Genomic DNA, 72089 nt, shown 5'->3' on the forward strand with positions numbered 1-72089 from the left:
AAATTTGAAGCTTTGTTTTGTCCCCATTGACTACACTGAGGAATCTAAAAATGGTTATAACTTTTCCCCCCTTTCAAGATAAATGGATAGAATTTGTAGGCAAATCCCTTCAGAGTGGATTACGCCCTCCAAATTTCAGGCAGGTACATTCAGGATCATTCCTTCAGAAATCTTTTAATGTTTATTTTAAAAGAAAGAATGTCTCACTTTTAATTTTCTGCCAGAATTTGATGCCAGTCACATGCCCTTCAAAGGGAATGAAGCCTGTCAAATTTCATAAGATAGGTGCAGTAGTTCTCCCTCAAGGGCAACCTTATGGAAAACAGAAATCACATTCAGACCTCTAAATGTCTTGGGGAAATCAATTTGAAAACTGGATATGAGGGAGTTACCCTTGGGTAAGAAATCTGCCCATGTTCAGACAAGTAATTCTCGTGGCTATCAGGAGCTAGGTGGTTTTACCTTCATTTTTTTTATTAAAAAAAATGGGAAAGTCCTTTTCTGTTGCTGTTGTCACCGAACCCTAACTTCCTGGAAGCAGATTTCATGAAGAAAAGAGAGAGAGCGCTATGTTCTTTAATTGTTCATTAGGGAAAATAAAATTGGGAAAGAAGTTGGCTCTCCCCAAAGTCTAATCCTGCCACTTATCCCCTGCTCTCAGAGCCAAATCTTGGAGAAGAATGAGTACCAAAGTAAATAGCAACACTGCTTACTTTCATTTCAATATCTCTTCTCCAAATAACTGTGACTGGGGTGCACTGGGAAAATAAATCACTCTGATTAAAAATTAGACGTGTCAGATGATCCCTCAATTCTCCACCTCCTCCCCTCTTGAGCATTTTCCTGGACAGCTTGATTTTGTTTTTCAGGAAAAGTGTACCCCTACTACACAGATCAAGATTACTATTTCCATAACAAAGATGCAATTCTGGGCTGCATCAATAGGAGTATAGCATCTAGATCAAGGGAAGTAATAGTACCACTGTATTCTGCTCTGGTCAGATCTCACCTGGAGTACTGTGTCCAGTTCTGGGCACCACAGTTCAAGAAGGATACTGACAAGCTGGAACGTGTCCAGAGGAAGGCAACCAAAATGGTCAAAGGCCTGGAAACGATGCCTTATGAGGAACAGCTTGGGGAGCTGGGTATGTTTAGCCTGGAGAAGAGAAGGTTAAGGGGTGATATGATAGCCATGTTCAAATATATAAAAGGATGTCATATAGAGGAGGGAGAAAGGTTGTTTTCTGCTGCTCCAGAGAAGCGGACACGGAGCAATGGATTCAAACTACAAGAAAGAAGATTCCACCTAAACATTAGGAAGAACTTCCTGACAGTAAGAGTAAGAGCTGTTCGACAGTGGAATTTGATGCCAAGAAGTGTGGTAGAGTCTCCTTCTTTGGAGGTCTTTAAGCAGAGGATTGACAGCCATATGTCAAGAATGCTTTGATGGTGTTTCCTGCTTGGCAGGGGGTTGGACTGGATGGCCCTTGTGGTCTCTTCCAACTTCTATGATTCTATGACACAACAGTGTGATGTAGTACAAGGTTTTGGTCACAAGGTGGAGGTACACATTCACATAAATGGTTCTGAACTCAAAATCTTTACAAGATCTCAGGCTGTAACTGTCCAAACAAGTGACCAGATTTAGTATCACAATTAGGTTGGCTTGCACAAATATTTCAATTGGCATTTCCTTTTCAGGCAATTAATTATTGTTTAAATGATTTGGACTGGTAGCAGGGGAGGGGAATCACCATTAAATCTTGGGAATAGTTTATAATACTCTGTCCTATAATGTACAATTGCTGGGAAAGCACATGTACAAAACTAGGTTTGAAAGCTGGAAATATTTGGGCTTTGCAAGTTATTCTAACAACTGGTCAAATATATTTTATTGTCTTTTTGTTTGCTAATGTTCTTTACTGACATTTGCAATTTGATTTTCAGTATCAGGGAGGCTTTCTTGAAATTGTTAAATCCAGTACTTTTTTTGTGAATCTTTGTACTGTTGTCCATTTGCCGTATTTATTTTTCCTGATTTGAACTATAAAACTGTGATTTTTTTTTAAGTCAAAAGAAAAGTACCACAAAACATTTTTAAAGAAAAAAAGCACTGGTTAAATCGCATCTGGATTTGTTTTATAAAATTTCAAGGGTGCTTGGAAATAAAAGCAAGTGTTGAACTATCAGTTTTGATCAAAAAAGATAATCTACTTCACATGTATATAAATATTTCTTTAAATGAGATATGTTTTTGAAAGTATTTATTTTCTGCCATATTCAAAAAATTTCTTTATTTCAGACAAAGTGCCTGGCACTTTCCACGATTCATCCCACTTGAAAACCTCTTAAATAATTAAAGGTAAAGGGACCCCTGACCATTAGGTCCAGTTGTGACCGACTCTGGGGTTGCGGCACTCATCTCACATTTTTGGCCAAGGGAGCCGGCGTACAGCTTCCAGGTCATGTGGCCAGCATGACAAAGCCGCTTCTGGCGAACCAGAGCAGCACACGGAAACGCTGTTTACCTTCCTGCTGGAGCAGTCCCTATTTATCTACTTGCCCTTTGACGTGCTTTCGAACTGCTGGGTTGGCAGGAGCTGGGTCCGAGCAATGGAAGCTCACCCCGTCGCGGGGATTCAAACTGCAAACCTTCTGATTGGCAAGCCCTAGGCTCTGTGGTTTAGAGAGAAAACTGCTTCAGATATTGGCTAAGCAGTTATGTCACTGTTTGGCTGTTCTGTTACCCCAACCAACTTTTCCCCATTGTCCTCAAATGCATCCTTCTATACACTTTTTCTACACTCCCATCTGCCCACAAACCCTGACCTCTTTAAGCACCGGTACTAAGATCACATTTGGAATTGATGAACAACTGTGAATGATTCTTTTCTTCCTTAGTATATAGTTAAAGGTAAAGGGGCCCCTGACCAACAGGTCCAGTCGTGTCCGACTCTGGGGTTGCGGCGCTCATCTCACTCTATAGGCCGAGGGAGCCGGCGTTTGTCCGCAGACAGCTTCCGGGTCATGTGGCCAGCATGACAAAGCTGCTTCTGGCGAACCAGAGCAACACACGGAAACGCCGTTTTCCTTCCCACCGGAGCGGTCCCTATTTATCTACTTGCACTTTGATGTGCTTTCGAACTGCTAGGTGGGCAGGAGCTGGGACCGAGCAACAGGAGCTCACCCTGTTGCAGGGATTCGAACTGCCGACCTTCTGATCAGCAAGCCCTAGACTCTGTGGTTTAACCCACAGCGCCACCTGGGTCCCTTAGTATATAGTTAACTGTCAACAAATGAGCAAATGCAGTTGGCTTCACTAGTTTCCTCTCACGCTGACATTTTGAGAAAATTATATTTCATATTAAAAGGTTATATATTCCTGTGCTGTTCTCTTGGCTAAAGATGATATTGGGGATGTAATATTTAAAATTAAACATTGGTTAATGCATAACTGCTATTTTAATAAGAAAGAAAGTCAAATATTTAATTTTGATTTCTATGTTTAAGTTGGGAATGGAGTCTTGAACAGATCTATAAAAATGGCAGAGGATGAGTAGTAGAGTTCTGAGGATGGCTGAATGAACTGGGCCACATTGGACAACTCTTTATTGGAAACAATGAGAAGTAGAAAACCAACACAAGGAGTGGGAGCTAACTAGCCTCTATTTTTTTTTAAGCATGCAAGAGCATTCAAAACTGTTCCACCTGCCTGTAAAGCAGGCTTATGAGTTTCTTTTGCTTTGTATACTTGTGGATTTATGGCTTCCAGCAAAAATAGAAACCATTCTGAGCAGCAAAGATATTGCTTGTTTAAACTCATTATTTGCATTTGGTGTCCTTTCATCCCACCTGTCTTCAAAAGAGCACCTTGCATATGGTTCCCAGATGGCTTCCTATCCAGGCAGACCCTGTAACCTTTACTGCAAAACAAGTGCATATGCTTTCCGACAATTATTTAATAATCCTGTTGCTACCCCATCTCCTCTAGCTGTGCAAGGAAGGAAAACGTAATGCCGGTGGTTAGCAGATTGGTCAAAAAATGAAAGCATGCCCTCTCTCACACACCTCCTCTCATGTTTCATAGCTTAGCTTGTTGTACTCCAAATTAGCCTTCAAAGAATGGAAGAGGAGGAACTTTGATGAGTAGACATTTCATCCAAGGGTTGTTCTAATTCATCTTAGTTTTAGCTGTGCACTTTTGGAAGCATAGCTGTCCCATATTGGACTTTGTGTGATTCATAGTATCACACACAGTACAGTATATTTTTGGGAACAGCCATAGTTCACCGCTTAAAGAACACCCAAGGTCCACCTCTAGAGAGGCATCCTATCTGAAACTCTGGAAAACTGCTGCCAATCACTAGATGGACCAATGATCAGACGTGGTATTATTATTATATTTATTTATATCCCACATTTTCTTTATGGAATCATGAAGCTGAGGCTCCAATACTTTGGCCACCTCATGAGAAGAGAAGACTCGCTGGAAAAGACCCTGATGTTGGGAAAGATTGAGGGCACTAGGAGAAGGGGACAACAGAGGACGAGATGGTTGGACAGTGTTCTCAAAGCTACGAACATGAGTCTGACCAAACTGCGGGAGGCAGTGGAAGACTGGAGTGTCTGGCGTGCTATGGTCCATGGGGTCACGAAGAGTCGGACACGACTGAAGAAGAAGAAGAAGAAGAAGAAGAAGAAGAAGAAGAAGAAGAAGAAGAAGAAGAAGAAGAACAACAACAACAACAACAACAACAACAACAACAACAACAACAACAACATATCCCACATTTTCACTCACAACAGCTCACACAAATTGAAGCAACACAGATAAAATTCAAAAACTAGGAACATATGAAATATAATCATGAAAAGTGTTTTAACATCTATATAACAGTTCCTGAAGGCCTGTTCCCAGCAAGTGTGCCTGTGAGGGTGGTGGGACTGAGAGAAGGGCCCTCCTCAAAAATCTCTGAGCGCAGGTAGGTTTGTATGGGAGAATATGGTCTCCCAGATAGACTGGGCCTAAGCTACAGAAGGCTTTATGGATCATAACCAGCACTTTGAAGTGTACTCCATATAAGGAAAATTCATTTCGCTCACTAACATCCTATGACCTTTTAAGTGTGTTTATTGGAGAGGGTAGGGAGGGAGCAAGATGATTATTGGTTTGGTTTGTTCTTGTTTTTATTATGCATTTTATATTTTATCTTGTATTTTTATGCTGTGAACTGCACTGAGATCTACGGATGAAACATGGTATACAATTTTTGTTGTTGTCGTCATTGCTGCTGCTGTTATGTACAGCACCATGTTTATAAAGGCTGCCATATCTGAACTTCGTTTTTCAAAGTCACAGGCTTTAAAGGGATGTGTGATTTATTCTTGACACATCTTTTATCCAAGAGTAAAAGCTCTTGAGATTGCTTTTACCTCAGAAACAAAAACACATGTGACCACTTTGTTTTCCTTCTGTGAAGTAATTAAAGTGGCAGAAATAAAATATTTGAAAAGTAGCAAGTGGTGTTTTGCTCCACAAAGAAAGCTGATAGATCTTACTAGTCTCTTTTTGCATCTGATAGTCATTTCATTGTGAGCTTTGGGGACCCAAACAAAGATCAGGCAGGGGAAATGAACTCTGCTTAGGACACATATTTTGCTCTGCTGTCCTATCAGAAAACTAATTCCTGCTTTCACTGTTGTTAAGTTTCATTGCTCTTCAGACAGAAAGTTTAATTACTTCTAAACAAAGGGGGGAAGCACACTATCACAGCTGGATGTTCACAGTAAATGATGGAACCATTTCCAAATACTGAGAATTTTAATTAAATGTGTGTAAAATACTTCAAAGATTAGACAGGCTGTTTTTTTATTTAAAAAAAATGTCATGCCTTTTTATAAAGCATGGATCTTCAACCACTATTACATTTAAAACGTGCAGCTCTCCTGTGACAAATAATATGCACGGCACTAGGTGAGAAGTATTCGCTGGAAAGAAATTAAGCGAAATAGTAACTTAGTTGCTGCTGGCATCCGTCTGTCTCAGGAGACAATGGAAGAGGGCACCTTTGGGGGTGAAGTCAAACCACAACCACCATAAAACTACATATTTACAACAAATACCAATGCTTTAAACCAGGCATCCCCAAACTGCGGCCCTCCAGATGTTTTGGCCTACAACTCCCTTGATCCCTAGCTAACAGGACCAGTGGTGAGGGAAGATGGGAAATGTAGTCCAAAACATCTGGAGGGCTGAAGTTTGGGGATGTCTGCTTTAAACTAATCATCCATCAAAAATAGTACTTTATTCCTGTAATTCTAATCATGGTAGCACACATGCCTTAATGTACCATAGTTCCAGCATCTCTGTTTTCTTTTCTTTCTTTTCGCTTTTGTAATATAATTTTTATTAGTTTCTACTTTTACCCCCATACCCATTACAGATAGACCAATAAACCAATGAATTAATAAATATTAACAGAATCATCCAGTCATAATACATAATACATAATACATCCTTCATGGATGTAAGGGGGAGAGAGTACAGAGTACCTCCCCCTATCATCAAGAGTAGCTCCTCACAGAGTAGCGAAGGATACACAGACTCCGGGGAGGGAAGTCAGGACACGGAGAGAGAGTGCCCGGGCTCAGGCAGGATGAAAGAGCCCAGACTCCACAGACGGGAGGAGAGAGAAGGGGACAAGGGGGAGAGGGAAAACATGGAATGCAGACCCTTTCCTCCGGTTCCGGAATTACGAAGAAGACGTAGGGGAGGAGATTCAGTGTCCCGCGCCTTTTATGTTGGGGGCGTTCGTGCTGAGGGGCACTTCCGGATTCTGCATCGGAGTAAGGAGACATGTTTCTGCACCTGCTTCACTGTACATATCAGCACCAATAAACACGTTATGGAAACGTGACCTGAGGAGCGTCGTTACTCTAGAGTAGTCGCAAGAAACCCCTGACAATATCATTAACAATTACCGTTCTTTTCTTTACAGAAATGGAAACATTCTACTTGTCCACCCGCTGCATCTCTCCAAACTTTGTACTGACCTCCAAACCTCCTCAAGCATTCCACGGATATCACTGTTCTTCTTCTTTTTAATATTCGCCTTTTCTCTACCCATCCTTCATTTTTCTCATTACTTCCAATCTTATATTACAAAATAGCATTGTTATATACTCATAATTTCATAATTTCACCCACCATCTCTGTTTTCTGGCATTTGATTCATGTGCTGAGAAGAGAAAGGAGACTGTTTCTCTTACTGCAGGAATTCTGTGCAAAAAACAAACAAACACCAGTTGCATAATGCAGGTTGATGCCATATGTGTTTTTGCGAATCACCACAGTCCTTCTTTCAGTACAATCCTATGGATTTTAAAATCAGATGTGGACCTACTGAATTCAACAGAAATCAGGTGCATAGGATTTTATTTATTTTGTTACCAAAAGAAAAAAAATATCTAGATGGCTGTCCATCACAAATAGTTTCTAGCATGTTATGAAACGATATCATATCACATCAAACAATAATAAAATGCAGTTATTTAAACCAATCAGCAATAAAATACCAGGGCACAAAATTAAACTTTTGGCCTTAAACAGTCACAGCCCATCTCCTCCAAAGACCCAGTAGAACAGACAAGTTATAAACATGGGAGTGGAATCATTGCCATCAGGGGACACAGAATTATAGTCAGTGCACTACAGGTACAACAGAGAAAGCCCTGTCCCTCATTATCGCATCGTGAGCCATGCTCATTGGCAGGATAGCAAGGACACATGCACACACTTGGCCAACTGTGTGGTGTGGGTCACTTGTTAAATGAGGAAGTGTTGCAACAAATAATTAGGTGCCAAATTGCTTCCTAAGTCAGTACTAACATCGTAAATTGGCCCCAGTAGAATTTATATAGGCAGCCAGTGCAGATCCCACAGAATAGGTGTTGCATTGTTATATGCAGATGCACCCGTGAATACACTAGCAAATGCATTTTCAGCCAGTGGCAATCTCTTGACCTTCTTGGAGGAAAGCCCAGCATAGAGTGCATTACTATAGTCTAAATGTGAGCTTCCAAGAAAAAAGCACCACAGTGAAGGGAATAGCTGTAGTTGGGACAAGATCCATAGCTGATAATACGCACTGCTGGTCACCTGGGCCTCAAGTGTCAGCACTGAGCCAGGAATACCCCCACACTACAGACCTGCTCCTTTAGGGAGCAGGCGAGTCCATCAAGCACAGGCCACACACCCAATTCCTGAGCACAATAGAGAAGGCCAGGGATGCATCCTTGCAAGGTGGCCAAAGGTTCATTGCCTTTACTTCAAGCATTTTTTTAAGCCTCATGCTCACCCAAAGAGAGCTCTTTGCAGCCTCACAATGTTTCCTAAAATGATAATTTTAATTTAAGTGGGGGATAGGCTTTTGAAACTTTAGAAAAGCCCCATTGTGGTTGAGTGCACAGATTTTTTGTATTTTTTTAAAAAAGTTTGAAGAGCACTCAGCCATCTTGCACATTTCTTAAAGTTGAGCACAACACACAAACACACAGGATCCTCATGACAGCCTCATTTATACAACATTTCATGCATCTTTTCTTATGCTCAGACAGGCCATTGCTTCTTTCTAATATGTGCTGACATCAGGGCATGTTGTCCAGAAAGGTGGATAGGTTAAACCATGGCTTGTTTTTCATCTCCTGTCACGTGGATCCTGGACCAGAGGAGAGCTGGCTGGGCAATTCCTCCAGATGCGGAGTTACAAAGCAGCTCTTTTGAGCGGTCAAACAATGCTTCTAATGTTTGAGGGATGTTTTCTACAGTTCAGTTCTTCTGCGTAATTAAAATTGGTGTGCATTCATTGGCATTTCCTAGCAGGGTGACATATTAACACTGAAACATTGCTGAGTTAAATTAAACACAATGCATAGTGCTTTATGATATTTTAAGTGAATTGGTGGTATATAAATACTTCCACAAACAAACAAATTACTGTTAGCAATTTGGGGGGAGGGATGCATGAGAGAGTGACTTTCAGATGGAAATGTGGAAGACTCCTCTTGGGCACAGACCTTATTTGAGGGTCTGGGACCCTTTAATTAGCCAGCCACATTTCTTATCCTGTGTTCAGACACCTGTGGATAATGTGACTAATTTCTTATCTGTCCTATAGTCAGGGGCAGCTCTTGGCAGGGCTTCAGTGTCAGCCACCTGTTAGAGGAGCACTGCTATATAGTCATGTAGTCGCAGACAATGTTTATGTAAGATAGGAAAGGGGCTTGGGAACTCAACTCAATGTAGACCAAGACCATGAAGGATGCTACATACTGGTCATTAAATAAGTCCATCTCTTGCTGTTCTGAAAGAGTTCCACCAACTGAAGGGACCTAAGCTATCTAGCTTTTGCTTCCCTCTTCCATCCACCCCCCCCCCCGCCCCACCATCTTGCCTCAAATTAAATATGTTTGTCAAGGAACAGTACTGGTGTGCCCTTTGCTTTGCACCAATCCAAAAAGAACCTCTGCTCCCAGCAGAACACCCTCCAGTTTACATAAGAACATGAGGGGTCCCTGCTGGATCAGGCCAGTGGCCCATCTAGACCTGCGTCCTCTTCTCATCTTAACCAATGAGATGCCAGTGAGAAGCCTGAAAGCAGGACCTGAATACAACAGAAACTTCCCCTTCTGTTGTTTCTAGAGACTGGTATTCAGAACTATTTCTGCCTCTATCAGTGGAGTTAGAAGATAGTCATCAGGGACGGGTTAGTAGCCATGGATGTTCTTCATCCACTGTCATTGGCCAAGGCAATTTCCCTGCTGAAACCAGGCCTGAAAACAGATTGTAGTGGGTGCAGGTAATTAGAGGCAGTGCTACTGCCAGGTTATTTTGCACCCTAGGCAAGACTAACTACTGGCACACACACACACACACACACACACAAATGCTAACTTCAATTTTTTTAAAAAAATGTATTGTAGGGGAAAAATGAAAGGCAAAAAACTTGAAACTTCAAAAAAAATTGCAAGATTAAGTAATGCAACAATCTTTGATTGTCTTTCTCAAATAAAAAAAGAAAATGTTTTAGGACACAAATCATTTTGAATTGGGATGTAAAGAGTCTCTTAAAAGTTTCCATTTCAGGCACATCAATTTTGTTACCAATTCCTTTAGTAACATGTTTGGGCAAGTTCAATTGATATAGTTGCCAAGCAATTATATTCTGCAACATTGTTGAGCAGATAAGTCTATATAGTTGCCAAGCAATTATATTTTGCGACATTGTTGAGCTTATGTAAGTTTTTGTAGTTTGAGCTTTGAGAAATTGCATTCAGCACTTTCCACTGGCACTGAAAGTGTGGGAAGAATCGTTGGAGGAACAGATACATTAGACAAATTATCCAGGAGTTTTTGTTGTAGTGTGAAAAGAACACTTTGTGGCAACATGAACTTTGGAAGTCTTTGAGCTATAGCTATAAATTCACATAAATTCTTCAGTATCAATATCTTGCTTCCATTGTGCATCAATGATTTTTCCAAATTACTGCTGGCCTTAAGTACATCTTAAGGAAGTTTTTTTGTTGATACTGTATATATTATACAGGAAGCCAGATAGAGAATTATATTGTTGTAGCTGTTGGAATCTCTCTTCCACAGACTGTATGGGCATATCTAAGACAGCATAGTAGAAACCTGCTTTGAATTTCTTCTTTGGAGTTTGTGGTGCCTCTTCTAAGGTATCATATTTCAGTTTCTTGCTCCTTTTCTAACTTGTTCTGTCTCAACATTTGGTACAAGGATTTCTAGCTGCTTTGCAATCTCAGTAGCACCTATCAGAACTTGCTGGGAAAATTTTCATCACACTCGCAGACCACAAAGGTAACTATCGGTCATTTGCAGCTGGCTTGTAGCTGAATTTAAAACATCTTCCTAATTTTGTAGTAACTTGCTGTAAAATTGACTTCAAAATGGATGTCTTACCATGTAAGAAGGGATACCACAAACTCGAACTTACCGATTGCATCAGCAAGGGCCTTAACTTCAATTCAGGAACAAAATTTAAAAAAAATCCTTCCAGCAGCACCTTAAAGACCAACTAAGTTTTTTATTTTGGTATGAGCTTTCGTGTGCATGCACACTTCTTCAGATACACTGAAATAGAAGGCCCCAGACGCTTATATGTAGAGAAAGTGTGGGGAGGGGTATCACTCAGAAGGGTGGTGGAAATGGGTGATTGACTGACTTCAATTCAGGAAGTATTTCCAGATAAACCTTTTAGGTGTGTGTCATCAAAAATCTCATCAAAAATATTGGGGGGGGGGAGTAAGCCCCACCCTGCATAATCGATCACATTGACGCAGCACACGCACACCATTTGAATGGGAATGCCCATTAACGGGGGTGAGGCTCAAATATTTTATTCTGGGCGAGGGGGCCAAATGGACCTTGGCCCCTAGGACTTGGATTCTATGCCCAGTCCTGCTGCAACCCCACCCCCCACGGCTGTATGCCACAGACTCTTTCGCTTGCTGAAGCGTTGGGACAGAAAAGCTTCCACTGGTACATTTCTGCCGCACTCGGCGACTGAAGTTTTACCTGGAAGCATTTTTGAATTTGGCGCCAGAGGGTCCGTCGCTAAGGTGGTTGCTAAGGACGCCTTGGGTTCTCAGAAAGACGTCGCTACTTCCTCCTTCCTTCCTGCATTCAGGCCAGGCTGAAGAAGGCACTCCTTGCGAATCGCTCTGGTAAGGGCTGCTTTCTCCGGGTCCTCCCCTCGCTGAGCCTTTTTGCATAAGGAAGGGGAGCTCTCTGTTTCCCACCCAGAGAAGGCTGCTTGTTTCTCTCTGTGTGTTTTTCCCTCCTCCACCCGGTGAAAAGGGTGTTTGCTTTGTTTCACTCGGCCACTGATAAAGTCTTCCACCGGGAGCTTGGCTACTTCAGCGTTGTCTGCCTTCTGTGCGTTGCCTTGCATGTAAGTTTAGAGCTGCTGGCTTAGAAAAGCTTCCTTTGCGTTTAAGTTTGGAGCAGCAGGTTTGGAATGCTCTCTCTGTTTGTTTGGTTAGAGCCCACACACAGCTTATTTTTTGCTTTCTTTTAAGACTACAGCTGCCTATTTATTTTTAAAAAAATGTTCTCTCTGTGTGTTTTTTGCATTTACGTTTGGAGATGCTCGTTTATCTATTATTTATTTATTTATTTATGGCTCTGTTTTTCGTTCAACTTTAGCTCCCCCTTAACTTTTGGCCTCGTCCACTTGGCCCTCCGAGCGATGGTAATAATCTGGTGCTCTGGCAGAAAAGGTTACCCTGCCCTTGTTTTAGAACATCGGGTACTGGGGAGGGGGGGGTGCATTGAGCAAGTCCCAAAAGGAAAAGCGGGAACTTCACAGATCAGTCTGCACCTTCAAATGCAACTCATGATCAATAAAAGTTATTGCAAAAAATAACTTGTACATTTGGCAAAAATAAGTGTTTGCTTGCACAGTTGTAACAGATACTATCATGGGAAAGCACAATTACCACTATATATTGTGTGGAATGACCCTGCATGTCTGGGACTTGGGAGCTGTGTGTGTGAGAGAGAGATATTCTAAGGTTTGGTTGCCTTGTAATCCATATTTAATTTCCTAAATGAGAGGCGCTGCTGAGCAAGATTTTACTGAGAATCCTCACAATCTCAGGAGTGTAAGGATGGTCGTGGTAACTTGGTGATACAGCATGAAGCACTTTGCACATGCAGAAGCTGAGCAAGTTTTTAAAAGCATGTTTGGAATGGAAGAAAGTGTATTTATTTGTTCTAAGTGATAAAATGAGTCTTTGTATGATAGCAACGAAGAGGGGGAAATGAAAATTTCTGGTGACTGTGGGGTACTGTGACCACAAAGGTATGTTTTGGGCAGGAGCAGGTCAGATAAACCTTGTGGTCACAGACTTTTTAGAGGATTGCTGTTTGAACTGTTTGGTTTTGGATTGTTTTAGATCTGCTTGAAAACGATTTGGTAAGTATTAAAAAAGAATTGAGGGTTTTTATTTATTTTTAATGGGTGCCAGGATAGTGTTCAATAGGACTTCTTTCTGGAAACAGGTTGAGACTAGGAAAATCAAATGGCTGAAACAAAAATAGAAAGTATTTACATTGACTGCTTAAATAAAGGGCTGCTTTGGACTACTGAAACATTTGCAGTGCATGACAATTTGTTTACTATATGTCAAACTTTATTCATGACTTGGTGAAGGATTCTGGCAATCACTTTATGTTTTGATGCCCTCTCAATTAATATTATAGTGATCTTACATGTCACCTGCAGTGGTATGTAGTTTTGTATGACATTAGAGAATATTGTAAAGCGTTTCTTCCTAGAATGATTTTTTTTATTTAGAAAACCTTTCAAAGTAATGAGATTCCTAATTTAGTAATTAAAATCTGTCTTATTAGTATTTTCAAAAATCAGTATTAATGTAGGATAAGGTTCCTCGAGGTTTGCCATCACTGTAGCTTACTCTAGCCACTACCTCCAATATCTCTGCTTCTTTTAAAGTTATTGCTTTTGCATGCCACTGCTATACTGAACCTGTGTTTGTTGAAGGTGTGCTTAGTGGCCATAACGGCACTGACAGCATAAGTTAGCAGGAGTTCTAAAAGCAAACACACTGTTGTATAGGAAATTAGTTGTATGTTCTAGTTTTTTCTAAAAATGAAGATGTTATATTTCTAACAATTACTAGCAGTAAATTAATTTGGATTGGCAGGAAACAAGGACTGAGGTTCTGATTTGGATATCTTGAATAATATGATTTTAAGACTTTTAATTCCTAGGCTCATGAACAGATTTGTATGTATTTCCTTTTGACTATAATAATACAAATATGCTCCTGCAGATCTCTTTAACTGCCACCACCCAAAACTATTGCTATCATGCATTTTGTAAATTTGATAATTTGTTATCCTCACCGCTTTGGCTATTGTGCCTCTAATATTAAGCAGAAATGTTGCAGCAACTATAGTTTGTTCACGTGCAACACTACACACATGCCAGTGTGGAGGAAATGGATGTCCGTATGGCCATTCTACACATTTCAGGCAACAAACAGTGATCTGGATTATACTCAGAATTATAATTCTCAAGATCCCATAATGCATCAGACTATTCCAGGACCCACTAGTGACATAGCTTTAATGGCTTTAATGTTATCTTAGGACACCACTAGATAATCTTGTGTGTTTTTCACTTCCCCATGCCTTTTTCAGCTTTCATTGTTGCTGCTGTCTCCAGCTGGCTTACCTCAGGCAGACTAAAATGGGGATTTCCACACTGAACACCGTCTGCCTCTTTTGGAAACATGTTGTGTCAGACTGATTTTTTTTTTGTTACAGTCCTTCTGACTGAGAAATCCAAGATGTAAAGTAAGGGTGGAGGGAGGTGTGGAGGAAAGTGAGAATGAAACAATTGTTCATGTGCTTGGGAGGTAACTTTGCACAATTAATCAGAGTGCATGGCTGCCCCCTGAAGGATGGTGTATGTCTTCCTGCTCATGAAGTCCAAGTGGTCTGCCCTTGATTCAGTTCTGGGTTTCATGCCATGTCACGTAAAAGGTCCCCTTTTGTATTATTTTATTATAGATATAGAATGGTTGGGGAACACTGAGCAGTCCGTTTCCCACTCCTGGTAAAAGCTCTATTTGACTCATTTGCAAAAGTTGCATTTCACTCATTTGCTACTACTAAGAGTATGTACAAGGATGAATGCGGAAAGCCCTTGAAAGGCTAGCTTGTATCTCAGAGTAAATGTTTGGCAGTTCCTGGATTGGCCAGAATGATATCCAGTTAGAATCACCAGAATATGATATGACGTGAACTGGAAAAAAAGCTCTTTATTAGGAGGATGATTGTGAGAAATGAATTGAAGCTACTGTCTTCAATTTGGAGAACTGAAGAAGGTAAACCAGCAGTGACTTTGTATGCTACTGTAGGTTTTGTGCAGCTTTCTATAAAAATGGCTATCTCACTATATGGTCTATGAAACGAGGGTGCTGCCATTTATCTATAAAGTAGTACCTCGGGTTAAGAACTGTATTCATTCTGGAGGTCCGTTTTTAACCTGAAACTGTTCTTAACCTGAGGTACCACTTTAGCTAATGGGGCCTCCCGCTCAGGGCCAGCCCTACGGCAAGGCTGGGGGGTGCTGGGCGCCGGGCTGCCAGGGGGGCGCCGGGCTGTGCCCGCCAGACAGCCGCGCTGGGAAATGGGGCGGGGGGGGGGCGCCGGAGGGATCTTCGCACCATGGCGCCAGGGCACCAGATATGCTTAAGATGGTCCTGCTCCCGCTGCTTTGCTGTCATGTGATTTCTGTTCTCAACCTGAAGCAAAGTTATTAACCCGAGGTACTATTTCTGGGTTAGTGGAGTCTGTAACCTAAAGTGTCTGTAACCTGAGGTACCACTGTACTTTACTCAGGGTTTGTGCCTCTGATAATTTCAAGATGGCAAAAAACTTTTAAATCCTTGCTTCTGCCCATCACTTCATGCTGGATGAAGGCAAACAAGTTGAAACCTCTTCCAGTAAGACATAAGCTGTACTCAAACATTTTATCTGGAAGGTGCGTTGGAGCTCTGACCCAACCAAATGGGCTTCTCTTTGTAGAATCATAGAATTGTAGAGTTGGAAGGGACCCTGAGGATCATCTAGTCCACCCCCATGCAATGCAGGAATAGGCAGTTTTCTCATACGGGGATCGAACCTGCAATCAGCACCATGCTCTATCTATCTAGCCAACTGAGCTGTCCAAGCATTTCATTTCTGATTTAACAGGTCTTCCAGTCACAGGGAGTTTTCTAAACTTGTTCAGCTGAATGCACTTAGAAATCCTCTTAGTATGTTTGCACTAAATGCACAAATGTCTGCAGAGGAGCCCCCACACCCAAAGATGTTGGTCTTGTTTCATTCTTATGTTTGGGTGAATGTATTACCATGGCTGAAGGAGCTATGGTTTAGGGAGCAAGCTGATTTTGATAGAGGTTTTCAACCAGTTTTAGATGGGTTGCCCTCCCGTTGAAAGACCTCATTCATAGCATGTTCATTGGTGGCAAGGAGTAACTTTAATCAATTTAAGGTGTTATTAACTATTATTCCTATCATTGCTGCCCATGGGCCAAACTGTTTAGAGCTGATGGGAGTTTTCCCAAAACTTTTGAAGGGCACCATGTTGGCTACCCCTCTTCTATAAGTAAAAAAAACCCCAAACATTCACAGGGTAGTTCTGATCATATCTGTTCTGCTTCCATTGCTGAATGTGAACAGCTACATGCCAGCTGATGCTGTGAACCAGATTTGGCTTGACAAATCCAAGCAATCATTCTTTACAGCACCAGTTAGCTATTTCTGCTCTCTTTTTAGGTGCTTCCAAGTCACACAGCCTGGCCTGTGTGAGTGATATTCATGAACAGCATTTCTTTGAGAACAGCCTCCAATTCACAGGCCCCATAGATGTGACTGTTGCAACCTCTGCCTTTAATGGACAAAGTGCTGGCTTAGATCTATCACTTGGCATCATTGCTAGCTGATTCTCAGAACAGTGCTGGAAATTCACAGTACAGCAAAGAGGGAAGTGCAAGAGAACTGGGGACAGAATAAATAAAAGAACAGGCATATATTTCTGATGATGGAAAGAATGTGTATCAAGTACCTTTCGTAGCGTTGGAGTTCCGCTTCTCAATAAAAGTTCTGAAAATGCCTCTCAAAAGACAGTGGAGATTATTGTTCCATTTTAAACCTAAGCAAAGCAGTAGCGGCACTATCCAGAGTTCTGTAGAAAAAAATTAGAAATACAAAAAACTGCATCCTCACAGACATCCTATAAATGTAGAGGAACCTGTGATTTTACCATATTAGTACTTAGAAAGTACTGAATGCCTTTGCAATCACTGAGAAGTTATTTAATTGGATTTCTTGTATACCTGCAGGATGAAGCAAAAAATATCAGATTTGCACAAACAGATATTTATTTGGCTGTTGCTGAATGAATCCCTCTTCTTCTTTTTAAAAAGGGAGACCTTTATTTTAAGTAGCTATCAGTCAGCATAGAAAAATAATTATTATTTTTGTTTGGCACAAGGATACATACTTGGCTATTAGAGTTTTCCAGGTTCATTTTTCTTCATATCTTTAGTACGAGACAGAGATAAGGGGCTAGTGATTGTGGGAAAGTGATGGTTTTCCCCCTCAAATGAAGAAAATTGGATCTCTAAGATTTTACATGCAAAGTTCTGAGTTGTGAAACTTTATAGTAAGCAATTGGACCCAGCTGAAGTGTGACTTGAGATGGACAGTACATGATGTCATTGAGTGTTACTTCTAGGTAAGTGGGCATAGGATTGCTGCCTAAATAACATTTTTGGAGTCCCATTGTATACTTGGCATTCTATACCATGTAGAGTGTAAATACTTTGTGCCATAAAGCCTTTGATGTGCCACAAGGCTTTACTGATTTTTTTTCCTTATTACTAGACATGCATTGAACTGTGCTTTTAAGCTGCTGCCCTATATATTTATTTATTAACATCAATTGAATTTTCTTTTGAGGCTACTGACATCTGGGTAAACACAATCCGAGTTGTGGTTTTTAGGCTGCATTCACAGTCTACTTAAAACTTACTCAGCTTAAGGATGCTGCAACTGCAACTGCCCTAGAGTAAGTGGGTTGTGGATACTTTTTAGCAATAGGAAAAAGGAATAACTTTTTAATCTCAAAAGTATATAGATAAACTGAATTAGCGCTACACATGTAAACTTCTGTAGAGGTTGCTGTTCTTGCATATATACCACAAGGAAGTACAGTAATACATTCCACGTTACGTGAAAATGACAGCATATTCTCAGCTAGCACCTTGGGGAGTTTTTGAAGTGCTTAAAATTCCAGGGTTACTTGGATACAATGAATTTAAATGAGGTTCGTGCACAGAGGAGCCTTGTTTCAGTAACAGGTATGCGCTGTCAAAGAGTTTAAGAAGGACAGGAAATATCTTCAATAATTGCAGGGAAATGCTGGCCTCTGTTTATTGTGGTTTATGCCAAGGAAATAGCACCAGGCATCTGAGGCAAAACCTTCAAACACAGATCTTTAAAAAAGAAAAACTGCTGATACATACTGCTGTATTGAGCTGGCCTTTCAGAAACGCTGCAATCAGTGTTTATTCTGATTGGTGTATTCACAAAATAATTGTGTGCTGCTTCACTCTGGCTAGAACGTGTGCATTTCGTGGTGACATTTTAAAAATTCGAGGGTAGCACAGAACTTACTAGCAGCAGGGTGGAAGAAGAAAGTATACTACAAAAATTATGTGGTCTATGTTTCTGCAACGGATAGTGTATAGATTATAGTGTGATGTAGAAAAACTCATGAGTTCAAGAAGCAGCTTCAGTTGATGTCAGTCCTTCCCAACATGAAAATATCTGTCAGATTTTGGTTTTTTTATATTACAATCAGTGGAATATATGGTCATCTGTTTACTGCTGTTAAGTAAAACATTTCTGAACGTCAGTTACCAACCATTTGCTGCTACTTCTATCTCACAGCTTTTCTGTAGAGAAGTGCTATTTCCTGTCAAGGTTCTGAAAACTTTATGCAACTCATCAAACTCTAGATGTAAAAACCCAAGACAAAGGTGTACTACTGTTTGGAATGGTTTATTTTTAAGTATGGTAAATTGTGGTCCATCGTATTTTGCTTTATGTAGCAGTGCCTTCCTGAAGGGCCTGTTGGAGTTGCCAGGAAGTTATAGCAACAGGGCAAATGTGTGCCTGAGGGAAGGATTTCACAAAGTGATGGAAATGTGGCTGTTAACTTCAAGAACAACATATCACCTTCTCTGTTGTGTCGGTACCAATTTAGGTCTGTCTGGTCTTGTTGGAAATTATGAAAGCAGGCGTTTGTGAGTTTTCCAAAGTGTTTAAACTTCCCCTAGACAGTCAACTTGTTTATCTGCAATACTGAATGTACATGGTATGATGACTGTTGTAATGAGCATTTATGCTGGGATCAAACAGCCACAATACCACAAAGAGCCACAGTTGTGCTTTCATTTGGAGAAGAATCTCTAATGAGATCAGCAGTGTCTTTTCTCTCCCTGCCCTGCCTTTGACATCTTTAGTGTTCTGCTGAAGAACCTAAAACGGTATTTCATCTTGAGCTCCAGTATGGGACTGGTCCAATGAATGCAGTGAGAATTCAGCAGATGGCCTGGTTTCTTGCGACATATTCAGTACATTCATACATCTCTGAGCAGCTGGATCACTACTATGCCTTAAACAAATCTAAATGTGTCTTTGTTTAGATCAACATATTATAATACAAATCACTTGCAAAGTGGTAATGGATGTAGAACATTTTGCATCCAATAGTCTCTTAAGCATACAGAAACTTTGAGATAGCTGTATCATAATTTCAAGATGCTAGCTTGCTGTAATTTATTTTTTTGACTATTTGATGGAATAAAGTGAGTAGTTGGACTCAAAATGTGTAAGGAAACTGACTTTGGGTAATATGCTTTCAAGTGATTGCCATCGTTGTTGTTGTTGTTGTTGTTTAGTCGTGTCTGACTCTTCGTGACCCCATGGACCAGAGCACACCAGGCTATGCCAGCATGCCTGCCAAGAAAACTCCATGGGATTGGTATCGTAGTGACTTCTAATAGATGGGGCTTCAAATTTATTAGGTAGGATGACTCCTAGTGATTCCAGCATGAGTGAACACCTTGAAACTTTGTCAGAGAATGTCTGTATAAAGTAGGTAAGATGTGGTTTTGCCACACTCTATGTAGTATTTCAAACATTAATTTTTAAGTCTAAAATTGTAGGGCTTTAGAATGATTCTCAATGGGATATTTAGCTATATAGTCTAAATGCCGAGTATGGTTAATGAGCCCTCTCATTATCCTAGTTAAATGGGTTGTTACTTGGTTGCTAGTGCTGCTGTATTAAAAGTTGTGTTGTTCCCAGGCCATCTGGGTGTGCATATGCTTGTGAGCCCAGGGGAAACAGTGAAGGATTGCTGATTTGCAAAGTAATTTTGCTGGCCGTAAAAAAGGAGAAGTGTTGGGTGGGTGTGTTTGGTAAAGGAGCTTCCAGACTGAAACCTTGGAAACTTCAAACTTGCATGTCATAAGTTCTTTATGGCATTATAAAAGTATGCTTGCTGGTTGTTCAAAAACAGCATCTAGCTTTATGCTCTCTCTCTCTCTCTCCAGGTGTTCAAGATGAATCTGGACAAACTCAGCAAACCTGAACTATTGACACTATTTAGCATTCTTGAAGGGGAACTAGAAGCCCAAGATGTTGTCATAGAAGCCTTGAAGGTAAGCTATAAATTACTGGAAGAGCTGCTATGCAAGAGTGCTGCTGCAGGTGCTGTCCTCATTTTCCACCCATAGATAAATTGTTTGCTAGCAATGGTTTATATACTGTTCAACAGTTCAGGCTTTATTAGCAGCCTTGGACCTCAAGTGCTACGTAGCCGCGTATACATTGGCATTTCATGTCCAAATTGATGAAAGGTACAGAAAGTGCCATGGTTAAACACCTTGATTACTACAAATTCAAACACATCATTTCAAAATCAGAATTGTTCTGATTTCATCACAGAAGTATAGTGCAACTTGAAGATCTTGTTCTAACTGTCATGTTTCAGCATGTTCTTCTAAAGAAATGGCCTGGTGAACAGCAGTTGTAGGAGTCTCAACAGGCAGGAGCAGCAATACAGATATTTCCTCTGAATACCTAACTATCCCTGTTGGTTTCTATCAGTCCTCTTCTGAGGCCTCCTCTGCAGTACAATACTTGTACAGGGTTAAAGTCTGTTGCTAGGAGACATATTGGCATGATTTGGTTCTCAATAGACCTTATCCGCCTAGTATTTTAAAGTGTTTTCATTGTGTTTAATTTATGCTTACCCCTTTTTTGCATTTTTGGTTGGCAGCGATGAAAACAAGGCTTGCTTGGTAAATGTATGTATTTGCTTAACTACTTAAAGAATAAACAAGAAGAATGAACCATCACAATTTCCATTGGTGTTTTCTGCAAGGGTAAATAACAAAGCACAATTCAAAGTGTTGGTGCTGACCTTTAAAGCCCTAAACGGCCTCGGTCCAGTATACCTGAAGGAGTGTCTCCACCTCCATTGTTCAGCCTGACACTGAAGTCCAGCGTTGAGGGCCTTCTGGTGGTTCCCTCACTGAGAGAAGCGAAGTTACAGAGAACCAGGCAGATGGCCTTCTCAGTAGTTACCGAAAGTTCATAACCTGAGGTGTTCGTAAACCGAGGTACCACTGTATCTTGCACATTAGGCTGTATGAATTGAGCTGTGTGCCAGATGGAGTCACCCAGGCAAGGGCAAAATCTGTAATGAATGTTTTAGTGCTGCCTGAAAGCTAAAAGAGAGCTACTGCTACTGCTGTAAGACTGTTCCACCTCAATATCTTCTAGGGCAGGGGGTAAAAACATGTGATTGTTTAAAGGAATTTAAAGACCCAAATTTTATTGGGTGTTAATTAACACCCAATAAAAGCAACCAACTGTGCTTTTTCAGGGATCGAGTTTGCAGGAACATTTGTTGCAGCATCCGCTGCTGCTATGCTGTTAGATCCTGGGTTCTTCTGGGGCTTAGCAGCTGGAACTTTCTGCCTGCCAGCCTCATGGAATCTGTAAGCAAACAAACCCACTCGGGGAATCAAGTTGTTGAGCAAAAATAATCTCCCTTCCACTGCCTTTACGTCTCCACCTGCTGTGAATTGTTGCAGGTCCCCACATGTCTGTATCAAAATTAATTAGAAGGCATTTGAATGAGTAGTCTGGGCACTTGCTGTTGCCACAGCAAGTAGCATGATGGATCAAATCAAAACACAGATCAGCAAAACAAATATCAGTTTTGCTCAAAAGTCCCACAAATGTGGAAAGAAAGAAAACAAGATGCCATTGTTGAAAACCTGCCTAGTCGCTTTGAAACCTGTAAGTGCTCTGGCTTCTCTTAACCCACCCTGTACCCCCACTGCACACCGACCCACTGCTGTCACTGCCAGAGGTACAGGAATGTCATAGAATTAGCATAAATATTGGAAGTACTTGGCAGTTTAAACTCTCAGCCTATAACGCCTAGAAAAAGAAGGGGATTCATGCTTTTGGTGGGAAGGGATGTAAAGACATATGGAGGCAATGCCAATGCAGAAGGAAGAGGGGATGCTCTGGTTAATAATAATAATAATAATATATAATAATAATAATAATAATAATAATAATAATAATAATAATAATAATAATATATTTATACCCTGCCCATCTGCCTGGGTTTCCCCAGCCACTCTGAGCGGCTTCCAAAGGAATATTAAAAACATAATAAAACGTCAAACATTAAAAACTTCCCTAAACAGGGCTGCATTCAGATTTCTTCTAAAAGTCAGATAGTTGTTTATTTCCTTTGACATCTGATGGGAGGTCATTCCACAGGGTGGGTGCCACTACCGAGAAGGCCCTCTGCTTGTTTCCCTGTAATCTCACTTCTTCCAGTGAGGGAACAGCTCTAAGGCCCTCGGAGCCGGACCTCAGTGTCAGGGCTAAATGATGCGGATGGAAACGCTCCTTCAGGTGCATCTTCTCTTTGAGCTCCCTTTCTGCCTTTCCATTTTTTAACATAGGTAATTGATGCACATATGGCAACTGTAGTCTATAGACTACATACTTGGCTGTCTGAGTTGCACCTGAGTTGACTCTGCATCTTGTTCCAAACAGAACAAGGAAGGGAGATAAGTAATTCTCCTTTCCTGTTCCACATATTAGGAAGAGGAAAATCAGGTGCTTCCTGCTTATCCTGCTCTGGATACTGAGGGATAAAAGCTGAATGTATGCACAAACATTTTATTTTTAAAGCAAACCTGTTTGAATAAAACCATTTAATAAAGCTGTCTTCTCTCTTTTCTCTTGGGGGAGATTCAGATATGAATTCCAGTTCCAGGTTTTTCATGTAGTATAAACTGATTTCATTTCTGCAAAATATGTGCAATACTTCCTCAGCAGACAATGATTTCTGGTTCTGTCTGAGCTGGCTGTCTTTAAAATAAAAAAGGACCCTTTATCCTTCTTTCACTTGGCTTCTTCCTCTTTTTTATTCTTCCTCTTTATTATTAATTTAGAAAACATCTGAAGGCAGCCCTGTTTAGGGAAGTTTTTAATGTGTGACATTTTAATGTATATTTAATCTTTGTTAGAAGCCACCCAGAGTGGCTAGGGAAACCCTATTATTATTATTATTATTATTATTATTATTATTATTATTATTTTGTTTCCTCATGCTTTTTATTTACCACTTTCTTACTACTGATTCTGAGGAATGAATCCAGTATTTTAGTGACTTTATTAAAGCTTTATCTAGTATATGCAAGCAAAACCAATGTGTCTTCCCATTTGGTAATTTTGGGAAAGGAAGGAAATGGGCCTCTTTCTGCAGCCAACTATGGGGAAGTCCATGTGCTCATCGTTTTCAAAATCTGTGCGAAGATACTACTTCTAATCGCAAATGACACTGGCTTTTATCCAACAGAAGCCTGTGAAATGACTTCTGAGGAAGGGGAATTTCCTGCCCCCATTGCTGCAGCCCTCAGAATCCCCTGATAAGTGTCTCCTGAGGGTGTTGTTCTTTTAGGTGAATTGCTGATCCATCTTTACAGACTAAATAAGAACTCCCATTCTAACACTTTAGGATAAGATTTGGCATTTCGTACCGACTTATGTATATGGTTATTCATCAATGCTAGCTAAGAACAAAAGGAGTTGTTCACCTGCTACGCGTGTATGAGAAATTCAGTTTGCATTTAAAGGTGAAACTTACCTAGGACACTTTTCTTATCAAGATGCAAATTAAAACAGACATCCTTTGAAATTTGCACTTCTCTGAATTTTGCAATGCTGTTCTCCTACCCAGTAGAACTGTGTGCAAAAATGCATAAATTAGGGAAAACAACATTAAAATGAATTACATTTCGGAAAACCGCTTTGCAAAAATGTGTTTAAGTAAAATTACATACAAATAAGTGAATATTAGTAGAAATTCAGTGACGAATTTTCAACAACTTTTTAAATTAAAACAAAAACAAAACCTGACATGGATATGTGAAGAACTGAACTTGTGGTTGAAAACATGAGAGAAACCAGAACTGACAGATTCACCCATCCCTGCCACCTGCACTAACTTGAAGAATAAGCTGAGCATTATGCTTTCTCAAGTAGCAAACTATACAAATACTGCAAGATAATGAAAATTGCTCATTTAAATTGAAGCTCATTTGGGAGAAACCTATCTTGTTTTACTTCACCTTTGTGATTTAATTCCTGCATCATTGCAAAAAATTTTGCACATGAATTTAATTACTGTTTGTCTAAGATGAAGAATTTACACAAAGAGAGAGAAAGAGAACTATTTCAAGCTATATAGTGTTTGAAAGATGTACGTTCCAAGGAAATGGACAAAAATAATTGAAATAGTACACAGTGGGATAGCTGAACTTTTAACGGATGGTATAGGAAAGAGGAAAATTGGTGAGAGTAACATTAGCCTTTCAGCCTTGAGGAACAGTCTTAATTGTGTAACAAGATTATCTGCCTGGTGGAGGCTGGACCCGACACCTCCCGGCTCAGCTGGCCGGTTCGTGCCACGGTGGTCACAGCAGATGGAGGCTCTGGGCATGGCGTTGCTTCAGCATGGCATGGTGGAGGCGGGCGAGGGCGGCGAGCTGATTCCAGGAGGTGCCACATCCAGCCTCCGCCTCTTCCCTGGCGCCCTCGAGAACTTGGCGCCCCGTGCCACTAGCCTCTATGGTTAAGATGCCCCTGCCCCTGTATCGCAAATACTGTTTATTAATTTATACCATCCAGGAACAGGCCCTGGTACCCTAGATCTATGACACTACTAATATAGAACTTGAGAAGGGGAGAGAATTAATGGCAGCAGCTCAGAATTTGTTATGGGAGCCAGAAACCTTCAGAGGAGATCTGTGGTAAGCAATACAATTTAGAAATCTTCCCCGTAAAATGTAAACCTATTTTTTGCTATTAAAGGCTCCATTTACCTGGGTAGTAGGTTCATGGTAATCTAAAGTCATTGGGTGCAAATTTCACTCTGCAGAGGTGGTAAAGTGTAGACAAAGTGCCACACCTTATTCTTGTATATAAAGCAGATTGATCACTTGATTGAGAAAGTGGCATGATTAGCCAAATGAGCTTTGTGTTTCTGTGTTTTCTTTTCATACACTGGCAGCTTTTAGCCATTATTGTACAGAACATCATTCTGATTTGGAGCTTCTGCAGACTAGAGATAAGAGGTTTCAGTCTTTTATCAAGTTTCTGGATGACAGATTACTTGCATTAATCTAGTCTCATTCTCTCTCTACCCCTATGTTATGATCTCACTCTGTGTTTATTTTCAAACGTCTGTCTCTAGGAGGGGGGAAAACTAGCAATAAGGAAGTTCAAGATTGCATGGTATGCTATTTAAAGAAGATGCATTTTCTGTGATCTAGAAGAGGCACTGAATTGTAAACCACCCTGTGATCCCTGGATGAAGGGTGTTAAAGAAATTCAATAGTAGTAATAAGTACTGTAGTAGTAATGATGATGGTGAAAGCAGCTTGACAAATGCAGGATCTTATAGCCAGTGATTTTTTCTGGGGGTACACAGAGGTACACATAGCCCTAAACATTTTGAGAATCTTAATACTTTTGTCCATTTACAGTATTTATTTCTCCCAATTCGAACTATTAAATGATTTTATTGAGTCACTATGAGAGTAAAGGTAAAGGGACCCCTGACCATTAGGTCCAGTCATGACCGACTCTGGGGTTGTGGCGCTCATCTCGCGTTATTGGCCAAGGGAGCAGGCATACAGCTTCCAGGTCATGTGGCCAACATGACTAAGCTGCTTCTGGCAAACCAGAGCAGTGCACCGAAATGCTCTTTACCTTCCTGCTGTAGCAGTACCTATTTATCTACTTGCACTTTGACATGCTTTCGAACTGCTAAGTTGGCAGGAGCTGGGACCGAGCAACAGGAGCTCACCCCGTCGTGGGGATTCAAACCGCCGACCTTCTGATCAGCAAGCCCTAGGCTCTGTGGTTTAACCCACAGTGCCACCCGCACCCCACACTATGAGAGTACCCCTAAACATTTTTTAAGGGAAAAAAGCACTGCTTTATAGCACAGTGAAGCCAGGTGTTTAAGCAGCTTACATGTATGATGTTATAAAGGGACAAGAAACACAATGGTTGGTATAACTCTGTTTCTTTGCTTCAGAAATACTGATAGCAACCAAACATTTTTGAACAGATCTAGAGGATGTGTTGTGGGTAAGGAGGGGAAAAAAACCAGTGGGAAGTATTCTCCAAAGGCAGTATGGAAATAATAATGAAAGTGTCTTACTTTCAAAGTGTAGCTTGTTTCATGCAGTGAACAACTCTTAATTCAATACAGTGGTACCTCTAGTTACGAACTTAATTTGTTCCTGTTCTTAACTAGAGGCACACTTTCGGTAATGGGGCCTCTTGCTGCCGCTGTGCTGCTGGCACACAATTTCCATTCTCATCCTGGGGCAAAGTTCTCAACTCGAGGTAACTCTTCCAGGTTAGTGGAGTTTGTAACCTGAAGTGTTTGTAACTCAAGGTACCACTGTACTAGCAAGTGCCCTGTACTCAGTGGCATCTTTCCATATCTGTGCTTTGCTCTTTGCCCTGCTCATTACTGCAGCTGCTACTTGCCCATGCCTCCATTGAGTCTTTTTTCCTTCACCCGGGAAACAGTGTTGGAGCTGATGCTGGGGATCTAAGCAGTTCTTTTCTCTCGGGAAAATGTCCTCTAGAGTAAATGCAGTAATGCAAGTGTTCAAGGCAACTGCCTTTGTCTCTTTAGCTATATTCCTTTTTGCAAGCAAACTTAATAATGGCTCATTACTCTCATTCAGACTCAACAAGTTTGTCAGTGCGGACTTCCCTATCAGTGTGGCGGCAAGGAAATGGGAAGTTTTCACTTTGTAGATTAACTGCCACTTGCCTTATGTTACAAATCTGAACAAACTGGTTGTCTTGCGGGCATCTTGATGTCTGCACGGCAATATAATTGAAAATACTATAATTAACCAATAATATGCATAATCATTCTTTCTTTCTTTTTCTTTAAAAAAAAATCCTCTCAAATGAGTCAATGTCTCATGATCTGGCTGTTTCCTGTTTTCCTAATCTCATCAGGCTTTAAAGATTTGTCCTCCCGGACAAATTACTCCATATTGGAGAAAGATCTGTCTTTTAGGATTTCCTGCTTTGCGGTTGTAGTTTTTTTAACTCATAGCAACCCATGAATTGAACAGTTTTTTGAAGTAAACAATTGTTCCATTTCTGGACAAACATAAAATTGAACACACATACAGAGTGGCTATTCACAAGTCTATTTTATATATTGGTATTTTGAGATTGCTTTAATCTGGGGTCGCTTTAAAGGCTTCTGTGAAAACATAGCTATGGTTTTCTTCTTGAGAAAAATACATTCTTTGGTCCCTGTCCAAAATGCCTACAAACTGGGGAGTCTCTTCATTTCTTCAGAATCTCAGTGAAAATGTTTTCTTACATATTTATTTTAATTTTATTACATATCCCACCTTTGAGGCTACCAGGGAACCCAAGGTGGTGTGCATGTGGTTTTCAGGCAATCACTTCAGGAAGGTGGTGACCTCATGAGCCTTCAGACCATATCCTGGAACATGCTCAAATCATTCCTTACTAATAGTGGCTCATTCTGTGCTACCTCCCAGCTACCACCTCTTTTAACAAGTGTAATAGATCCAGCAACAAAATGTTACAGATTGTAGAGGGTACATTATTGCCTTCTATACAAATAGCTTGCTTTTCCTGTAGTTTTAACTGCTGTATGTATGTTGTTGAACAGAGACTCAGCAGAGCTATTGCTTTATAGAGCTACTGTTTAAAATTAAAGTCTTTATTGAAGCTGAAAGGGCTACTTTGCTTGGTATGGCTTCAACATGTGTTTGTGTTCATAGAGACCCCCAGATGTGCAAGCACAGCCATCATTTAATACAGCTAGAGTATTAGTCTTGCAGGAGACAGGATCACTCTGTCACAAGAACTACTATATTTTTTTAAATAAAACAATAACAACATAGCATCCCATCCTATAAATCCCAAAGTGTTTTGTGAACAATAAGCAGGAACAGTTTTGCTTAAAGGAGTTGCTCTTACTATAAGGTGCTGGAAGAAAAAAGCATGATCCCTGCTTCCATTCTTTTTGTTGATTTAATTCTCTGGCCAATATGACAAAATGACTGCAAAACAAATACACCTTTCTGAATATGCAGCCTCTTCTGGGATTGCAGTCCCTCTGCAAAGTACCCTGTTTGTTTGTTTTTTAAAAAATCATCTCAAGATTTTTGATGTTTCAAAAGTAGAATAGAAACCTGTTGGAAAATTTTCTCTGCAGGATGTCTTTGATAACTCCTGCCTAGAGGGGATGACAGACAGCGTTGCATTCTAACAAACCATGATGATAAGGATTCTGGATATTAAAATTTGAGAATTGTTATGCTGTACTGTTAAAGTGCATTGCACTCTGGAATAGGAAGAGAAGAAAAACTTCTTACCAGCAAGTTAATAATACAACCCCTCTTTGCGTCATTGAGCCATTAATAAATATAGCTGTATGGCTCTGTGGTTTCCTTGGTGTACCTGAATCCCCTGTATATATTTCAGTATGTTGTTTGCCTATTCTTTTTCCTGTTTCCTGTTGGATGTTTACAGTAATCCTTTCCAGCCAGTGTATCTCAGATAATGAGCTGGGACTCACCAGTGCCCTTTCAGACTGGTCTCAGTGCGACAGCCTATCCTAGCTAAACTATGGCCTCTTGGTTGGACCAATGTCTGCACCAAAGATTCCTTGCATACTGAGTAAAGGTGGCCAAGAGGAGGGAAGGAAGGCTTCCCTCCCCTGAGGGGAAAAGGCCAGAGGAAGCGTTTGAATGAGAGATACAATGTTAATATTTAATATCATCATCAAAACTGGGAATAGAAAGGAAGGAGGATAAGAGAAGACAGCTAATATGGGAGGAAAATGTCAATGTAAAAGAACCAGGAAAGGAGGGTTAAAGGAACTGGTGTTGGGGTGCTGTGAAAATCCTATGCTATAAAATGAGTGTGAAAGAGGCTCCCATGCCTGCAGTTAGCAAATGTCTATACTTAGCTTGATGAAAGCTGAGTACAGAACTTCTTGCCATGAAGAAAACGATGTGGGAAAGAATTCAGTCATTTCAACATGGAGTATAAAATGATATCAGTCTGCAGATTATGGTGCCATGGTAAAAATTGAAGCCAGGCAGTATTTATTCCAGATTAGTTAATTCAAAATACTTTTGCCTCTGAGTTTAGCATCAGCTGTGGCTCTCCCCACGAGGGTTATGTACCCTTTGACAGACAGAAACATTGTTCACCCTTGGATTTAAATTATCTGTTTTGGGAACAGGTTAGTCTGATATTTCACAGGTCCCAGGAGCTCACCTGGAGTTTGCTTGGATAACTGCTCTTGTCTGAAGAAATAGCTTTGCCCTATTCATTAGGTTTACAGTAGCCAAAACAGGCCAGGCTTGGTCAAAATGACATTGTGAGCTGCATTGGGAGGAAGCAAATGCTATTGGTTCTGTGCTGTTCATAAGAACAGATTTTCATGAGAGAAATGGTGACATGAGTTAATTTTTTGGCTGCTTTTGTATAAATTAATCAGGGATTCCATGTAGGATTAATGTTCCTGCATACTTCAGTCCTCTTAAAGATGAATATATGATGGATCAGCAGTCTAAACTCCAGAGTGGTATTAAATTCACTGAACAATTAAATTTATTGAAAATGTACCACTCTTTCATTTAGCATTTGTGTGGACTGAGATTAGGCAAGCATCATTCTGCTTCTTGAATTTCCTGGAGTATTTTTCCTCTCCGGTTACAAAAGCCATTCATGAAATGCCATGTTGTTCTGTGCTCGGTAATTCTGAATGAGTATCAGTGTTCTCATCCCAGGGTGGGAAAGCAGAGTTGTCTGTAGTTCGGAACATGTGATTCAGCTGGTAAACTGGGACTTGTTTTGTGTGTAGAGAGCTTTTATGGGTATTGAACAAGGAAAGAGATTCGGGAATAGATTTCCCAGAACAGTCTGAAAGCAAAATATTTCCATCAGCCTCAAGACTGAAGGCTGCTTCACTGTTACTTTGTTTGACAGGAACTTTATAGACCCACTCTGTGTATCTACTACAGCTAAAATGCTAGAAGTGGAACTGTTCCGTGTTCCTATGTCAAGTGTGTGCCAGTAAATGGAATGTGTGGAGCAACCTTGAGCTGAAACAATGCCAGCAGCATGGTATTGTTGAGTTAAGCTGCAACTGAAGTAAAAGACAATCCGCTGATTATCTTGTATTTGGAGTTGGGAGAGCAAAAGTTGACCTGTCAAATACGCCTTGACATCAATAAGTGTTTGTGTAAGTGACACTCTACCTTTATGTTTGTGTCATCAGATAGCAGGAGTGGGACGTTCCCTCTAGGGAAGTATTGCCTATACTCATTGGCAGTGTCTCTCCAGGGTTTTAGGCAGGGGACATTCCCAGCCCTACCTGGAGATATAGGGAATTAAACCAGGGATTTTCTGCATGCAAAACAAATGTCCCAACACCGAGGACATCTTCCAGCCCTTCCAATGCTTTCTAGCTATAGTGGAGTTTCATATGCCCTTGCCAGTCTTATAGGAGAAGTCATTCCCTGCTGTCTCTCAAGAAAGTTTCAGCTCTCTTTTTTTCTCAGTTATCCCCTGTGGCATGACTTTTCCTACTGACTATATATGCATTCTGCAGGACCAGGCATCTCTGAATTTAGCCAGGGTTCAGGAGCTGTGAGGAAGCCAATGTACAGTCCTTTCATCAGCACAGGTTGCATGAGCCCTGAGGTCAGGACTGCCCTCAATTCTTGTTGGATTTCCAACGTGTAGGAAGGGCCTCTGGAAAGTGGTCTGGAAAGTTCCTAGGAGAGACTTGTCTTCAAAAAGGCCATACTTCATTTTATGCTAATTGCAAAACGTATCTAAATACTTAACTACTATTTGACAGTATGCAATCTACAAATAGTTCATGACGTTTAAAAACATTAAAAAGGGGGGTGGAATACTAACCCAAATGTTTAAAGTCATAATCAGGGCTGACATTTATAGTAGAAATAGCTGAACTGTATCTGACTTAGTTGTTTTCCCAGAACCAGTTCTGTGTCTCACATTAGATGTAGCACATCGGTGATGACTTAGATGGAACATGGAGAAGTGGGGTGGTGGTGAGATGGTGGTTCTCTCACTTGTGCACAAAGCTGTTTCCTCTTCTCTCCTCCTTGTTCCCTTTGCATGCCTCCACTAAGCTCAAAGTGCTCAAACCCAGCTGCTCTGCCCTTTAGCTCCCTACCCCTGGCAGTCTTGCGAGTAATGAGTGAAGAAGAAACCTCCTCCCTAGCCTGTTTGTCAAGTTGTTTGAACCCTATTCACAAAGGAAACGTAATACATTTCTGAAACAAATCCTGGAATCCTGACAAATTATCCAATCTGCTTTACTATGTTGTACTTTTTGGTTTTTTGTAATAGATCCATGTGTGTGTGTTTGTAATCTGTAGGCCAGTGTTGGCAACAATGGAGTAGGAAGCAGCTGTATAACCAGCAACTGCCTGACCTTGACGTATTCATCAGCCACCACAAGCAAACACAAAGGGGGCATGGAGCTGCGCATGTACTTTGGTTCTATAGTTCAAAGGGTTCCTTTTGTCTTGATCTTGGGAATTTCTTTTTTTGGCACCAATTAAAATACCACAGACCTCTGCATTTTGAAACTGGGCTTCCTTTTCCTGCAAATGGTTTCCTGCAGGGAAACTTGAGGATGTAAATTGATGGCTGTAGTTAATGGCAGTCGAGATCATGGTGAGAGGAAAGGATAGTAGTCAGTTTCTGCTCTTGTAATATCTTGTAATAAGATATTAAGTCCAATGCCACATAGCATGTTGCATTCAGCCCCCCATGCATCCCTATCCATTGTGGTCTATGTCAGAAATACAAAGCCACCCTAAAGATTACTCAGTAAGCAGTACTTTTTTTATAAAAAAACTGCCCACTATTTACCCCCAACATTAAATCACCATGCATCTTAAATGAATGTGTTCCATATAAAGAAGCATGCACCCCATTAGATATCACCACACTAACAGGTAGTGAGAATGGGTATGGAACCATTGCCATAAAGATAGGCTGTTGGTTTTAGGCAAGTGGTGATCTCAGCTTCTTCGCTTCCTCTTCTGAAGTGGCTCAGGAAGAGAACCCCCATGCTTTGTTTGTTTACCACAACACTGCCCTTCATAGAGCATAGGAAGCTGCCCAAATCAGGCACGTTGGATCTCCAGGATTTCAGGTGAAGTTTTCTCCCACCCCTACCTGGAGATACCAGGGATTGAACCAGACACCTTCCATGTGTAGAGCAGATGTTCTACCGCTGAGCTACAGCCTTTCCTTGGCCCTTGCTTCTTTCAAGGCTGCTTTCTTGCCTCCTCACTTCCTTCTCTTGGTATCCTCCTTTCTTCAGCCCCAACCAGTCAATCCCAATGGAAGGAACCTCCCATTTCTCAAGTTCTCTTGTTGTTGTAAGTGATAACCACAGTAAATAAGGTAGTGCTGTAATAAGTAGCTCTCATGCTCTTCCCACCCCCCTCTCAGGTCCTTCACAGTCACTCATTCCACTCACAAACAGCCAGTTGTGCTGGTTTTTGCACTCCTGCCTGTCCAGTATTTCATGACTCCTGTTTCCATGAGGTGACAGGATTTTATCTTGGATTTTATTTCTACCCCCCCCCCCTGGTAGCTAATATATGGTTACCAGATGTCCCCGTTTCCTGGGAACAGTCCCTGGATTTACAAATCTGTCCCCGGACAAAATCCGTCCCCGGAATGTCCCCGGATTTCATTTAATGTCCCCGGAATTATATTTTACGTGTTGTAGATTTATTAGTAGGGAATGAATCATATGGGGACTTCTGGAGAGGCAAAAAGGCAGGCAACATGGCAGCGAGCAGCTCCTGAAGCCAGCCAGAGCCAACTGCACTACCAGGCTGGCTCTGGGCTGCTGAGACTGCCGCTGCTGCTGCCACTGCCGAGGGGGAACTGGGGATGCCCAGTGCGTCAAGTGGGAGAACTGCTGACCCCCCCCCCAACCCAAAGCGAGCCGGGAGCGAGAGCACCTGGCCTCATAGCCAACTGCCCAGTGGCGTTCCGGGACCAGGAAAACCCTGGAGCTGATGCAGGGATAAGGAGGAGAGAAGGGAGAGAGAGAGAAAAAGGAAGAAGAAAAAAGAGGGGAGCCCCGACCTTGCTGCACTGCCACCACTGAGGAGGAGAAGTAGGAGAGCACTGGGAGGGCAAGGACATGTGGCCAAGCCCAGACCCGACCTGAGCCTACTCCACAGCAGCTAGCGCTCCAAGAGAGCAGGCCGGGGCCCAGAGGAAGGCTGCATGACAGAGGAGTCCACAAAAGAGAATACATTGCTTCTTCTTTTTAAAGATAAATAACCTTTTTTAATAACCTTTTTTCTCTCTTCAAAAAAAAGTGTCCCCTGATTCTTTGAAAAAAAAAATCTGGTAACGTTAAGCTAATAACATTAAAAACTTCTTCATATGTTTCAGGCCCGGCGCAGAGATACTTTCATTGAAGAGCGCTATGGACAATACAACATTAGTAATCCATTTACGGCTCTTCAGAGAGATTTTGAAGCACTGAACGAAGAGAATCGTGGTGATAAGCAGCCTGTTTGTACCAATCCCTTGACCATCCTGAAGGTAGTGATGAAGCATTGCAAGAATATGCAAGAAAAAATGTTGTTCCAACTAGCTGCTGCAGAGAGCAGGCACAGAAAGGTGGGTTGCAAGACCTTCGTACTTTGATCAAAGGGATAAAAATTCTTCTTGCTTAGCATTTGGTATCACAGAGCAGTTTAACACTACATGTTGAACCAGATTTTCTCCATCTTGATGTGACACTTTCAGTTTGTGACATTCATGGTTTTGCACATTTCCCAGTCTCAGGCTCGTAGTTTAGCTGTTTAAAATAGCATCGCAGTGCTAACATTCTTTTTATGAAGCTCCCAACAAGCACACTTCAATTAGTAAAGCACAAATACGTTGCTTTTTTAATGATGCTTCTATTGGAATGTAGAAAACTTTTCAGAACTGACCAAAGTCTTGTTATCATCCAGCTTCTCCTTTCCCTGTTGTGCTGGATGTTCTGTTAACCCATTTTAGTGCTTTGACCTTAAAGCTTCTGCCCCATAAGATGATAATTATCGATCTCTGATTGCAATTTGATTATAGGCAGCTTCAAATCTGCAGAGATGTGCTTTTCCAATAATTACAAATATCCTAGAAATTCAGCTCCTGACAATTCTGAAAGGAAGCAACCGCTTCCTTTTAGAACATTAACAAACTAGAACCTCTTTTATTCAGTTTGGTCATTTCCCCAAGTTCATAAATTTGAAAGATGCAGACGAATCTTTTCCTTCCTCTCCAAACGGTCTTGAGTTGTAGACTAGCATGCCCTATTGTATGTTAATATCTTTGTCCCAATCCCACAAAAAGAGTTGTCCAAATTGATTTGATTTACACCAGTTACACAGCTTCATAAACTCCAGAACAAGCATGTGGGCTTGGGAGAAGCAGAAGCTTTATCTCTTTTGCCATGGTCTAATTTCTACTTGAGAAACACCCATAAACTTGCATGTAGAAATGCCTCTTGTGCTGAAAAATGGGAAAAGAAAAATTGAGTGCTCTCCGGTTACTGGAAGAACAACATTGGCAGCGAGCAGTTGGATCTGGTTACAGCTGACAGAGACTTGAGAAAAAATGGAGCACTCCATTGGTTCAGCTGGGAACCAAGTGCTGTTTGGCTCCTCTTGGTTCGAAAGCACATCAAAGTGCAAGTAGATAAATAGGTACTGCTACAGCGGGAAGGTAAATGGCATTTCCGTGTGCTGCTCTGGTTCTCCAGAAGCAGCTTTGTCATGCTGGCCACATGACCTGGAAGCTGTACGCCGGCTCCCTTGGCCAATAACGCAAGATGAGCATCACAACCCCATAGTCGGTCACAACTGGACCTAATGGTCAGGGGTCCCTTTACCTTTTAAAGAATTAGCATCTGAATTTGTTTATTTTCCTGTTCCTTCTCTGTTCCACCATGAAGTGACTTTAGCATTGTTCAGAATCTTTATGCTACTAGGTAAAGGTCAAAGATTTTATATGTCTGTATTTTTGTGCGTTCTGCTTGAAATGTTGCTTTAGGCAGAAAGGGGCCTGGCCTGTACATCTGGATACATTTGTAATTGTTGCTGTATTTAAAAGTGATTGATGGTGTTCTTCTTCTGGTCTGAAAGGTAATCTTGGATCTTGAGGAAGAGAGGCGGCGGCATGCCCAAGATACTGCTGAAGGAGATGATGTCACATACATGCTGGAAAAGGAACGAGAGCGGCTCGCACAACAGGTATGCCCTCTCACTAGTTAGTCAGCTCTCGGAGAGGAATGATTAATTGCTGCTTAGCACAGAAAGCATGCCTTGTATGGGTGGGGAAACTGATGGCTAGCATTGGTATTTGTGTATTTGAGAGCTTCATTCTCCACCGCCAGGGAGAGACTAGACTTACTAGAGTGAGATTTTTGTCCAGTGTGTGAAAGTGGCCTGCAGAAGTAAGAGATGTAATAACATTTGAGCATAAAAGGAAATCATGTCTCTAAAAAGAGGTTTATTTCCAATGCAAATTGCAAGTCGCAGCAGGGAGACCCAAACTGGGGCTGCAGTGGGAGCCCCATGCCTGCAGTTTGGCACTGAGACCTTTTTCCCATTGCCATACCACTAGTTTCCTCACCCACACAAGGCAAATAGTAGGTACACAATGGAACTGGTGTGTGATGGGAGAGAACATGTGAGTAACCCCAATTTGTTTTTTGCTCCACACTTGCACACCATAGGTATGAGGCCCTTGCCATGATTATGCCTGAGGGAATGTGACTATCAGTTGGCAGGGAGGTGGAATAAAAGGTCCCCACCCCTAATCTACATTATGTCTACTTTACACCTTATGGTTAATGTGCGTTCTGGTGTTAATCTGGTCATTTTCTGTGCACACATTGAGCTGGGAGTGCAGTCTGCTCATGAATCTTAATTTTTATCTACAGTGATCCTTACCCCCACCCATTCACTAACTGATATGACTGCCTTTGAGAATCTTTGTGTGTACGGAGTGTGCGCAAAACTATTTTTTACTTACTCCCCCTACTCCCACCCTGAGCTTCTTTACCTTCCTTTCTATAGCTGGAATTTGAGAAGTCGCAGGCGAAGAAGTTTGAGAAGGAGCAGAAGAAGCTATTGGGCCAGTTGGAGGAGGAGCATGATCGCCAGCAGCAGCTCTCTGCCATGCTTGTGTTGGAGTGCAAGAAAGCCACAGCCAAAGCCGCAGAGGAAGGACAGAAGCTTGGGGAGCTGAGGCTGAAGCTAGCTGAGGAAAGAAGCAAAGTAAGCCACTTGGAGGGAGAGCTAGCAGCCCAGAAGAAGAGAGGCTCGCAAATGGAGGCGCGAGTGGAGAAGCAGCTGTCTGAGTTTGACACTGAACGGGAGCAGCTGAGAGCCAAGCTGGATCGGGAAGAGAATCTCACCAAGGCCCTGAAGGAGGAAGTAGAGAATCTGAAGACAACTCTAAAAGAATTAGAGGCCTCATATAAAGCTGGGAGAGGCAAAGCAGAGCACACGCCACCAAAGGTCTCAAAGGTGTCCACAGCAACTGCCACAGAGGGCTCAAGTAGGTCAGTCACTTGCCAGACAGAAAGCCCCTGGACAGAGAGCCTCAGCCAGGGAAATACTATTCGACGGGCACCTATGTTATCGCCTATCTCTGCCACTGCTTCCCACTCTTATACCAAGGCAAATGGGCACTGTGATGCTCATGTACAAGCAAGTATGGAGCCAGCTCTGCCCAAGGATGAGCCGATTGGACCAGCAGCCGAGAGGGCCACAGAAATTAGCAGCTCCCCAGCAAGAACAGTTTCCATTTCCCCTTCAACCCCACCAGTCCCTTCCAGTGGGATATTCTTTTCTCCGAGCAACACAGCTTCTTCATCTCTGACACCCTCCCCATGTTCCTCCCCAGTGATGACTAAAAGCTTGGTTGGAGCATCAGTCAGCAGCCCCAGCTACCAATCTCCGTACCAAGTGGGGATCAACCAGCGCTTCCATGCGGCACGTCACAAATTCCAATCCCAATCTGATCAAGATCACCAGCCAAGCGGTCTCCAAAGTCCTCCATCTAGGGATCTGTCACCCACCCTGGTGGATAATTCCGCCGCAAAGCAGATTGCCCGTAATACAGTCACTCAGGTTCTCTCCAGGTTCACCAGCCAGCAGGGTTCCATCAAGCCAGTTTCTCCCAACAGTTCCCCCTTTGGCACAGACTACCGAAGCCTGGCCACTCCCCTGAGCCCCAAAAGTGAGCGTGGCCCAGGCAAGGTCTCTGGCCCGTTGAGTCCACTGTCACCTGGAATTAAATCACCAACCATACCCAGAGGAGAAAGAGGGAACCCTCCACCAATTCCTCCCAAGAAACCTGGACTGGTTCCTTCTCCAGCGAGTCCCACTCCACCAACCAAAACATCCTCTCAGGCATCTTCTCCTATGGACTTGGCAAGTAGCTGCTCAAGCAATCCTGTTATAGCCAATGGGAAAGAAATTGAGATCTTATTGCCAACCAGTAGCTAGCTTCCAGAAAGTGTTGCATTCCTAGTGTTTGCCATTCCTGGAGCTGAAACAGCTCCTGTCTTATCCACTTTACGTTATTTATTGCATTTGGGGAGTAACAAGATCTATTTGTATAGCACATTTAGTGTACTTTTCCTTTTGATTTATAGTATGTAGAAAATGACACAACTTGTGTACAAACCTTTAAACACTAGATCTTCGAGGTATCCTAACGGCAGCAGGCACATCAAACGAACAGAGAAGCAGTTGATTTCCTGTGCTGGGAGCTGACCAGTGGACTATGACAATGAAGCAGCTGTTTTTAAATTATGCAGCAAAATACACTCCATGCAAACTTCCATTCCAGACAGACATTTCCTAAGAAGTGCCTGAGCTTAAGCTGTACTGCAGCCATGCATGTGTTTCTCTGCAAAACCAGAAGTGATTGTCCAATTGAAGAAAGCACAGATTCCTCTCTGAATCATGAATGTTGAAATAACCACTGTCCTTAATCCTTTCCAGTAGTTCTGTTATCAGCAGAAAGGAAATGTTCCAGAGGCCAGCCAATTGTTTCCCTCTTAGGAACCAAGTCAGTTAATGTCGCTGCATTGTCAGGCACATTTGGCCTTAATAGGGAGCTTTATACACCCTGAGCTTTTCCTATGTGACCATGTAAACATAAAATAAAGGGGGGGGGGCTTTAAGCAATCAGGGTGCCATTTTTTCTTCAGCCAAGTACTCATTTCTTTTTCTATAGAGAGAGAGAAAATAGGTGAGATTAAATCTGGAAGTGTTCCACTAGGTTTTTTCAATATTTTTCATGTATTTTGCTGCTTTGTATGTAGAACCTCTGAGAGCAGAATCTTCTGTGATAATGATCTTAACATTACTTGAAATGAGAAGTGGTTAGTCAGTTCTATGCATGTTTTAGCACTGGAAAGATAGGGATTTATGCTAGATGATTCAAAGCAATAATGTTGGGTTGCATCCAGCTAAGTTTTACTCAAAGTAAACCCATGGAAATTAATGATGCTTGCAAAAGTCATCCCTCCCTGGGAAGAGTAGCATTTTCAAAAGTTGTGTGTGCTGCAAGGAGAAAAGGAAATTTCTCCATCATCTATACAAACACAAACTATTTCTTTTTCTCTTCAGATCCTCAGGGAGACAGAAACATTGTGTGGTGCTGGTGACTTGCAGCTCTTGCTCTGCCCACTAGCAGCTCTGGCCACACTGATATCTGGACCTCTACAAAGGTCCCTCCCTGGTGGGGAGGTTGTCTTATCCTGCACTGGACACGAGGTCTTGATGCTGCTTCAAAACTCCACTAACTCCTACCCTAAACTTTTTTCTAAGCTATGTTGAAGTATTTTAGCAAAGTGACTGATATTTCTGAAACTAGGAGGTCATACCACTTGACCATATACCTCTTAAATTTTGATCAGAGTACCGTAATTTCAATTGGCTGCCCCTACACTAACAGTAGTCCAGAATCTCTTATAGACAACTAGGAAAGCACACAAACAGTTCATTTGTGCAGTACAAGTTTCTGAATATGGTCTGTGTAGCTCCATACTGGGTGAATGGTTTCTTATTGGTATCTCTGTGAATCATGAACTATAAGGGTATTGTAGCAGCACTTAAAATCTTTCCTTTGAATTAGACTAACTTGTATCCTGACATGATAGAGATTTATAGATAATAATATTATTAGGAAAATACACAGAGTATTGTACTCTACAGTGGATGGTGGGAAGAGAGAAGGAAAGAGGAGATTTATATTTTTGCCAGTAGTCTGTCTTCAGAGATTAAGCTAAGCACAACTATTAAAATGTTCCCAGCTAATCCAGTAAGACATCTAGGGTTAGTATTGTAGGTTTTCTATAGACCTGTGTATGCAGGGGTGGAAAACATTTTTATTCTTCTCAGAATCCTGTATCGCTGGAGAAGTTCCTGGATAATAATGATGATAATATATTTTAATGAAGTCAAAACTGCATAATTTAGTATTATCATTAACATTGGTATATTTGTAAAGTCAAATGTATGAAGCACAGTCTTTTTACCATTTTTATAGCTGGCAGCATTAAACACTTCAAACGTTCACACTATCAACAAAGGGTTATATTTTTATGATGTGAATATTGTGCAAGAACATATTTGAGAAGTAGGTTGGGCTGCTTGTATCATTAAATGTTTTTACTGGATAGCCCTGAAGCATTTGCTAGCAATTTGTAGGCATTTTGTTAGCTGTAGTATGTCTGAAACACATATAGAAAAATGTGCAAACACTTCCAGTAGCTGGCAATACCAGGGACAAAGCTTTTAAAACAAAAACAAGGAACTTCCTAATACTTGGTAGGAATGCTGCCAGTATTTGCCACCACTTTTGTCCTGAGCTTCTGGGCAGTTTAGCCTTTGCTCTTCAGAGTTCTTTAGGGTGGATTATACCAACATCCATGCCAACCATTGCCATGCAACAACATAACATTATGATGTGATGGCACCTCTCCAGCCAGCATTTGGGTAGGGAACCACACCTCTTCATTTCCGCTGCATATTCTGGTAGTCTTGCATCATGCAGCAGTGAGCCAGCACCCTTGGGAAATATGTAAGAGGGTAGATTAGGTGCATACCTTAAAGATTATCTGCAGCTTTGGTGCATCTGAGATTGCAACCAATGACACAAATTTCTATACAGACCTTTTAGGGCTTAGGTGCCAGTACTTGGCAGAGGATATGGGCACTTGAACAGCACATTTCCACCTATCTGATCACACTTCTGCATATAACCTGATTCTTTTTCCACTTCTGGGGGGTGGAGTCAGACTTTGCATAAGGCAAAGTCCTCTCCCTGGTCTGGAATGTTGCAAAACAATCCGTACAACATCAAAAGCCTGTTAAGGTTCCACCCACCACTTTCTACCACCCTGCGCTCAAATCTATGAAGGTATTAGTCTCACCTGTGACAATCTACTTAACGCAGCCCATTTTCTAGAGCTATGACTCCTAGGAGCCTTAGAGCAACTCTGCAACCTGCTTTGAAACTATGGGAATAGAAGCAAAGAGACGATTGCCAACAGAACATCTCTATGCTGCTGCCTTATTTAGTTTTGTCTCTTGCAGCTCACATACAGGAATTTTCTTTTTAGTGTAAGGAAAGAAGACTTTGGACAAAACTCCCCCTTTCTCTTGAGTAATTGTCAGTGAAAAAAACAACAGTGTCTGCACTGTCCCGGAAGCCAGAGTCTGAGACTTTGAACTAATTCTTTTTTACTGGATGATGGGACAAGTTAAAAATATATTTATGACTAGGAAAATTCCAGTCTTCTGACTCTTTCTTAGACTTCTTGCACTATGACCATGGGGTGATGTGGTTAGAGTGTCAGACTTGGAGAACCTGTGTTCAAATCCCTATTTGGTCTTGAAACTTACTGGATAACAGGCTGAGAATTGGGAGGATAAAATCAGTGGAGGTTACTTCCTACTGCAGTTACTCTCTTCATTGTCTTGATTTGTGCAGCAACTTGTCTGCAGCTCTGAGAGCCATTATTTTCCAGTCCAGGAGTGTTCAAAAATAATTCTCTTATGCCACCTTGTGTTGTGAATAATACATGTTTCTCTGTTGACTCTGGCATATATACGGTATATTCTTGCAACTTTTAAAATGAGGGGATTGAAAGGCACGCTTGGATTTAGGCTTATCTCTTGAATGTTATTTCTCCAGGTGACTGGTATGTTTCTTAATTCAGTAGAATTTCCACCTCACTAGGTCCTTTCCCCCCTGAAGAGCTACCAACTCCCATAAGAAGAAAGATTACATCATTTGGGACTTCTTAGTTTAGAAAAATGGCAAGGAAGCAGTAACTGGATTGAAGTTTTTCAACTTCTATAGACAAAGTGGTTAGAGAAAAGTTATTTTCCTTCTCTCATAACGCTAGAACCCATAGACATCCAATGAAGTTGATTTTATTGAATGCTGACTGCATAGGCATAGAATTGACATAAACACATTCTGAGCAGCTAGAAAATTTTCAGGTTGGAATGCAAGTTTACTAAAATGCCAGTTGCCTGGCTGCACTGGAGGAATTAGGTTACAGCTCCCCAAACAAGCAAAGAAGCAATGGGTTTTAGCCATAAGACACAGCAGAGACTGTGGTTGGGATATATTATTTACTTACACATATATACAACCGGGGCCTATGATTGACACTCCAAAGGGGTCTTGCTTTTCCCATAGCCACAACCTTGGATTCAAGCAGAAATCAGCCATGGCTCTCTCTCTCTGCCTTTCCAACCCACAGCTTTTCCCTTTAGGTCACATACCAGCAAACTCTGCTCTAAAACTCAGGTTTTGTCCTTTTAGATAACTCAGAGATGGTGGAAGGCCCCCACCCATTTGCTGTGCCAGAGTCCCCTCTCCTTTGCTCTCTTAATGTCCCATCACCTTTCCTTTGTTTTTCTGCATGGTCCATCATCCCGAGTGGTTACCACATCAGGAAACTAGCCTGGCTTATGTTTTAACACTTGCTGGGTCTAGGAGTTAGAAAGTCTGGCACCCACAAACAATACATTGTTAGAGCCCAACCCTATCACCCCTACCTAGCATAGTCAATGACCAGTGGTAGTGAGTTTTGGTCCAGCTGCATGTCCTCATCCTTGTTGGCATGTTCTGTATCCAGGCCCAGGTTGTGAGCCACATCTTGCCCCTGAACAGGTGAAGACCTTGCCTGTGTACCTGTACCAGGAGTATGACAGAGGCTTTACCTTAGCCCAGTGATGGTGAACCTATGACATGGGTGTCAGACGTGACACACAGAGCCCTCACTGCTGGCACGCGCGCCATCGGGCAATTCATGCTGTTGTTGTCCCCCCCCCCCCCCATTTTTCTCCTGCTGCTCCTACATCTTGTCTCCTCTAGAGCAGTGTTTCTCAACCAGTGTGCCTCCAGATGTTTTGGGACTACAACTCCCATCATCCCTAGCTAGCAAGACCAGTGGTCAGGAATGATGGGAGTTGTAGTCCCAAAACATCTGGAGGCACACTGGTTGAGAAACACTGCTCTAGAGCTTGTCTCTGCTACAGCTTGTCTCCACTGTTAAAACCCGGATCCTTTTTTTTTTTTTTTTGTTGCTGGTAGCCAGAGATTGGTTTTTTAAAACTTTCCGTGCTGTTTCTTTCTGGCGCTTTGGCAGACTATGTTGGTGCTGCGTGTTAGTTCCAGTGAAGGTATTCTTCGTCATTTATTTCTGTTCTCTTCCCCCCCCCCAAAGTGCAGCAGCTTTGGGGCACCCCCCAAAAGCAAAGCAACTTTTGCACCCCCCAAAAAAAACCTCCAAAACTTTGGTCAGCAGCTCCCCCCAAAAAGCTCAACAACTCTGGACACTTTGTGATAAATAAGGGGTTTTTGGTTTGGTTTGGTTAAATAATTAGTTTTTGGTTTATTAAATACAGTTATATATTACAATTATACATTTTTGTAATTTAAACTATAAATATCGCTAAATTGTGTTTTTTTTTCTCGAAGTGACACACCACCCAAGTTATGCTCGTTTTTTGGGTGAATTTTGACACACCAAGCTCAAAAGGTTGCCCATCACTGCCTTAGCCTGTCCTCTTTATGCTTGAATTGGAGGAAGGAGAGAGCAGGTTAGTGGAAAGGGTGCAGGGGTGACAACTTGAATAAAATATTTGGGGGGGGGACAGTTAAGCTCTACCATGTATAATGGATCACAAGACATGGCATGCATACACTGTTTGAATGGCAATGCCCATCAACTGGGGCAGCAGCCCCCTTAAATATGTTATGGGGGAGGGCTAATGGGACCTTGGTCCCTAGGAGCTGGCTCCTATAGAAAAGGGTGCTAAGCATACAATCTACAAGAGGAGCATGGAATAGGGTCCTTGGGGATCAAGGAAAGAAGCTCAATCTGCCCAGATCTGGTGGGTGCTAGAGAGACAGCTGAGGAGTCAGCATTGTATGGAGGAGGGAGTAGAAACTTGTGGGGAGTACAGAGGGTGAAATAATGGTGGAGGTTGTGGGTCTTGCGGCTCTAGGTCATAGGAAGTTCTCAGAGGGATTGGGAAGCTGACTGGCCTAGTATTTGGCAGTCTGTAGCATTTGTGACTCATGATTTCGTGAAAATTACAACCTTTAAACCAGACTTGCAGAATGTTCCTTGCTCTGCAGAGCTGCCTGTTGGAAACTTCAGCCAAAGGAAATATTGGTTGCTGAAAGGCACTTTCCCTGAATACGATGACATTGCCCATTCTGCCACAGTGGACGCTCCTGCCAGTTTATTAATTGAAACCTGCTATGACTTCCAGAACAATGATGCTAATAATTAGCTGTCTGGTGAAAACTTCCTCTGGAAACATTTTCATGGCATATCCACCAGAGAGCAGCCTTTCCATATCAATTCACTCGTATGGCCAAATTTTGCTTAGGGTCCTTTCCAACTAAACAAATGCCAGTGGCCAAAAAGAGTTGACTATTTGAAATGTTGTTTGCTTTATTTTATTTCAGAATGTATAAAGCATAAAGAAGACCTGAGTGGTGTACAGAAATAGAATATAAAACATGGTGCATGTCATAAAATAGTATTAAAACACAGAAACAGACAAGAATTAAAAAACTGCAGAAATAAAATAGACTATAATCTGGGTAGGCTTAGGACAAAATAAAGGTCTTCAACAAATGTTGATAATCTAACAGTGTTGGCACTTGCTTCACTTGGAGGGGAGGAGGAATTTCAGAGCGCCTTGCTGTCCCATAGTCAAGTCACAACATGCTTACTGCAGGGGCATGAACAGGGCCATCTTAAGTGTATCCGGCGCCATGGTGCAAAAATCCCTCCAGCGCCCCCCCCCCCATTTCCCCAGAGTTGCCAACCTTTTTACGGCGCTGCCGGCAGCTTTGCGAGGCTGGAGGAGGCAGGCAGCGGCTGGAGGATGGCTCCTCCAGTGGGGAAGATGCAGAGGCTCTTGGCGCGGGGCTGCTTCCGTGAGGCGGGCGAGTGGGTGAGCTGATGCCAGGAGGCACCGCACCGCACCCAGCCTCCGCCTCTTCCCTGGCGCCCTCCAGAACTTGGCGCCCCAGCGCCCCACACCACTTGCCTCTATGGGCAAGACGCCCCTGGGCGTGAATGACTTGCTCTACACCTTTGCGACCTGAGTGTGCTGTTGACAGCTTTTAGGATGCTCCAGAAGAGAATAATTTTTCCTTGGCCTATGTGAAACTGCCGGGTTTCTCATTTTGCTTTTGGGGAAGGCTGCTTTTGCAGCAAGTAACAGAGCAATCACTCGCAACTATTAGAAGCAAGAATTAACTTGGCAATTTCTGGGTTTGCATCTGAGATTGCTAGTGCTTTACTATGGGGTAAATTGACTTATTATTGTATATTTATTTATAACCTGTCTTTTTTCCTGAAGGGGCTCAAGGTAGCTTACAGATAAAAACAAGAACTTCTAAAAACATAGAAAAACCAATCATTAAAATACAATTAAACTCTGATAGAACTACATACATACATAAAATCTATATACATATTAAAAAATCTATTTTAAACTTACCAAGGATTACAATAAAAACAGTACAGCATCAGCCCTTTCATTAAAAACAGTCACTTCCCAAAAGCCAGCAGACTCTGCTGAAGCTGATAACATATAACCAAGAAAGTTAAATTTATTTCATTTTATTTGCAAGCTTCTCTCTCTGTGTGTGTGTTTCCTTGTGTTTCCTTTTTCCTCACCCCCACCCATTTCCCAGATAAACTGCTTTTAAAAAACATTTAGACACTGAGCTTCCTTGAATCAAAGAGGAATTTCTCACTAAAACCTTCCCCATGTGTTTAGGACCACATGGTTAAGCTGCACGTCATAAGGATATTTCACAAGGTTTGGGTTAGGTTCTGTCTCCTCTGAAGTTTTTGGGGAGACCAAGCACTAAACAGACAAGTGCGGCAGCCCATCATAATTCTTTGAGGTGAGGAACCTTTGTCTAAAAAGGGGTCTCCCAGCAAGGAGCTCCGCCAATCCACAACAGGTGGCAAAATCTGTGTGGCCACTATAGTGGCCCGTTGTCCATGCACTGACTTTCACATCTCCAAGGCATGAACAGAGTCTCCCCAGATACCTAGAGTTTCTCCATCACTGAAGGCCAGGATATTGTGTCCAAAATCATCTCAGATCAGAGGTCCACAGAGGCATCCTGTTTCAAAGGAAGTTCTAACAGATGCTGTTTATAAAGCTACCCTGGGTAGAAAATGTCTCCAGGAACTGGTCAGCAGAGGGCAGCATTGTTCAGGCAGAGGCTTTCTACTCCTTTCCACCTGGCAGAAAGAGGTTATCAATTCACTCCCAAATCGGTGCAGAGATGCAAACAGGCTAATGGGAGTTACGGCACCTTTTCCTTAGGCCTCTGTGTGATGAGCACACAAGCTTCCTGGCGTCACAGAGCTGCTCTTGAAAAGCCTGGTTCATCTTTCCCAGAGGCGACTTCATACCTCTATTCCTAGGAAGCCGGGTAAACACAGCACTTTCTCAAATGGAGAATGGCTATTGGAATTGTTGTGCGCAGCCTGCTATCTCCAGCTCCTGAGATAAGGCCGGATGTGGTGTACTTCTTCACCAGGCACACAGGAGCGAGAGATACCAGGCTGCACACAGAATGAATGGGATCAGAGCACCAATGGCAAGGAGCCGGGAGCAACTTAAGGGGCAATTTCTGTGAGGAAACAGAGTGGTGAGTAGAGGGCTAAAGCCATCCTCCCACCATCACAGTCGTAATCCAGACTTATCATGGGCCTGGGTGAAGCTCTATAACAGCTTTTTGTAAAAACATTTCACTGTGTGCCAATGAAAGCTGGTCTGCTTAGGCAAAAAGGGCAAAGCCCCACCAACCTATTTGCCTTCTTTCTTAAGAACCAGTCCAGGGAGTGGCACTGTCTGCCAGCATCCTTCTCCTTAATCTCCTTAATCTGTTGTAGCGAGAAGGATGGGGGCAAAACTAGAATTATTTGGCTCTGCGTGTTATTGACTCGAGTTCCCCCAACTGGGCTCACTGCCTTCCTCCCTAACTGTGGCAGCTAGACTGGTAACACTGGTCTTGGAAGATCTACATTAGCTCCCAGTACGTTTCCGAGCACAATTCAAAGTGTTGGTGCTGACCTTTAAAGCCCTAAACGGCCTCGGGCCAGTATACCTGAAGGAGCGCTTCCACCCCCATCATTCTGCCCAGACACTGAGGTCCAGTGCTGAGGGCCTTCTGGTGGTTCCCTCGCTGTGAGAAGCCAAGTTACAGGGAACCAGGCAGAGGGCCTTCTCGGTAGTGGCACCCACCCTGTGGAATGCCCTCCCACCAGATGTCAAAGAGATCAACAACTACCAGACTTTTAGAAGACATCTGAAGGCAGCCCTGTTTAGGGAAGCTTTTAATGTTTGACGGACTATTGTATTTTAATATTTTGTTGGAAGCCGCCCAGAGTGGCTGGGGAAACCCAGCCAGATGGACGGGGTATAAATTATATTATTATTATTATTATTATTATTATTATTATTATTATTATTATGAATATCCAACGGATGCAACCCCCCCCCAAACCCACTGGTTTCTGCTTAATGTAATGCAGTTCATCATCTGTATCTAGGACCAACAAAGAGTATTTCCCTCCTGGAATGTGTAGTCTTTTCTTGACTTACTTTGGGCAAATCTCTTTGCTCCAGAGCCCCCTTTCCCCCTTGCAAAGGGAAATTCCAACATCAGCAGCGACTGTTCTCCTATTGTCAGCATAATAATTCCATCCTGAAGAGAAAGTGTAACCAGATCTTTCCCAGCCCCAAACACTGAGCAGGGCAGAGGGTTGGCGTTTGTTTAGAAATTCAATGGAGAAAAACCTAATTACATGATGCGGGTGGGATGGACAGCCTTAAAACCATTTAGTTTTAGAATAATATTTGGCACAGAGAAGAAAAGAAAGAAGCAGCATTTAACACAAGTCTCTCCCCCCCCCCCCCGCCGCCCTTTCTTCCTGGAAATTTCACTATATGGATCACATTGGGCCATGCCAAGGATAAAATATGTCCAGCTGGCTTTTATACCTCTCATCCTCAGTGTTATCATGAGCTGTGAGTGTTAAAGATGGAACAAATGCAAGAAGGGTTGATGCACTGCTCTTCAGAGGTCTTTGATGTGCTAGCAACCCAGGGGTGCATGGAAGATGAAGGATGGAGCACGAAGATGGAGGCTAGAAGGCTGGCAGAACTTTTTTTTTGGGGGGGGGAGGAAAAAATCTCTCTCATCTCCAACCCAAACAAAGCCAGTGTCGATGACCTTGATTTGGCCTAAGTGAAATACGGTTTGGAACATTTGGCAGCAACTCAGGTGGCTGCAGGAAATGAGGGGTCACTAACTTATTGGGGTTCATGAGAAGCAGTTTTGGGCACCACATACTGTGATCTATGGGCTACAATAGAATCCTCCTTACAAGCCTAATTTCAGCAGCGGGAGGGGACTTTGTGGGTGCCAGGGAGGGCTGACCCACAGGTGTCGTATTGGCAACTTGTGGGGTAAACTATAGGGCATTAGAGCCCTATTAATGGGAGGCAAGTGGAGCCATGTAGAGTAGGGGGAAGAAAAGGACCTGCTTAGTGCTTCCTAGAAATGCTACATGACTGCTTATGGCTTCCTGGGTCTCTCTCTCTCTCATGTTCTCTCTATGTATTTAAGCAGACACCTAATTATTCTAATTGCAGTTATTTTCTGGATATCCCCCCCCCCAATAATTACTCCGAATTTTTGACTTGTTCTTTTTTTTTTTTTAATAAACCTTTATTAGATATTAAAATTACAAAAGGAAATACCAAGACAAGAAAGCAAATGAAAGATTAGCAACCAAAAAATACAAAGAATACATGAAACAAATACAGATTGCTTAGCAATTCAAAAATTAAAACCTTATTAAATAAGCTTCCCAGCCTCAGAATCCCCAGACTGATTCCTTACAATCCTATATCAAAATATAGAGCTGTGAAAAGAACTAGAAAAAGGAAATGGATAAACAGAACAGCGGGAACGAAACATCCAAGGTAAGTCAATGGGGGGGAGGGGAGAAGATAAGAAAGGGTGTGAAGGGAGGGAAAAAGTAGAAAGAGATAGGCGAAAGGTAAGTAAAGCTAAAAAGGATAGTCAAGAGGGATAGGTGAAATTCCGACTTCCAAACACTTATAGTCGGTTCCCTTACATAATTAAATTCTACTAGGCTACTCCTTATCTTTGATCTTAGAATACATTTATTCCCTTTCCAACTTCTTATTTCTTATTATCTTGTGCTTCTTAGTCTAAACATATCACCATCTTAGTGCTTATCTGTTGTTTATAGAAGTAATCCTCCACATATTTCCATTCTTCTTTAATTTTTTGTTTTGGTATTCCTCTAATCAAGGCGGTTAATTTAGCTAGGGTCATATATTCGGCTAATTTTATATACCACTCCTGAATTGTTGGGATCTTATCGCCTTTCCAATTTTGGGCGATCAGCGCCCTGGCTGCCGCGCAAGCATAGAGTAATATATTCTTCCTATCCTTTGGTATGTCCCCAGGTATTATGCTCAACAGCAGGATCTCCGGCTTTTTTTCAAAGGTAAGTTTGAGCATTTTTTTCAATTCTTCGTATATATTTGACCAGTAGATGCCAATCTTGCAACACCTCCACCAACAGTGAAAAAAATCTCCCAATTTTTCCTTACACTTCCAGCAATTATTTTGATCGTTCCTATAAATTTTAGCTAATTTGGCTGGGGTCAGGTGCCATCTGTATACCATCTTCCATAAATTTTCTCTTATCGCCATGCACGCTGAGAAATTTATATCCTCGTTCCAGAGTTTCTCCCACTGCTCAACAAAGATTACCCTTCCTATATCTTGAGACCATTTTATCATTGTGTGTTTAACCATCTCATCCTTCATTTCCCACTCAAGTAAAAATTTATACAATTTGGCCAATGGCTTCTCCCAATTTTCTAATAACAATTCCTGCAATTTCGACCTTTTATCCTCAAAACCTACTATTTTATGTTCCCTAAATATTGATTGCACTTGAATATAATGGTACCAACTTTGGCAATATTGTTCAACCTCAGTATAAGATTTAAGTTCGTACTGGTTATTAATTTTCCTAATCAAATCTTTGTATGTAGGCCAAATACCTCCTTTGGGTTCTTTACTTGTCGATGACATTTCTAAAGGTGAGATCCACCAGGGAACTTTTGGTTCTAACAAACTCCTAAACTCATTCCATATATCAAGTAAGGGTTTTTTAAACACGTGATTGGTAAATGATGAATGTTCTCCCTTTTTTTCTTTTATTAGATGAGCATGCCAACCTCCAATATTTTTGAATCCTTCCAATTTGAGTAACTCCGAATCCTCCAGCAAGAACCATTCCCTCATCCAGCACAAGCAGGAGGCCGCGTAATACAGTTTCAAGTTCGGGACCCCCCAACCTCCTCTCTCTTTTGCATCAGTCAATATCCTAAACTGTACCCGCGCTTTCCTTCCTTGCCAAATAAAGTTGCTCATATCTTTCTTCCAATTCTCGAATGTTTCTTTTTTGAGTTTTATTGGTAACATTTGAAATAAAAATATTAATTTTGGCAACACCATCATTTTAATTGCGGCAATCCTGCCTGCAAACGTTAGCTTTAATCCGTTCCACCTCACCAGATCCTCCTTTATTGTTTTCCAAATTTTATCATAATTGTTCTCAAAAAGTTCCACATTATTATTGGATATAGTAATTCCTAAATATTTGATTTTTTTCACTATTCCCCACTCACTAATCAAATATATTTCCTCTTCCTCCTCCTTCCTTATATTTTTAATCATCAATTTGGTTTTCTGATTATTGACTTTTAATCCGGCTACCTCCCCATAATCTAATAACTTTTGTTTTAATTTAGGTATGGTTTCCACTGGGTCCTCCAACATTATTATTAAATCATCAGCAAATGCTCGTAATTTAAACTCACTTTTCCCAACCGATATCCCTTTAAGATCTTTATCCATTAGCAGATCATTTATCAAAAAATTCAATGCCCATATGAACAGCAGCGGGGACAGAGGACATCCCTGCCTCGTCCCCTTAGATATTTCAAATCCTTTAGTTATCTCTCCATTGATGATCAGCCTTGCCATTTGTTTGCTATATATAGCATTTATTCCCTCCATGAATCTGCCCGTGATTCCTAATTTCTTTAGCGTCCCCTTCATAAATTCCCATACCAAATTGTCAAATGCCTTTTCGGCGTCCAGAAATATAAAAACTGCTTTTTTACTAGGGTTCCAATTTAGGTATTCAAATACGTCTAACAAAATTCTGATGTTACTGGACATTTTTCTTCGGGGTAAAAAGCCTTGTTGCTCTTTGCCTATAACTCTATTCAAAACATGCTTTATCCTGTTAGCTAAAATCCCCGCATACAATTTATAATCGGTATTCAGCAGAGAAATAGGCCTATAATTCCCTATTTCCTCTTTTTTATCTTTATCTTTCGGTACCAGGGTGATAAACGTATCTTGCCAAGACTTTGGGAACATTCCCCCTTCTGAGATCTTATTCACCATTCCTTTGTAAACATCTCTTAATTCATTCCGGAATACTTTGTAATGTTTCCCCGTCAGGCCATCTGTACCCGGCGATTTCCCCAATTTAAGTTTGTTTATTTCCTCATCTATTTCTTGCCCTGAAATTGGATCGTTTAATTTCTTAAGCTCTTCTGGACTAATTCTAATTCCATTAAATTTGTCTAAATATTTCTCTAATTTCTTTTTATTAACATTTTCCCCTTTGTACAATTTGCTATAGTATTTCACAAAGCAGTCTTGTATTTCCTCCGAATCGGTCTTAATCCTTCCCCCCTCCTTTATTGCTATTATTTGTTGCTGGCTCTGTCTCTTCCTTAGCTGCCAAGCTAAGAGCTTACCCGATCTATTTCCTAATTCAAAGGTTCTTTGCTTTGCCCATATAATCCTATTTTCTATTTCTTCATCCATTAATTGTTTCAAATTAGTTTGCAAAATTTTAACCTGCGTTTTAATAGTGATATCTTTTGGATTTTCCCCCAATTCTTTCTCCTTTATTTTTATCTCTTTTTCCAATTTCTCTAATTTCTCTCGCTTATCCCTCTTGTATCTACTTTTTTGTTGTATGTACAACCCTCAAATAAACGCTTTGCTGGCATCCCATACCGATGTTATATCAACCTCTGGCGTCATATTGATTTGGAAAAATTCCTTAACCAGCTCTCTCAATTTTTGGACAAAGGCCTCATCATTCAACATCCTCTCATCCATTCTCCATCTTTTAAAGCTTTTCCTACTCTCCTTGATCTTTAGCGTTACCGGGTTATGGTCGGTTATTGATTTTGCCATGATTTCACATTTCCTAACCAATGTTGTTAGGCCAGTGGAGACCAACATTATATCTATTCTGGAAGCCGACTTCCTAGCCTCGGAATAATATGTATATTTCCTCTCCTTTGGGTATTTAAACCTCCAGATATCTTTTAATTCATAATTATCAATTATTTGGAAGAAGGTCTGTGGCAATTTACCCCCCTTTTTGGAGTCGCTCGATCTATCCATATTGGGCAGCATGACACCATTAAAGTCCCCAGCCAATATTACTTCATCTCCATCAATTACCTCATTTAACATTTGTTCAATTTTTTGGAAGAAGCTCGATTTGCATCCGTTTGGTGCATATATATTTATCACCATTACCTTCCCTTTGGGTGTGTAGATTCTTACCCCTACCACCCTCCCTTCTTCATCCTGGAATACCTTTTCTGATTTTAAATTCCCCTTTACATACGTAACTACTCCTCTTTTTTTTTTCCTTTTATCAGCCGAAATGTACTCTATTCCCAATCGTTCGTTCCTTAAGACCCTTTCATGCTTTCCCATAACGTGCGTTTCCTGCAAACATATCACATTCCAACTCCCTTTTTTTAATACATGCTCCACCCTATTTCTTTTCCTCTTGGAGTTTAACCCATTTATATTCCATGACACGACATTTATTTCCATGATTAGAGTTAGAATTATTAATATTATTTTTATCCTCTTAATGATTTTCTCAACAAATTATCTTTTTTCTTTCTTTCTTGATTTAATCAAATTTTATTATCTCAATAACGAAATTAAGGAAAATATCTGTGAGGACTTAAAACCCCTCAATACCTATATTCCCCTCTTTACTGCCCCCTTAAGCACACAGTGCTTTCAAATAACGACCGTTCTTAGTGGCCTACTTCTGTTTCGTTTTCTTCTGCTTCTTCCCCTCCTCCCAGCAATTCCTTTCCTGATCTTTCTAGGAAATTTTCTGCGTCTTCTATACTCTTTATTGTCTTTCTTCTTTCCTTAAAAGTAAAAGTGAGGCCCTCGGGAAATTCCCACACATACCAAATCCCCTTCGCTGATAGGGCATCCGTCAGTCTTTTATATTTCAGTCTTTTTACTCTGAACCTCTTTGGAACCTCTTTAAAGATGGCAATTGATTTGCCCTCTATCACCAGGGATTCCTGCTTTTTCCTTTGTAAAATTTTGTCCTTTAGCAGTCCGGAATTTAGGAAAATCAAACAATCTCCAGGTCCCTTAAACTTCTTGGATCGGTCGCCCCTTATACGATATATTTTATCGACGTCCATCATCAGATCTTCTTCTTTGACACTGAGCCAGTTCGCAAGTTCCTTAAACAGTTTCTCCTCAATCCTTTCACCCTGCCTCTCTGGTACGCCCCTTAATCTGAGAATTAGTTCCTTCTGTCTCATCTCTATTAGGGCCAGCTGGTCCGCCAAATCTTCCTGCGTCTTTAACAATTCTCTTCTTTCCTTATCATTTCGTTCTTGTATCCTTTTCAAATCTCTGCTCTCTGATGTCAGTTTGCTGATGTTATCTTCCTGGTTGTTGACTTTAATATTCAATTCTTTCACCGCTTTTTCCATTTCCTTATTTTTACCGAAAAGTTCCTTAATTTGTCCAGTCAATTCTGAAATTACTTTGGAATTATTTTCTAATTTACTCTCCACAGAATCTAATTTATCGCTTAAGGTCTTATTCATTTCAACAATTAAAGTCTTATTCATTTCAGTAATCAACTCCTTGACATCCCCTAATGGGTCATTATCACCTGTGAGAGATTGGCGTTTCCCCGTCGCCGTTGCTGCTCTGGTTTTAGATCCCATGTTCTTACGTCTTTTTTCTCTCTTTATTTTTCCAAAACAGGTAACCTCTAGGTCCTCCAGTTCTTCTTTTTTCTCTTCTAATAAAGCCCCACTTCTTCCTTAGTGGGAATCTCCCCAAAACGGGCTCTATTATATCATTATTTCCAAATTAGGAATTAAGCATAGAATTTCCCAATTTCAGATTCAGACTTGTTCTTTGGAATTTGATCAAAAGCCTTAGTATCATCTAAGGGCAATTGGTATTTTATGGATTTAACAGACATATATAATACTTAAAGCTCACCCAATCAATCAGAAATTTATCTGTCTATGATTATTGATCTGAACATACATAATTTGGTTTAAATGTTTTGCTGGAAGTCCTAATTAATAATTATTAGGTACTGATTAGTAATAGTAATGGACATCTAAGAATGACCATCATTTTTTTTTTGTATGCAGCCTTTCCATAGTTAAAACCATGATCAAGGCGGCTTACAGCATGAAAAGATGTGCATAATTACAAGCATAACAAAAGTAGTTCATGAACAGTATATAAAACACATCGAAAAAGTACGCAACAAAATTTAACAATTTCCACATGAATCACAATAAGATCTAAAAATAAAGATACAAAAAATAATATCAATAATCTCCCCAACAAAAACCTGTAAACAATAGCCCAGCCCAAGAGTCAGTGTCCTCCTGTTTCCCCCCTGGTTGGCTAAGACAATTATTCTGGATATCTTCCATGAATCAGGACTGGGCTCATCTTGCATAATTCAATTAAATAATATACAGTATTTGTGTTTTCATGCATTGCTTTGCTCTCTATTTTCTGGTCAAGTATTGGGCAAAGATCCCAAATGTGGCATGTTTTAACAAGATTTTGACCCACTCAGCATTAATGAGCAAGGATGCTGTCCATCACTGGTAGATTTATTCCATCTCCTTGTTTAAAATTTAGATCATAGCTAAGTTATATTGGCTGTGGAGTATCTGTTTCCATCACCAAATAGGCTTTTTACTAATGTAGTTTATATGATTCCACCAATGGCAGACTCAAGTGGTCCACCATAAACACAGTTGCCTAGTTTAGCTGAATGGTGTTGTGAAAAGATTTCATGTGATGGGTTAATGCAAAGATGCCAAAATCATCTCCATACCTCCCACCCACCCACCTTTCCTGTACTCAATTGCATTGGAGGAATCATTCAAAAGTCTCGATTTACTACTTTGGCATGCTGTTATTTCATGAGACTGACTCAAGTGACATTAAGGTAATTTGAAAACTGTTGATCAAGTTTACTGTACTTACCTCAGTCCCAGCTATTGACTTATGCTTTAAATGCTTGTGGATGAGCGTGAATCTTGTGGTACCTGAATTTCTTGTGGAACCTGAATTTCTTGCTCAACAGGCAAACTTGAAGTCTGCAGATTCCACTCCCCCCACACCCCATCCGCAAACTGTAAATGCATTCTTCCGGATGTGAGATTCAAATGACTTTGTGTTTGGTTTTGCTTTTTCTAAAGATGCTCAAAATCTGTATCCTTGGAAAACATCTGGAAAAACACCAGTTTCCCTACAGACACTTCTAGATTTAACAGCCCTCTTGGTAGGTCTGCTTCCCTCAGGAGTCCAGGGCGGTGGCGGCCCAAGCGAGGGCATTTTCTGTGGCATCCCCTAAATTGGGAACTTCCCTCCCCACAGAGGTGTGAGTGGCTTCTTCACTGTAAATGAAGAGACACCTCTTTACCCTGGACTTCAACATCTGAGGTGTGTGCTCTCAGGGCCCACCCATGACAGTAATCTGTTTTAACTGTTTTTAATTCTGAATTGTGAATTATAATTTGAATAATAACCTACCCTGGGTCCTGCTGCTGATGGGGGTCGTAAGAATCAGAATAATAATGCATTTAGAAAAACTAATGCAGAGGAATAACTTGTTATAGGAAAAGTCCTAGAAGGGAAAATGACAGAACACTAATTGTCACCAAGAGCTCCTAGTTGAAACCACTCCAGTATATCGGCAATGAGCTACAGTCCTGAATCAGAAGAGATGCAAAAGGGGCCCTATAGGCTGGAGAAGTATAGTAATACTACCGTAGTAGTATTTAGTGGTAGTAAAGGGATGCAGGTGGCGCTGTGGTCTAAACCACTGAGCCTCTTGGGCTTGCTGATCGGAAGGTTGGTGGTTCGAATCCCTGCTACGGGGTGAGCTCCAGTTGCTGTGTCCCAGCTACTGCCAACCTAGCAGTTTGAAAGCACACCAGTCCAAGTAGATAAATAGGTACCGCTGTGGTGGGAAGGTAAGCACCGTTTCTGTGCGCTCTGGTTTCCATCATGGTGTCCCGTTGCACCAGAAGCGGTATAGTCACGATGGCCACATGACCCAGAAAGCTGTCTGTGGACAAACGCCAGCTCCCTTGGCCTGAAGTGAGATGAGCACCACACCCCATAGTCGCCTTTGACTGGACTTAACCATCCAGGGGTCCTTTACCTTTACCTTTTACCTTTTAGTAGTAGTAAATGTATTAAATAGTGATTTTTAATGGATGGGTTATTCTCATGGTTGTTCTGCTGCCTTGCGAAAGGGCATTCATATTAGATTTGTGAATAGGAGAGCCCCCTTCTGCTGCTTTCAAATTCATCTTGCTCGTCGTCTTTCGAGGAGACTCATTCTGCGTGCCTCTCCCCAACTCAGTACTTCGCTCTAGGAGACCAGTAAAGCTTTTCTGTCCACAGCTGCCTCTTGTCCGCCTCACAGGCAGTGAGAGTGTGTGTGTGTTGCTGGGTGATTAATCTCTTGTGCTTGAATAATTGGCCGAGGCGGCGATTAATAACCCACCCACCCACCCTTCTCCAATCTTAGACACAGTGCTGCCTGGTAAACACTGGCCTTTTACTAACTGTGACTGGGGATGTTCTGACTGTTGGGACACAAAAAAACAGCACCAGTGTTATTGTAAAGGCTGCAGGGCCCAGAGCCACCAAGGTAGGCCGTGTGTTAGGATCCAGGGTCAGATATGTTTGACTGCGAAGGGTCACCACGGCGGGAGGTTTGTTTGTGGAGGGCTCGCAGCGATGGGAATGTCGGCTGTCACTTAAGGGCTGAGGAGCAGGCTGCCGGCCTGAGGCGGGAAATGCCTGACAAGTTTGGACTAGGAGGCGAGTTGATGAGCTGAGAGGTGAAAATTCACAGCTCGGTGCAAGGGGCTTCTCCTGAAGAGGCGTTTTATGCGAGGGGGGAAGATGCAGAGACGCAGCTACAGATTATGCGTACCGACACACAGCTATGGTTGCGTGGGGAAGGGCTGTAGCTCAGTGGAAGAATATCTGCTCTGTACTCAGAAGGTCCTAGGTTCAATCCCCGGTGTCTCCAGGTAGAGCTGGATATCTCCGTCTGAAACCCTGGGGAATCGCTTCCAGTTAGAATATTGACGATCTTGAATTGTAGGATTACTGACATTTAGAACATGAAATTGGTAAGATTCGCACAATGTGGTGAAGACGTAATTTCCAGAAGAAATTACTGAGATTTCCCTTGTGGAAAGAAGCATGCAAGCAATCTCATGAAAGAAATGTTAGCTGCCAATGCAGGGATGTATACATTCTGCTATAGAAATGGAAGCATGTGCTCAGAAAAGCCATAGCTGTCTATTTGAATTGGGTCACATATAAATAAATAAATACATTAATAGTGGAGATCAATGGGGTATACTCGCAGTTAAGGGTATAGTTTTACAGTCAAAGCTAAGTGTTTTTCACGATAAAGTTAAAGCAGAAGGCAAGCTCAAATGCAACTCTGCAGTAGGAAAATTCACCAGAATACCCATCATGTTTTGTGAGGTGTTTAAAACTGTTTCGAAATACTAATAATGAATACTTTCTAGTGTTGTTGTTGTTGTTGTTGTTGTTGGTGATGATTGTTGTTATTAATTAAATTTGTATACTGCCCTTCATCTGTTGATATCAGAGCAGTTCCCAGCATAAAAATACAAGATAAAAATAGGAAATGCACAATAAAAACAAGAATAAAAACTACACGTACACACACACACACACACACACACACACACACGTATATGTATATGTATATGTAGACAAATTCCATACAGAATAGTATGGGGGTGGAGAAGAGGGGAGAATGTTTTGTCAGGCAAGCTGATGGAATGATTGGAAGAGCATGAATTGAGTTCCTCCCAGAGGATCATAGAGTTGGAAGTCCTTTTCATCATCTGCATGCAACACAGGATACAGTTACAAAACCCTTGGCTGATGGCTGTCCAGCCTGTGCTACATATTGATTACCAGATATTCACAAAATTACCAGCTATGCATAACAACAGCCACAGCCACTCAGCCATATGCACAGACCCATTCAATGGCTATTCCTCTCTTGTGGCTGCCTTGCCCCATATTCCGCTCTACGAACAAGCACTTTGTATCTGCCATTTGTACCCATCTATTGACCAAGTGGACATACGCACTATGGGTTTTTTCACCCATTGAATATCAGCTGCTGGTTCTGAAGCTTGCTCAACCATCATTGTGCAAGTCAGCTCACCCCACTCAACATGTGATTCCCATTACTTTGCTTGTGTGCATTGAACTCTGACATTGTACAAAAAAATGTTAACATGTCAGGAGCGTAATGTTGTGTGATGACAAATATGCAGAATGCATGGCAATTTCCAAATGTGAAAATGCGATTCCTGGGAAATATTGGGAAACTCACATTTTGACGTTTACGTTTCAAACCTCTTTTGGCAGGGCTTTCAAACAGCCTCCATAAAAGCAGGGCTCATTCACTTATCGTACTGTAAATGCCTTGAAATCTTAGTGTATAGCTGGAGTAGGGAATCTGTGGCCCTTTAGATCGGGGTCAGCAAACTTTTTCAGCATTTTGTGGGAGGCCGGACTATATTTTGTAGGGAAAAATGGACAAATTCCCATGCCCCACAAATAACCCAGAGATGTATTTTAAATAAAAGGACACATTCTACTCATGTAAACACACACTGATTCCTGGACCATCCACGGGCCAGATTTAGAAGGTGATTGGGTCGGATCCGCCCCCGCCCCCGGGCCTTAGTTTGCCTGCCCATGTTTTAGATGTTTTGGGAATATTTGCTTATCCATAATGTTTTCTATATATACCATTTCTTGGCCCAAACGCCCACAAAAGGTTGGTGAAGCCTGCAACACACACCATGAAGTCTATTGAAGGCATTCATTCCATGCCTGTAAATCAGGGAAGGGAAGTCCAGATATTCTTAGATTCCAGCTGCCATGATCTCTGACCCTGGGCCAATGCCATACTGGTTAGGGTTGATAAGAAATGGAGCCTAAGAACATCTGGAACAGTGGAGGCTAGTCCATTAGGGCAAAGGCAGAAATGCCAGTCAGCAACCACTGCCCCCACCTGCCTGTCTTCTTACTTACAACCATGGCAGGGAGTGGTTTAGTAATTATTTCTAAATTCGAACCTATCTACCCATATTGCCTCTGTCAGTTATCTTTTTCAAGGGGCTTGCATTAATTTACAAAGCCCCCGAACAACTTAGGGGTCACCTGAACCCTTATATCCCAGCTCAGTCACTGAGAACTTCTACAGGAGCATCATTGGTTGTTCCCCAATCCCTACATTGGCTAAACTTACTTGACAACCGCAAGATATAGAGCTTTTAGTGTGATTGGCCCAGTATTGTGTGGAATACTCTGCCAAGAGGGATTCAGCCGGCGCCTTCTGTTTCAAATTTTAAGTGCCTGCTGAAAACTTTTTTATTCTGCCAGGCAATTAAGAATACAACTTTCCACAATAGTTAATTGAAGTCTGATTTTAATCTTTTTTTATATGGCTTTTACTATATGGCTTTATGTACTTTTGTTGTAAACCACTTTTATGTTTTATGAAACCGTGGAATGTATGTATTTTGATAAAATAAGTAAGTAAAATTATCATACACAAATTGTGTTCAAATGTGTGTAATCTCTTACCATTCTTTGGTGAGGCGTCAGTACATAGCTGCTAAAGATGCCCAAATGGCCAGGCTTGGGTGTTCCATATATACACAGGTTGCAGAATCCAACATTCCTTGGCACAAAATTTGCACTTGTCTAGGCACAGAGCTTGAGCTGCTGTTAGGACAGAGTATGAATAGCATTACGTAGAATGCACACTTTGCTTTAGAAATGAGATGAGTCGCAAATGGCATGGAAGATTGTGAAGAGTACAATGTATGGGGAAAGACCATGCCCTAGAATAGGGATGGGGACTCTTTTTCAGTCCAGGGGCCATCATTCTTCATGAATTAGCTTCCAGGGGCTATATACAGTGGAACCTCGATTGTCAAGTGTAATCTGTTCCGGAAGACTGTTTGACTTCCGAAACGTTCAACAACCAAGGTGCAATTGCCAGTCGGCAAAATCCATTGAAAAAATCTGGGTTGTCTGCGTTCAAAAGCCGAAATGTTTGACTTCCGAAGCATTCAACAACTGAGATTCCACTTTACCCTTGTTGGGTGGATTCAAAAGCAAAAATGGTAAGAGCAATGGATGCAGCTGCAGCCAGCTACCCATAAGTCAGAAGTTTTTCCACCCACCCACCCCTTTACATCCCCTGTGATATCAAGCTGGAGGTATTACCAGAGTTCAAGGACATATAGGAGGAAGGATTGTTGCTGAGTCATGGAGCTTCTGATTTGCAGCATCCTCAGCCTCTCCAGATTTCTGCCAACCAATGTAGTCAATGCTGAGCTAGATGGACCAATGGTCCAGCTCAGCAGAAGGCAGCCTCCTGTATTCCCTTTGTTTCTATTCCAGCAGGAGGGTGCAGAGCAGCCCTGGTGATGGTGAGGCCTGAGGAGAGGGAGTGCCCTGGGCTGGATATAAAGCCCTGAAGAGCTTCATTTGGCCCCCAAGCCTGAGGTTCCTCACTCACTGCCCTGGAACTTTTGCCATTCAGCAGCTGTGTTCAGAATATCCTAAAAAGCAATTTCACAAAATGGCAACACTCAAGTCCTTTTATGAAGGCTGCATTTGAAAGATGAAGATTTCTCCTAATGTTACCTAATAAGAGGAGCAAAACAGAGGAGGGAAACCTAGCAAAGGGTCTTTGAATCAAATGTGGTCTGCTGATTTTCTTTGCTGCTGCAGATTAGCCCCAATAGGCAGAGATAAACTCATACAGCTGGAGGCGAACTAATTGATACAATAAGTTATGTAATTGCCTTGCAAAGAAGTTAATGATCTGGCTCATGGAATGCTTTGATCCTGCCTGAAAGGCAAGAATATTCACTAATGGCTTCAATTAGATTTGTGGAATGAAATTAATTTCATCCCATGGGTGAGATCTTCTCTGGTGTTGACCACTGACTATAGGGAATGTTTTCTTATTCAGATGTACAGTATGTTTCTCCTCATAAAGGTGGGTAGGTGCAGGGCCCACACACAGGTGAAGGAGACCCAAGCCAGGAAGTCAAGAAGCTGCTGGCCAGGGCTGTAAATTCTTTACCATGAAGGGGAAAATAAGGTTGAAATGCAGATCATGCTTGGGGATCTTTGTACAAAACACATTTCTCCGTCTTATATGATCTGCAGAAGCCCACTTCAAGCAGTATTAGAACAAGAAGGGCAATGTTCTGAAGAAGGAGCTGCTGATCAGTGGACAGAGGTGGACAAAGAGATTGGATAGAAAACTCTATACAGTGGTACCTCGGTTTACAAACAGTCCCATTTACAAACGCCTCCGTTTATGAATGCCGCGGACCTGGAAGTGTTTACATCTGGGTTCCGCGGCATCGGATGCACAGATGCGCTCTATCGGCGCTTCACGCACGCACAGAAGCATGCCTTTGGGGAGTGAATGCCTCCATTTACGAACGCCTCCATGGAACGGATCGCATTTGTAAACCGAGGTTCCACTGTAGCTTGTAGTTGCTTGAAGGCCAAAGTTATACAATATTATGTAAGCTATGCAGCTGCAGCTTTAAGCCATGCAGGCATTTCTTGTGTATACGTAGGCAGGAGAAAGTATCAGATTGTGGCAGCAGGAGGGAGGAACAAGCACCATAATGGAGGACATCGAGATCCCAGAGATAGGAGGAGCCAGTGCTGCTGATAGGATTTACAGGCTCAGTTTGGAGCAAGTGCAATGGAGTGAGTTGCTTTAAGACCAAAAGACAGAGAATTGTGTCCTAGTCTACATTTGCATTGGAATCGAAATAGTGTTTTTAATTGTTTTAATTGTGTAATTGTTTTCATTTGTGTAATTTTGCAGTTCTTTTTACTGCTAATGGTTTTTATTGTGAAATTTCTTTCAGATATTTTCTGGGAAGCGATTAAAAATATAGATGTAAATAAATACAGAAAGCTGTGTTTTCAGGGTGCTTTTTGCTTGGGTACAGCTGTTACACATACTGCTGTTTCTGGCTAGAAATACAAATCAGAAGCTAGGAATGTAAACATATGTAACAAAGGGACCTAAAGAAGCTGAAGGACCTTCACCACTCTATCCTCCGGTTTTTCCGACTTTGGGGAGGTCTAGGTGGGAGAAAGGTCATGTGCTATAGGTTTGTACAGAGACTAGAGAAATAATGCTAGAGCAGTGTGTATGTGAAAATACAGCTGATTTTTGTTCACAGCATATAATAGGAGTCTATAGTTAACAGGCTGGGAACTAAATATAAGACACCTTCTTATTGTATGGCTTCTATGGATGTAGTGAACATGAAATATGAAAATTATTACTTCAAATGATGCAGAGGTCTCTGAGGCAACCTGTCATTTGCCTGGCAAGAGGAAACACCTTACACTTTTTCCTGGCATAGAAGGGGAATATAGAGTAAGCTCTATAAGACTAGTCTAGCAATAAAACTCATTGCTCAGATTTTCCTTCCTGCATTTCCCCCCCTTCCTCTGGTGCCCAGGGCTTTAATGATGCCATTTTGTCAAAATTTCCTTCCCTAGTGTAGCCTTTATTTGTTTGTTGTTCAATTGAGAATCAGAAGCCATGAGGTTTAGATTACTTAGACAATGACACCTGATGTTTTCTGAGCTAGCATAATGCTGAAGCCCCACTAGACCCTAGCAGCTGATCAGGAGTACCAGGTCCACTTCTGGGCACCATATTTTGAGAAGAGGAAGTTGACACACCCAGGGAAGAGCAACCAGGATCATGAGGAGTTGGGAAATCAAGGGTTGCGATACTGCCATTTTGTTCATGCAACAGACTTCCATTTGTGCAACAAAACGTCCCCGCTGCTCTCCCCTTCAGACCCCACACCCTTAAAAACTACTACAGTTGATTGGAGGAATTTATGTGCAACCGATTTTGGGGCCACAGGGGAGAAAAAAGGAAAAGGAAGTCCCACTGCAGAAGTGGAAACTGCTCACATAGCCCTGGATGCAACTAGGGTTGCCAGACTCAATAGTGGACAGGACTTCTGTGCCTTTAATTGTTTAATTTCCAAGCAAAGGGTCTGCTGGTTTCTCTTTAAGGTTTCCAGACTCAAAAGATAGCAGGGCAATTAAAGGCACAGAAGTCCTGTCCACTATTGAGTCTGGCAACCCTAGATGCAACTCCAAGAAACAGTTGAAAGAGGAAACAGTGCATCGCCTGAGGAGGAAAATAAGGGGAGACATGCTACCTGTCTTCAAATTTCTGAAGGGCTGCCATGCAGAAGATGGAACAGACTTGCTCTCTGTTGCTCCAGAGGGAAAGACAAGAACCAATGGGTGGAAATGGCAAAGGAGTAGATTTTGGTGAAAGGGTCAGGGGACCTTTCCCATGACAAGTGCTTTTTGACAGTGGAAAAGATGTTGGGTAGATAGATAGATAGATAGATAGATAGATAGATAGATAGATAGATACTTTATTGCCATCGTACATAGTACAATGAAATTGAATGCCATCCCATAAAAACAAAACAGAAACACAATTACAGCCACACATACATACACACCCATCACAACTCCCCAAGATCATATTATTTAGTTACAGCATTTAACTAAATAAATAATATGATCTTGGGGAGTTGTGATGGATGCTGGATGCATCCAGTCTGTAGAGGGCAGACAGGAAAATGCACTTTTTGGTTTCCCACTAAACACCTAAGCCCTGCCCCTTCTTGTTCAGTTATGCTCTTCCCCCTCTCTCTTGCACGAGGGTGCAATGAAACTAGCTTCAGTCATAGCTTCCATCCTTGTGAATATGAAGTAACTGTAAGTAAAGAACCTTTTTTTCCCTTTACCAATAGTGGGATGTGTGAAAAAGAGACAGAACAGGTGGTGGTGGGACTTCCAAGCTTTTAAACTCATATACATACAAGCCAGCCAATTTTATTTTAAAAACTTAACTACAGACTGCTTTGAAAGATGGTGAGCTCTCCTTGGTTGCAGGTATTTAAGTTGAGGCTGAATGGCCGTCTGGCAAGGGATGCTGAAATTGCATGTTGCCTTGCAGATTCTGCATAGATGACCTCCAAGGCCTCTTTCAACTCTACAGTTCTATGAATATATGCTTCTGTCATGTGCTTTTAAAACAATGATAAGCCTGGCCCAGCAGCAATAGCAGCAGCTCAAAGTCCACTAGGGAAAGCAGTGCTAGAAGTGTACATTCCTTTATTAGAATTGACAGCATTTTCCTTGATCATGGCCATGCCATCCCATTACTGTGTCTTTGTCCGAAAATCCTGTTTCATGCAGGAATTGCTAAGTGGAATTCTGTGGACTAGGAAGAACAAGCAGTCAGAATAAATTATCCTGATGATCTCTTCTCGCTTTAATCTAGGTATCTCTATGTGACTACACTCTCAGAATGCACCAATTCCAGACTTAATGGGTAGACATGTTTTACTTCTGCCATGAAGTGGCCACCATGAAGGGAACTGCAATGGAATGATGGCAAGGGGGCGGAGGTGACCTAGTGACTTTGGGGCATATCTGCATTATTGTAGTGAAATAAATATGCATGTAGAATTTCCTGAGTGATGTTTGCAAAATGTTACAAGCATTTTGAGACCCACATTATTTTATTTGGTCTTATTTAGCACTGGAGCAGCAAATGCATTAAAAAACAACAGAGCATGCATATTGTCATTAGGCAGTGGTGTGTTAACTATAGGACAGCCTGGAGGCATACATTTACATGCATAGAAATGGGTCCACAGTCACTCCCCATCCTGAATCAATAGCAGCATCGTCTCATGGATGGAACAGGTGTATATGGCATCAAATCCTGATCCCTGTGTGAACTCAAGACCAAACTCTGACATGCACACTTTTAAAAAACAAACAAGCAAAGCCAGCACTGCAGGTGCAGAAGCCAGATTAGATCCACTATTTGGGGGAAGGGAGTTAATTTCTGAGTACCTGTGGTCCTCCAGATGTTCCTGTGCTACAGCTCCCATCACTCCCAACCACTGGTCACGATGGCTGGAACTGATCACTAATCTCTAGGTGGCCACAGGTTCCCCACATCTGGGTTAACATCAGGTCTAGTTTAGCCCTCAGATACACACACGGCACTCACACAAGAAGGACTCCAGTTCATTTGAACAAAGCTCTGTGTGAGTGTAGCAATGCACACACAATCATCTACTTGCTTTGTTATAATGGGGTGGGCTTCAAGGGTTCCCATACCGCTATGAGAATAATTGAGCTGATGCATAATCAAAATGCCAGAATGTTAGCAGGGTTAGAAATTCCCCTTTGAGAGCAGCATTGGGGAGAATCTCACTTCTAGGGATGTGTATAATTTTAGCATGACCTGCTGCACAAAACATTGAATGCTTGCTGAGTGTTCTTGTTCAAGCATATCACAAAGAAATCCTATTGAGCTTTTGAAGAGAGAAAATATTTGAGGAAAAACTTTGTCTAAGCTGTACCCAACAGAGCTCATCTCTTTGGTATGAGATAGCCGGAAGCAATGTTGGAAACAACAATGCAGGGGGAATTGTTAGAGTTTTCTTCTACATATGTAGGTAGGCCTTTATAAAAGCACAACAAAAGCCACCCATCCTCAACAGAACATTTTGTATTGCTAGGAACATCAGAAGAGTGATCCTGATGTGTCACATCAAAGGTCAGCATCCTGTTCCCACAGTGGCCAACCAGATGCCTACGGGAAGCTCACAAATGGCTCATAAACACAACAGCCCTGCATTGCATTCTTAATATAAGTATTAAATGGTCACAGGGCACATGATGCAGCCATCTTGATGAAGCTAAGCAGGTCGATGGCTGGTCAGTGACTAGATAGAAGTCCACCTGAGAACCTGATGCACACAGAAGGATGGGTAATATCCAACTCAGAAAAGACCCATTGGCAGACATGGCTGGTGAAAAGGCATGACTGCTCCAAGCAATATTTCCTTCTCCTGTCACTTGAAGCATCCATGCGCTCGTTCTGCTTCTCTCTGATTGTAGACCTAAGCTCCAAAATGGAGCAACTGAATGAGCCTAATAACAGCAGGAGGCAGCATATCTTAATCCATTTGTGCATTTCTTTCTTCAGGTGTTCCTAAATTTGAGCACCTGTGTCAAACCTTGCTCCTGCCACAAGGCAAACTATTCTGGTGAAAAATGGGTAGGTGGCAGCCCTTATATACTCCAATACATTCAGAATCCAGAGAAGATTGTGAAATGCAGGCAGATCTTCCAGTTAAAAGAGAGGTCTGGAGGGTGGCAACATGAGAACGGGCCTTCTCTGCAGTGGCTCCCCGTCTGTGGAATGTTCTCCCCAGGGAAGTTCACCTGGCACTTTCATTATACACCTTTAGACACCAGGCAAAAACATTCCTTTTAACTTTGGTTGATTTGATTGACACCCTATGCCCTTTTAAAATGTGGGTTTTGGGGGGGGGGTATTATTGGGTTGTTGTTTTTACTTTGATTATGTATGTTGTCAGGGGACGTCAGAGGACAAGATGGTTGGACAGTGTTCTCGAAGCTATGAACATGAGTTTGACCAAACTGCGGGAGGCAGTGCAAGACAGGAGTGCCTGGCGTTCTATGGTCCATGGGGTCACGAAGAGTCGGACACGACTAAACGACTAAACAACAACAACAACAATGTATGTTGTGGTTTTATATTTTGATTTTGTTCTGTGAACTGCCCTGAGCCCTCCTGCTATAGGGCAGTATATAAATTCAAATACTACTACTACTACTACTACTAATAATAATAATAATAATAATAATAGCAGCATTTTAATCAATTGAACCTGGAAATTCACTTTAGCTTGCATCCTAATATAAGTTAATATGGGAATGTTTCTAATGATAACAATAGTCATAATAATAAGAATAATTCTGCATTCCCTTCTCCCTAGCAGCTTCCACAGCTCATCTAGTGTCATAGTGGTCTGGGGTTGTAGGGGTTGAAGACCTGTCACTATTTCTACAGCAGAGTCCCTGTCCCCAGCGCTCTAGAGAGCCAGTGTGGTGTAGTGGTTAAGAGCAGTGGACTCATAATCTGGTGAACCGGGTTTGATTCCCCGCTCCTCCACATGCAGCTGCTGGGTGACCTTGGGCTAGTCACACTTCTCTGAAGTCTCTCAGCCTCACTCACCTCACAGGGTGTTTGTTGTGGGGGAGGAAGGGAAAGGAGATTGTTAGCCACTTTGAGACTCCTTAAGGGGAGTGAAAGGTGGAACATCAAGTCCAAACTCCTCCTCCTCCTCCTCCTCCTCCTCCTCCTCCTCCTCCTCCTCCTCCTTCTTCTTCTTCTTCTTCTTCTTCTTCTTCTTCTTCTTCTTCTTCTTCTTCTTCTTCTTCTTCTTCTTCTTCTTCTTCAGCCACCAATCCAGCATGCAAGGGGAGCTGTTTAGCCACTGAATGCTAAGCATTTAGAAACACTGAAAACACTAAGTGCTTCAGTTTCAAGGGAATGGTGTGCAAGTTCTGCTACATACAATGAAATTTCACAGAGAACACAATTTAAGTCACTCCTTGGAGCACCCATGTATGTGCACAGAAAACAGTAGATCTATCTGAAAGGCAACATGTGGAGATCTGCATTAATTGTTGCAGTGCATCCCTAATTATTTTTATTGTATGAATGTTTTATCTTAACGGGGGGGGGGATGATTGTAAGGGTGAGTGGTTTGGACTGTCATTTAGGACTCCTGGCCCCATCCCACGTTGTTCAGGAAGGCCACCCAGAGCAGTGTTTCGGAGGTCACAGGCAACTGCAGAGAGAGGAGGGAATGTTAAATCTGAAGCGGAAGGTTAAGAAGCACCTTATTAATGAGATTGCTGCTATTGGAAATGAAGAGCAGAGAGACAGCTCCTCACCACCACTATGGTAATCTTAGACCAGATTTTAAAAGATGTCAGCAAGCAAAGCAACTTATGAACGTATTGCTTTGCTTCCCATGACTAATTCAAAGGTCCCTGAAATAAACAGAACTTGTTCAGCTTGTTATCCGCAGGGGGGAAAGGTGTTGTGTGAAGTTCCTGAGACTCTGGTTCAAAAACTTTTCATAAGCACCGAAAATTCACTGAAGATAAGAGGGAGAATGAATGACCCAGAAAACAGGATGGAGAATAAGAGAGGGGGGAGAAATACAATGGGTCTGAAGAAAAGCATTTATAAAGAGGGATTCTATTGCAGAAAGAAATTCCTGCCAGTTTGATACCAAGCAGTACCATAGTCACAACTAATTACGGGGCGGGGGATTCAGTTTGTATCACATTCAAAGCCAAATTCATCAAATTCATAGTTTCTGAAATAATATGAGAACCGAAGCAGGGCCATCCTTTGAAATTATCACTTATCCAAATTTTGTAATTCAGCTCTTGAACCAACCACTGTTTACCAAAATACATATATTAAGAAAAAGTGTGCTTTAAATAGATCTATTAGTGAAAATAGCAGGGGGGAATCATTATATTAGGAGAAACTGCTTGCATAAATGTGTTTATTGGGAGAATTTCCATGAGGATTTTAAAAAAGAAAATCTGCAAATTGCTGCAGAAAGGCAGAGAACCAAATTTAAGATTTGAGAGAACAAAAATAGTCAGTTTTATCCATCTCTACTCACCACTGGGGGAAAACAGAGAGCCTTCTTACTTTGACTCTAATGTTGCTTGTAACAGACATCAAAAACTTAATAGGAAAGCAGAATCACAAACCATAAAATAGTATATAGTTTTGCAGCAGCAGTAAAATAAAAAGCAAGGAGACTGGGAAAGAGAAGTTACTGTATGTAGGAGGCTGCCCTACTGCAAGGCTTTTCTATGCAAAGAGGGATGGTGGCAAGGAAACTTAAGCCCAGAGGTAGTCAATGTTGCAGATTTCTGTTGCTGGTTGGACTACAACTCCAATAAGCCCCAACAGGCATGGCCAACGATCTAGGATGATGGGAGCTGTAGTCCAACAATATCTGGCAAGCAACACTTTGGCCACCCTTGCTTTAGGCCAGGCATCCCCAAACTTTGGCCCTCCAGATGTTTTGGACCACAATTCCCATCTTCCCCAACCACTGGTCCTGTTAGCTAGGGATCATGGGAGTTGTAGGCCAAAACATCTGGAGGGCCGCAGTTTGGGGGTGCCTGCTTTAGGCGGCTCTCAGATGACAGGATGAGGGAGACCACAAGTTTGCTTTGATCATGGTGGTCATGCAGTTTTATTACAATAAGTAAAGCAATTTTCACACATTTGGCCAACTTCGCAAGTTTAAATTATTAAAATTCTCAAATATTGCTGTGACAAGCTCACTGTGTGGGATTTTCTGTGGGTATACAGATGATGATGATGATGATGATATGGCTGTGTGTTCAAGACTGCAAGGCTAGAAAGGGTTGTATGCACCAGCTAGGCTACAATCCATGGCTACGGGCTGCACTTGACTTGGTGAGTCACCAGCTGTGTAGACCTGCAGCAGAGGAATAGCTGAGATCATGAGAGGCCACTATCCTCCCTTCATACAATGTGGTTCCCACCTGTGTGCTCTGGGAATTAGTTTTCACATTTGTGAAGCAAAGGTGCTTAAATCTGTCAGGATTCTATGTGATAAGAATTTTAACACAGATTTCTCCCTGTCCAACCTTTGCAACGAAGAACTTTATACCCGTTTTGACATACACCAGATCCTCCTGAGAAGACCTGCCTGCCAAGAGAAGAAATGGCACATGAGGAAATACATCTTAAAGACATTTAGACAGGAGAGACTTTGGAATCTGAAACAGTAAACACAGTTGCTGAGCTCCACCGATCAGGTGGTGCTCTGGAAAATGTAAAAGACATTTTTTAATTTTTTTTTAAAAAAACCCAAAAACCATAAATCATGCAAGTAAATAATTAAAAAGGAAGAGTGTTTGTTTGTCCTTGTTTGACCAGATGCAGAGGTTTCTGGATGTTTGGGACTATCTGGCAGGAAACCATGTGTTAGAAAAGGCCGACAAGTGTCTGTTATGCAAAAAAGACTCTTGCAATATTCAAGGAACTCTTCAACATATCGAAGTTGACAGTACCTTGAAATGAATCCATAATGCTGAAATCCCAGCCAGATAGGAACCATTCCTGTCTCCAACCTCCCGTCCCACCACCCCTCCCCCAACCCAGTTACCTGCCTCAGCAATTCTGAAGGTCAGGAGTCGGCGCTGAGGTAGATTTTGTTCTTCCATGGCCACCCTCCTTAATGGGTGCTTTGTATCAACAGTGCTTTACTCATTTATTTTGTGAAAAGATGCCCCTTTCAACCAATTGGTTCCCAGGGTTGTTGTTGTTGTTTAGTCGTTTAGTCGTGTCCGACTCTTCATGACCCCATGGACCATAGCACGCCAGGCACTCCTGTCTTGCACTGCCTCCCGCAGTTTGGTCAAACTCATGTTCGTAGCTTCGAGAACACTGTCCAACCATCTTGTCCTCTGTCGTCCCCTTCTCCTAGTGCCCTCAATCTTTCCCAACATCAGGGTCTTTTCCGAGGATTCTTCTCTTCTCATGAGGTGGCCAAAGTATTGGAGCCTCAGCTTCACGATCTGTCCTTCCAGGGAGCACTCAGGGCTGATTTCCTTAAGAATGGATAGGTTTGATCTTCTTGCAGTCCATGGGACTCTCAAGAGTCTCCTCCAGCACCATAATTCAAAAGCATCAATTCTTCGGCGATCAGCCTTCTTTATGGTCCAGCTCTCACTTCCATACATCACTACTGGGAAAACCATAGCTTTAACTATAGGGTAGTTCCCAACAAGCGTAAGAAGAGCCCTGCCAGATTGGGCCAAAGGCCCATCTAGCCCAGCATCCTGCTCTCACAGAGAGAAGTATCCAGATAAGTAATAAGTACAAAATAAGACCAGCTGTTAAAAGCATCTGATTGAAGCAATTAGAGCTTGGAGCTTAAAGGGCTCGGCTGGAAAGAACACAACAAGATGCCTTATGCCAACTTGGGTCAGTGGTCATCTAGCTCAGTATTGTTGGAACTTGCTATCCAGGGTTTCAGAGGTTTTCCCCAGTTCTATCTTGAGATCCCATTGATCCACTATGGTTTTAAACTAAGTGGCATAGCTGTACAGGGATTCAGACAGCAGTCTTTCCCAGACCTATCCAGAGATGTCAAGGATTGACCACAGAACCTTCTGTATGCAAGGTATGTGATTTAACAGTGAGTTACAGTCTCTCCCTTGCTTGGCCCTCACAAAATACCCAGTAGGTGCCAAGCAAGCCATCCAGGGGAGGGAGTGCCATAAACTTGATGGATGGTGCCCGTATTGTCAAGATGGCCTTGACTTTAGTTACTGGGAGCTAGCGGTGTACAAATCTGTCAATTTTGATTTCTCTCAAGTTCTCATCTCTCCAATATTACATTCAGTTCTCCACATTTACCCAGCAAAAGAGAGAGAGAGAAATTCTCATGAAAATTCCTCAGCATTTCAGGATTATTTTTTCCTAATCAACACCTTTCTGTTCCCACGTTTGACTTTCACTGGCATTTTTTTCAATGCATTTGTGCATGCCATTTTTACTAATGTATGCATTTTTGGCACACTATTTGCATTA

The 72089-nt window shown here is 41.8% G+C and overlaps 1 protein-coding gene across 6 annotated transcripts; it reads left to right on the forward strand.

Moving 5' to 3' along the window:
• Positions 1 to 11651: 11651 nt before the first annotated feature.
• On the forward strand, positions 11652 to 39967 carry CTTNBP2NL (CTTNBP2 N-terminal like). 6 transcript variants are annotated; one of them, XM_035123020.3, is made up of 5 exons: positions 11652 to 11745; positions 20242 to 20349; positions 33776 to 34006; positions 35515 to 35622; positions 36451 to 39967. In XM_035123020.3, exons 2-5 carry the CDS (start codon positions 20251 to 20253, stop codon positions 37885 to 37887), a joined length of 1875 nt encoding a protein of 624 aa, XP_034978911.2. In that variant the 5' UTR covers positions 11652 to 11745; positions 20242 to 20250; the 3' UTR covers positions 37888 to 39967. The 6 variants fall into 6 exon arrangements, with proteins under 6 accessions (XP_034978911.2, XP_034978910.2, XP_034978913.2 ...); XM_035123019.3 differs by having other exon boundaries at positions 11700 to 11972; XM_035123022.3 differs by lacking the exon at positions 11652 to 11745 and adding an exon at positions 12661 to 12998.
• Positions 39968 to 72089: the final 32122 nt, after the last annotated feature.

This window comes from Zootoca vivipara, chromosome 7 (assembly GCF_965207765.1).
Source record: "Zootoca vivipara chromosome 7, rZooViv2.hap1.1, whole genome shotgun sequence".
NCBI classification, from domain to species: Eukaryota; Metazoa; Chordata; class Lepidosauria; order Squamata; family Lacertidae; genus Zootoca; species Zootoca vivipara.

Bases quoted from the DNA above. Each gene is read 5' to 3' on its own strand.
- CTTNBP2NL (XM_035123020.3), top strand. From the start codon at position 20,251: ATGAATCTGGACAAACTCAGCAAACCTGAACTATTGACACTATTTAGC. The intron at 20,350-33,775 runs GTAAGCTATAAA...CATATGTTTCAG, and splicing joins TTGTCATAGAAGCCTTGAAG to GCCCGGCGCAGAGATACTTT. The intron at 35,623-36,450 runs GTATGCCCTCTC...TCCTTTCTATAG, and splicing joins GAGAGCGGCTCGCACAACAG to CTGGAATTTGAGAAGTCGCA.